This window comes from Miscanthus floridulus, chromosome 8, assembly GCF_019320115.1.
Source record: "Miscanthus floridulus cultivar M001 chromosome 8, ASM1932011v1, whole genome shotgun sequence".
Taxonomy (NCBI): Eukaryota; Viridiplantae; Streptophyta; class Magnoliopsida; order Poales; family Poaceae; genus Miscanthus; species Miscanthus floridulus.
In genome coordinates this window covers 86,842,976-86,909,300 of record NC_089587.1, presented here as the reverse complement: position 1 = coordinate 86,909,300, position 66,325 = coordinate 86,842,976, and the positions used below count along the sequence as shown (strand labels likewise).

Genomic DNA, 66,325 nt, shown 5'->3' with positions numbered 1-66,325 from the left:
ATCCACAGCGGGATAGAAGCAACTCTTCAATAACCTGATACACAGGCCATCGCAACATGGGAAAATAAACCCTGAGTACAAGAAGGTACTCAGCTAGACTTACCCATCATGAACCAGAAATAAAATGACTCCAAGGATCATGCAGGCTGTATAAGTGGACGTAACTTGACAACATTTTGCGTAAAAGGCAATTACCCGTGTACAATTATGATTCCTTTATCAAGTTAATTATAACTACCATTCTAGATTAGAACTATCCTGTGCAAACATGTGGTATATCATTTAGAAGCATACAATAGTAACCATAGCAGGTATTGTAATTCCATATTCATCCGAACCATCAGTTTCTAATAATAGTTGCTACGATGTTGGGGACTAGAAGTTTCTCACTATCCGGGAGAGACGGCGATTCGAATCGATTCAACTGTGGGATTTATCCTAAAAAAACCCAGATCTACCAGCCACGATAGTCTTAGGTCACTTTGGTACAACTCCAGTACACATTTCGGGGTTCCGTAGCGCCGCAAACCAATCTGGAACACCAGATGCCAGGATGCTCAGGCCAAACCTGCCTTGGGCTCAGTCTGATCATTCCCCGGAAGGAGCGACCACAACAGAACGATTCCCGGCCTGAGTTGAATTACTCGGCTTCGCGGTCGGAACGAGTTATCGGCCAGCTAAGTGAGAGGCATGCGTTCAATCTTGTCAGAAGCGCCAACAACGGTACGGTCCTTAATCGACACAGACGGGGGGATAAATCCACACCCAAGACCTCCATGTCTTATCGCTTCTCTATTGAGTCCGTCGTATGAATTTACTTTTACCCACGGTTTGTCCACGATAGCAGATATAGCCAACCGTGCTCCGGGATCCACCTATATCTCGCAGGTGACAGGACATCACCCGACTTCTACCGTTCTAAGCATGGCTCAGCATATATTCGATCTGGACCTATACCGGTTAAAGGTATATCTGGACAAGGAATGTACATGCATCAAGTGGTTCATTCAACTCTTATAACCTAATGCATCAATCATAAATACGTAAGTAAACATTTGTAAATTACTGGGAGACTTTAATGCTCCGGGGCTTGCCTCGCAGAAAGGAAGTAGGGCGATGGTCAGGACACTCCGGAAGCTCTAAGGGTTTGCTCCACGCCTTCGGGAGCTGCGGCTTGCGGATCCTCCTGCGGGTTCCCTTCCTCTGCTTCTTCGAATTCCAGCAACGTGATCTCTTCCTCCGATCTTAGATGCATGAGTATGGTATGAGTATCACGAATGCATATATGTTAACAAGTTGATCACGTTGTTTGAGTAGGTGCATATCTCTCCGATTACTACTTAACTACTTTTACAATGCATCGACATGCCATACAGTAGCTACTGTTTCACTCATAACTGGAGTTCTACAAATCCAAAAACAGTGATCCTGGACTTTATGAAAGCTTATCAAATTCTCTACAAACTTTGTTATTAACATTTTTTACAGTCTACATCAGTTTCAATATGTAACTCCTCACACTCTAGAATCAGTCGGAAACTATTAACATGCATATAAAGTAATAACACCTCTACTTCATGTAATCATTCAAATTTTGACAACCTAGAACCTACCAACAGTTTAAGCATACCAAATACAGTTAAGATGATATAATGGTGAAGCCCAAACTATTTATTAAATTGCCTTATTATTTTATTTAGATGTCTAGGTTAAATAATAAATAATATATATGTGCTTAATAAATTCTCAAAAATTTACAGAGCCTTACTAATGCTTTCAAAGGACTACTATAAAATTTCATGTCATTTTACTAAGTAGAAACATTCTATACAAAAATGATAAGGAAGAAGGCTTGAATAGCATAAATGGAAAATCCTATTGAAAGTGTCAAGCAACAGATTTATTATTTTTCCTAACATCATATGGTACTAGTATCACCTCCAACAAATTTCATGAATTTTGGACTCATAATTAATTATAAAATTCATGCAAGGATTAAACTATTTATAAAAGAAAAATCTATAACTATAGATCTACACATGCACTGGTCTTCAAATTTTATCCAAGCTCATATATGACAAGAATAGCCTACCACAAAAATTTCATAATTTTTGGAGCACAGGAACTCTAGATATAAAATAAAAATTGAATGCATTCAAAAGCACATTTCAAAAATCCTATTTAAATCTCCAGAAATTTACTGTTGAAACCAAGAACATATTTTTCTTAAATACTACACTTTCTAAGCAACACAATCATATTTATTTCAATATTTAGGAGCTACCAAACTGAAGATACAAAATTCACAAAAATAAATCAAAAAACTGGAATCAAATGAGTTAGCCTTCAAACAATGAGTCGCTGACTGGTGGGACCCGCTGGTCAGGGGACCCCACGCGTCAGTGACACGGAGCAGAGCAGCGGCGCTGCTGGCACTGCGCGGCTGTGGCTCGTCGACGGCGAGCTTCGCCGGCGGTGAGGTCATCATGTATGACCTACATGACCAGGCGAACCTACTGAGCCGCATGGCCAGACCTATTGCCGACCCTAGAGCTGATGACGCGCGGCCATGCTGAACGGCGGGGCTGGACCACGGCAAAACGCCGGTGACGACCTCGGTGGCCCGATCTAAGGCTCGGACGAGCACGGTGTACTAGGCGGACCTAGCGCACCAGCTATCGCGGGAAATGGTAGACTAACAACGGTGTGGCCACTACGACGGAACACGGCGGTGAACTCCGGCGAGAGCGTGCGCGTTGCTGCGGCTTACCAAGCTTGGTCAGCGAGCACGGGAGGGAGCAGTGGGTCGCTGAGAAGACGTGAAGCTTGGTGGTGGTGCTGGAGTGCTAGGCGCGAGCTCGAGCACGGTTATGGCGACGGCAGAGCGCGGGAGCTCGGCTGCTGTTGCGGCGATGAAGAAAGGCCGAGGCGAAGCAATGGAGGCGGGAATGGCTCGGCGGGTGTGCTGGCGACGTTATGCCGCGCTCGGGCGCGTCGTGCCGGCTGGGCAGAGCAGAGGCGCGCGCGCCGTCGCCGGGGACACGCGGTGCGCGGGTTCTGAAAACCGTCGGCCATTTGAACGTCGCGATTCAGTTCGTCAATCGCGCGATGCAGTGCCTGACGAGTTTTCCAATCGATTGAACTGCTAAAACCGTGGCTCCAACTCGTAAACCGTCTTAACAAAAATCCTAGCCCTATGTACCAGCTTCAATGTTGTTCAGGATCATGCTCCAATTCTCAACAGAAATGGAGTAAAATCATGATCAAGTTCGGCTTGTCAGGCTGACAGTGTTCATGACTTAGCAAAATTTGCTAAGTGTAGAAATTGTGATTTCTCTGATTTTTGAACTCAAATTCACACATGTTAGGAGCAAATCAGTCAAAGACCCAAAAATCAAAGTTGTTCCTTATGTCAAACACTACAACTTTGCTTTAGTGAACTCCTCCATGCAGGTCTCTAACACCTAGTTCAACTTTAGTCAAACATGTCACTTTGAAATCATGATACATACACAAACCATGGCTAAATGACCAAACTAGCCTTAGCACTAAATACCAAAGTTGTTCCTATGATATCCTAAGCATGTTTAAACAATTTGCAAGGTCATTTAAGCATTTCATGTAGTAGTCACTCATATAGCTATCCAGGTCAAACATGTGTGATATTACTAAGTGCTTGATCAAGAAATGTGGCCTTCATGAACAAGGTTCCTTTTGTTAACCTAAGTGTAGCTAAGGTGTTTTAGTGACCAACATTACACACTTGCATTCATTTGCACATGACCATATGCATATGTTCTAAGAAACACGAGATAACAAGCAATGTTACATATGTTCGGTCAGATGTTTCAATTGTAAATGATGATTATGAATGCTTGATGCTCATGCTCATTTTATGCAAGTCAAGTTATGCAAGGCTAACACCCGAGGTGTTACACCAACAGCTGGTCGTGGGATGCCGGCGGAGGAGAGCGGCGAGTCGCTTGGGTTTGCGTGGCATCGGGGTGATCCTGCTCGCGTCGTGCCTAGCGAGCGCAGCGAGAACGGCTGCCCGGGTGCCGCCTGCACCTGGGCCGCCGGTGCGTGACGTCGTCGTCGGCAGGCGAGGCTCGGGGTGTGAGAAGTACCATGTCGTACTCGTGCCCTAGAGACATGAACTCTAGGCTCCCAAACCAAACTACCGTGCCGAGACGCAGCGGTCGTACGGGGTCTGCCATCCGGAACTTATTGGTATGATGAAATTGACACGCAAAGAGCCCCTACCTGGCGCGCCAACTGTCGGTGTTTTGGACTGGGGGTCCTCAACCAACTAGTGAATTTGTTCTGCGTGTTCCCGATTCCAGATGGTGATGCAAGGAGACACAAGGTTTATACTGGTTCGGGCAATTCGAGCCCTACGTCCAGTCTGGGAGATTGATCTTGTATTCCTTGCACCGAAGTGCTTGTAGTAGGGGGTTACAAGCTAGGTGAGAGAGGGAGCCAGTCCCAGGTCTCGGCGGTGAGTGATGCGGGCTGCTTGAGATGTTGTTCTCAAGCGGCCAGGAAGTGCGCGTGTTACAGAGTGTTGCTCTTCTTCAGAACCTGTTCTCAGGAATAGCCCAAGTCCTTTCCTTTATAGTTTGAAGGGGAGGACAAGGGCAGTACATGTGCTAACTATACGGGCGGACGTGCGAACAGGGGCGGCGTGTCCGAGCACTGTAGCCTGTTCCTTGTGGCGGCGTAGTCGTCGGAGTGGTCCGTCCTTGGAGCACTGGGGCGGCGTGCTGGTCACATCCGATCCTATGCGTCATGGGAGCTCCAGGGCTGCCTCGGAGCGAGTGCGGCGGTCAGCGTGCGGGTCGCTGTGGATTGAACTGTGCGCGAGGCCGAGGCTCGGTTGGTGCCGAGGCCGCACCGCGGTGGGGGGGTCTCGGCAAACACGAATCCCGAGATAGCCAAGACCCTGGTGCAGAGTGCCGAAGGCCCGGAGAGAGCGGTTGATCGGGATGTGACTGGCTTTCGGAGGCGATGATGACCCAGGGCCGGGCTGCCCATGTCGTGTTGTTTTCCGAGGGCGTGGATCGCGGGGATACAAGTGTAGTGCGGGTGCTGATCGTGGGCCACAGCGTCAGAATACAGTGGTCGGTATAATCCCCGCCGTTGGCCTGTCTCAGCCTGGTATGGTGCTGATGCGACCTTATGTCCCGTCGGCCACTCCGTGGTGTCGAGCCGTCGTCCAGCTGAGATTGCGGGAGTGGTTGACATATTAATGGGGACATGACATGCTGTCGGGAAGACCGGTCGAGGCGGGGGCGACGGGCTATGGACAAGCCAGCCTCAAGCGATACGGAGAATAAGGCCTCGCGCGAGACGGAGATTGGTCTCCTTGCCGAGGCCTTCCGTGAGAGGCCTCGCGCGAGACGGAGATTGCGTCAGGACGCCGAGACCTCCAGTGAGAGGCCTGAGGCGAGGCGGAGAGCCGGGTGGGCTCGGACGGGGCTGGTGATGAGCCCATGGCTTACCCTCTAACTTTGTCGTTGATTGGGATTTAAGTGCCCCTTTTGGTGTATGCTCGGGGTGGTACCCCCGTTTTTATGGTACCCGACAGCATTATAGTATTCAAAATTTTTGTCCTCAAATATATGCATCGTGGAGGATAAAATCAGTTTGGCATTAAATACTTTCTATTTATCAACCAATCACCATTAATCACGTTGGTGATAGCGTCTAATTAGAAAATAAAACGGGATAAATGCGTCTTTTATATTATCTCTTCATTTGTCTTAAAATTTGTAAATACACTATATTACATGACATATGGAGTATATTTGTATATTATTGTTGGCTATATGGGAGAGATACTTATATGTTGCATTTCTATCATAGGGGAGCGGGTTGAAGAGCGTGTTATAAGAAAGTAGAAATATAGAATGGTGATCTATAGAATCAATTTTATCTTTTATCCTATGAATTTGAGATAGGCTTACATGAGAACTTTGAAAAGTAGTGGAATGTCAAATTCTAAGCCAAATAGTCTAATTTATTAAATAGATTTTGATTCCTCTAAACGAGAGGATCCGAACTGACCCTGAGACTATTTTTCTTCTCTAATACAACAAAGTGCAGCTCTCTTGTGTTTTATAAAAAAAGGTCTGTTTGCTTGAGCTTATCAGCCGCTTATCAGCTAGAATCTATAGTATTTTTCTCTCACAACGAAACAACTTCAGCCGATTTATTAGCCGACTTTAATACCAACTAAACAGACCCGTGGAATCTCCCAGACTCGGTGCTGTTTTGCCCTTTTTATTTATAGTTGTCGGGCAACCATTTTTCGCGTGGGCAAGGGCGACACGAACAATGGCGACGACACGGCAGGCGTCCACGGCGCCGGCGAGGTTTTCTGTCCCAATTCCTGCTGCGGCCGCGGACGTGGAGCAGGTGGTGAGCTGCAGCAGAGGGAGCGGACGCTGAACCGCTTCGTGCGAGCTGTTGCCTTCCTGGGACTGGGCGGGAAACGCTTTCGGCGCGCTGCCTTCCTCTGGGCGACCGGCGTCTTGCTCGGCGGCTTCTGCTCCGATCTAAACCAACGGATTTCTGGTTCGCCATGGTGATTATCTTCATAGAAGCCTTCAGGTACGTGTGTTGCTGTCTAGTGTCTAGATATTCATCAGTTGATTCAGTTTCATTCTTTATTTGCCGGTCCCGCCAGTTTACTACTTGCACGTAGGCATACTTGTTTGTATATCTAATATGTGTACTCCCTCCGTTTCAAAATAAATGTAATTCTCACTTATTGAAAAATCAAATACTTTTAACTTTAATCAAATATATTTTTAAAATATTAATATTTATGTGCATAATTGATGTCATTAGATAAATCGTTGAATATGTTTTTATAGTAAATCTATTTGAAGATATAAATATTGTTAATATTTTCTACAAACTTAGTCAAAGTTGATAAATGTTGACCAGCACACATCTATAGTTACTTCTATTTTGAGACAGAGGTAGCATATATATATATATATATATATATATATATATATATATATATATATATATATATAACATGTGCTACACTTTAGTTTTAATATTATATATTATATATACTTGCGCACTTCGTAAGTGCGGTTAGTGCCTGTCACCCCGTTGCCCTCGGCACGCTCTGGAGGGTAGGGTCAGGTGCCGTTCAGAATCCAGTGTAGTGCGGTTAGTGCTTGTCACCCCCGTTGCCCTCGGCACGCTCTGGAGGGTAGGGTCAGGTGCCGTTCAGAATCCCATTGGGACCATAACGGCTTTGGCTGCGGTCATTTGATGCGGCGACTTGACTAGTAATGGCCATGAAGCATTAATCTCTGACCAGCCGCAGAACGGAGATAAATTAGGATCCGTGTCTAACCATGAGGGTTTCTCAACTCCCTCACCCAATATTTCATCGCACACCTTCTCTCCTTCGAGTTGTTGACAAGCATCACAGTCTCATGGTGCCTCCTTCCTCTTAAGCCAAGCCTCACCTCCCCATAGGTGGAATGGCTAGCCAAGTGGCAAGTGACCGTTATAGTGAGTGCAATAAGGTTGTTGTTAGACGCTGAGATCCACTGCCTCCTCTAGTAAAGGTGAAAGTGGCCCTATTGGGCCCAACTACTGGTGGCGACTGCCAATACATTCTTTGAGGCCACAGCCGCCTTCTTTGCCCTACCGCTCAAGGTGATCCATGTCGAACCAAATACCAAGTAGAAGCCGTAGAATGATTGGTATTTTTTTATAAAATGAAGGATTTTATTAATCACAATTATCACACAGCCCAAACTAAGCAAATAAAAGAAGAGTCTGCCACTTTAATGACTATTAATCCTAAGACTAGATTGCCTTCCAAGTGAAAAACACCATGACCATTTGTTGCCAACCATTGTGATGCCACAACACGGAACTTGTGAAGTATGCTTCTGGAGGATTGTGGTGATATATACCCCAGCAAGGGACATGGGCTGCACCATCCAAGAGTGGTCCAGCCCATAAAATCAAGGCTGCGACACACGGCACTGGTCGACGTGCACCGCAAGGCATCTAGAAGATATCTTGAAGATATGATTTATTAGGACTCTTATCGATATTGTAATCCAAATAGAATACCTACCATATAGCCAATTACGATACTTTCTTTGTAACCCTACTCCTCCAAAGTATATAAGGAGAGGCAGAGGTCCCCTAGTCGCCATGGACATCCAGACCCAGATACAAATCTTGGGCTTAGCCTAGAGTTTTTTTTCATCAATACAAACCAACAGAGCATAGGACGTAAGATTTTATGTCATCTTGACGGCTCGAATCTGTATAAATCTCGTGTCTTGTGTCTCTTGTTACCATCTAGTTCTTGATCACGCGTATCTCAACCAAACAATCTATCATCATGGATATATCCCTCGGTGGACTATCAACGATATTCGTTCAACAGTTGACGTGCTAATCCCGTAGTGAACCAGATAGATCAACAGCACGTTCTCGACGAGGGTTCCGTGCATCAATCGCTCGTACAAGTCGTCGTTGGGGAGGTGCACCTACAAGCAAGCTGTCGTGTCGTCCAATCCCGAGGTGCTGCACGGGAGTAGCGTTGCTTCACCGCGTTCACATTACCAGATCGGTCTCAGGGTCCTCCACCTCCGAGTGGAATTCAGGGCACCTGCAGTCGACGTACAAGCCAAGCCAATCAACTTGTACATGCCTCACGTACATACGAGAAGACGTGCAAGCCAAATTAGGATATGATGACAAGATCTCCATCCAAGATTTCATGCACTAACCAGCAAACAGGAGACATACGGACGAAAATTTGCATGTAACATGCATACACGGCATACGGAAATAATTTCCTTGGCCACTTGTTTGTACTTTTGGGATTCTGACCTCCAACGCGAAGCGAGCCGTCCGAGCCGTCCGACCCATCATACGAGCCGCCCAAGTCGTAAGCAAGCCGTGCTGCATTGCAATGATGATCACCGCAAAGAACGGCGCTATGACAACCACCAACCGCCACCATGACGATAGGTCGGAAAGCTCGAGGGCTAGGTAATTTCGTCGATGCCGACCAGATAACGTCATAATAACATCGTATGCTCCGACCAGACTATCTGACTAAAGATAAATACCCTTCCTATATCTGTATTTAATACAATTTTCGCCACGACTTTTCTCTAATTATTATTTCTCCGGTTATTCTCCATGTTTAATATCTTTAAGATACTCCGATTGTTCTCCATGGCGTAATGTCTTTAAGACACTCCATTTTTCTCCATCAACTCGTCGACCAGCCACGTTCTTATTCGTGTTATCCAGAAACAGCCCTTGTTCTCGATCTCGAACCTACATGTGCACGGGCACCAGCGCTCTGCGTTATGGGCGGTCGGCAGCGGCTCTTCGGCAACGCTCATGCTCTTACGCGTAAACGGGTGCCAGACACTCTATGCTATGGGGTATGGGCTAGCACTACTACACAAATGATTTTGCAAGACGGTGCCCTTTTATTAACGGAGGCGGTCACATAATCCAACCGCCTCGGTTAATGCGTACGATTAACGGAGGCGGGAACTTTTTATTTACCGAGGCGGGCACTTTTGCCGGCCTCGTAAAATCAATTTACAGAGGCGGGGCAACTTAAGACGACCGCCTCGTATTTTTGGAGGAGGTCGTCTTAAGATGTCCGCCTCCATAAATCGATTTTTGGAGGCGGGCACGCTATAAAGCAGGCCTCCTAAAATGCTAGAGCCCGACCAAAGCCCACGACCCACTCTCTACCAGGCTCATATAAATTGGGGAGATAGGCCTTTCAACCCCTCACTCCCTTAGCTCACAACGCTCGTCCTCCTGACATGCCGCTCGCTCCTCTCGACGCACCGCACGCTCGTCCCCTCTCTCCGCGGGCACTCTCTCCCTCCCTCCACTCTCTTCCTCCCTCACGCAGTAGCTCAGCGAGCCTCCCCTCCCCTCACGCACCTCCTCCCCCATGCAGCAGGCCGGCGCGCCTTCCCCTCCCCTCCCCTCCCTCCCTCTTCGCAGCGGTCGATGGCAGCGGTGGTCGGTGGCGGCGGTGTCTCTCTCTCGCCGGAGGCCGGATCCCTGTGGTAGAGGGCAGATTCGGGCAGCATAGTGTGGCAGTGGACCTCTCCGAGCGGCGAGCACGCGGTGAAGGCTCTCCGAGCGACGGGATCCGTGGGATCCACGACGGCGGGATCTGTGGGATCCACGGCGGCACGGCGCTCGATCCCGCCGTGGGATCCAAGGCCGGATCCACAGCAGCAGGATCCAAGGCCAGATCCACGACGGCGGGATCTATGTGATCCACGGTGGCGCGGTGCTCCCTTCCTCTGCTTGGATCCACGACGGTGCTCCCTTCCTCCCTCGGATCCACGGCGGAGCACTCAATCCGGCCCTCTAGCGATGCGGTGAGGACACCCTCCCTTGGTCGGCATGGCAGGCTCGCGCTTGGGGCCGAATCCAGCTCAGGGGCGCGACATGAGGCTTCAGCGGTGCGGCATGGCATGCTCGCGCTTGGGAGCTGTCGACGAAATATGGTCGACAGTCTACCTAGGGGTATGCCCCAAGGTAGTAGATTGTCGGCAGACAGATGTGCAAGCCACAAACAAGACGGTGACGCAAGACAGACACGAGGTTTTATCCAGGTTCGGCCACCAAGAAGGCGTAATACCTACGTCCTGCGTCTGATTTGTATTGCTGTATGTCAATGAGAGATGTTTTTAGAGGGGTCCCCTGCCCACCTTATTAGTCCGGGGGCAGGGTTATAGATCTGGAAACTAATCCTAGCCAGTTACAATTGCCATATGTGGCTGGATAAGGATTCCTATTCTAACCGACCAGGATCTTGATTGATCGCCAAATCCGCCTTGACTACTTGCGCGGGACCTCCGATCAGGTTGGCCGGGCCGCACGTCGTCTTTTGGTGGACCAGACCCACCGATCCAGGCCGGCCCAAGCTTAGCCATAAGGGTATAGGGGTTATACCCCCACAGCTAGTCCCCGAGCACCATGTATTATGCGCGACACGCCATTTTAACCTTCTCCGACAAGTAAGGCTTGAGTCCTTGACATCTCTGACCACCGTTGTCGCCGGAGAAGTAGGTTGTCCGAAGAATGTATGGTGCTCTTAAGAAAAAAGAAAAAGATTTCCGTCCTGGGAAGTGTGCCCACTTGTATTTCTGAACGAAATGTAAGTGCGTCTTGAAGCGTAGCGTCCTTGATCATCAGAGGCGTAGGGGTCGAAAAACAAACACATTCACCGCAAGGTGAAGTGTGCCCACTTAGTCCCCAGAGTCCTGGTAGTAGGTGACGTAGGCACGTGGTGCTAGGGTCTGAAAAAGAATTCCCAGTTAAGTTGAGAACCCAATTGTCGTACAAAGCAATACGAGATGCACCGGCAGGTGCATCGTACCGATGTAGTCCCTGAGCTTGCTGGAAAAGCGAAGTATGAGCCTTGTAAGCAAGGTCTAAATAAATGTCTCTCAACTGTATGTGAGTATAAATCACATGTAGCCGAGAAGAATGATCTCCGAGCAGTGGTCGGGACAGTCCCCGAGCACGATAGTAATCCTTACAATCAGTCAAAGCATAAGGGTCGATTAAACAAACACATTCACCGCAAGGTGAAGTGTGCCCACTTAGTCCCCGAGCCTGGTAGTAGGTGACGTAGGCACGATGGTGCCAGGGTCTAAAAAAGAATTTCCATTGAAGTTAAGAATCCTATCATCGTGCAGGCGATACGAGATGCACCGGCAGGTGCATCATACCGATGTAGTCCCCGAGCTTGCTGGAAGGCGAAGTATGAGCCTTGTAGCAAGGTCTAAATAATGTCTCTCAACTATATGTGAGTACAAATCACATGTAGCCGAGGAAAAGCGATCTCTGAGTAGTGGTCGGGGACAGTCCTCGAGCACATTAGTAGCCGGAGCAGCCCCCGAACACGGCAGTGGTCGGAGTAGTCCCCCGAGCACGGCAGTGGTCGGAGCAGTCCCCGAGCACGGCAGTGGTCTGGGCGGTCCCCGAGCACGGCAGTGGTCTGGGCAGTCCCCGAGCACGGTAGTGGTCTGGTTCGTCATTGAGCACAAGACATGCAGCGAAAAAAAACGAACGCCGCTTGTATTATTATTTGGTGTATTTATTTATCTCCTTACTCTGTCAAGTCCAATCTGCCACGTCTGGTCAAAAAAGCAGACGGATATAACACATCACTCTGCCTTCTTACTCTTTCTGGCAAAACAGTCGCTGGCGCCTGTATGGAGGTGCATCAGTGTGGGCCCTCTCACATTATCACGAAGAGGCACGTACACTGGAAACGAAGAGGCGCGTTTATTGACGTAGAATCTCGAGGTTGTTGAAAACAACCATCTTCGGGCGGGGTGCGCACGTCTCCCAAGAATCCCGCAGTGGATGAAAAATGACGGAAGCTCTGGTTATTTATACTATAGGACCTGGTAAGTTACTTTTTACCAATCCCCATTGTCATTCGCCACCGCAACTTTCTTCTTCCTCTTGCCGAACCCTACTCCTCGAAAATCATCACCAATCCCCCTCCACCGCATCCACCCCTTAGCAAGGGTAGATTAATGGCGAAGAGAGACGGCCTAGAAGAAAGGCGGAGTCATGGCGAAGGAAGTGGTGGAAGTCAAGGAGCAATGAGCAGACCATCGAAGACCTCGTCGCCATGGGAGTGCTCCACAACAAGGCACTCGCGGGATGGCGTGCGCCAGAAGAGAAAGCTTCCCCGATCCACAACCAGGTGAGATTGTGGTTTTCGAGGATTCTTCAAGCGGGGTTTTGGGGTTCTAGTGCACCCTTTCCTTCAGAGGGGCTCTGCTTGTATTACGAGATTGGGATTTGCAATCTGCATCCCAACTCGATTCTTCTTGTCTCCACCTTCATCCATCTTTGCGAAGCTTATGGTGGCTTCTAGCCCCATTTCGACCTCTTTCGCCATCTAGTCTGTCTACGAAAGAAAGGGAGGCGGAGGCTCGAAGATAGCCGGAGGCGATATACCTCAATCTGCGTGATGGTATGAAGGCCCAGTACCTGCACTACCCCTTGGAACACCTCCTAGGACGAATGGTACAAGAAGTTGTTCTACATCCGTGAAGAGCCGAACACGATCACCCATGTGCGACGTGGGGTTGATTTTCCGGAGAAGAAGAACAGCTGGTCGGAGAAGCCCAAGCACTTGGAGCAGATCGCAGAACTGCTCGGATGATCCCAGTGGGGAAAAGCTGGATGGTCCAAGCGTTGGTCGGGAACTTCATCAGCCGAAGGATCCAGCCCTGCTAGAAGAGGGTTACATCTGGCTTCGAGTACCTAGGGGAGCGCAGATCCAACGAGGACTAGAAAAGAGGCGCTCGACAAGATAGAAGTCAAGGCCAGAATTGGGGAGCTATTCAACCTAGCCGATCCCAATTATGTCAGGTTAAACGACTTCGAGCATGCCTTCAAGCTGACCCGACCTCCCCCAAAGGTAAATGATGCTTCCTTGTACCTGTAGAATTATGTTTGTAACAAAAATTGACTGTTGTCTCCTTTATGTTTCCCAAGAGTAATGGTCGTGACCGGGCAGCAGTGTTCGTGTCTCCGCCCCCTAGTGTGGATTGGCCGCAAATTGTCGGCTCAACCGCCAGAACCAGTGCCAGGACCTGAAGACGTCGATTGGGCGATACTCGGGGTTGGGGAGGATGCAATGACCAGGGCTGCTGGCAAGCGGTCCGGCTGCCAACAACATCGCCAGGCCATCTTCCCCCTTTCAGACGATGAAACTAGAGGATGCGGACCTCTTTCGAACTCGTCCCTCGAAAGAGGAGGAGACAAATGGGGTCGACAGAGCAGGGTGGCTCCTCTGTGCCAGCAGTGATCGCATCACCGACCACTGCAACACAGAGGACAAGCGGGGAAGTGTCGAGCACCAAACCCCGGCGCCCAGTACGGTGGTGGAAAAAGACCTGTGGAACCCGCCGAGCACGTGGAGCAGGCGCGGTCGAAGAGACGCTCCTTCGCCATGTCATTCCGTGCTTCCAAGCTGTAAGTATCTGTAACTTTGATTGTAAGCTTATAATTTGTATTGAATACTATTATCCTTCTGAACTTTTCTCTAGTATATTAGGTCGGCGTCAACCGAAAATCCGACCAGCTTAGCCGGGTGTGGGCACGGCTTCGCAGTACTGGCGGAAAGAACTGCTCAGCAGCCGACTACAGAGGAACCTAGTAGAAGAAATTCCGTCAGAACCTCAGGAGATGAGCGGCCAGACGACAGTCCCTGAGCAGCTGGTCGAGAAGACAGCCGAGCAAAGTACAAGTGATCCAAGCACTAACCCTGCTGAGGTGGATACCTTGGCGCCAAGGGAACTAGACCAAGCCAAGGAGCAGCAACCAGAGTTGGCACAGAGCACGCTTGCCAATGCTACGGCTCATGGGAAAGCCATAGTGGTCGTGGAGACTACAGACTCCAGACCAGCGCCGCCCCCTGAACAAGAGGCCAAAGAGGACGAAGTCGAAGAGATCCTAGGCCATCCCCAAGACAAACAACAACATGTATATGTGTCGCGCTGGTGGAACGATGAGTGTGTTATGCATGAAGAAATCCCAGAGGTCGAAGAGACCCTAAAAGTTGAACGAGCGGCAAAGCGTCTGGTGACAGAAGTCTAGGTATGTTTGGCTTGACCACTTGACCCTATTATGTAGTCGAACTAGTCTGACTTAGCTTATTATATGCAGGACTTGATGAAGACCGCAAAGCTACCGAAAGAGGTGCTTCGACCAGATTGAGGGAATCACGACGAACAATAGAGAACTAGCGGCCAGAGGTGGAACGCTTGCGCCGCCAACTTGAGGCCAGCCGACCAAGAGAGGACTAGAGCGAGAAGCACAAAAACCAGAACCTGGTCGGCTAGCTCAATAACAAAGAGCGAGAAAAAACAAGTAAGTTGTTCATTTTATCACAGCAAGTGTATGACACGTGTTTGTTGCGTTGTTGTAGTGATAGCTGTAATGCAGGCTTAGAAGCTGAGGTAACCCGCCTCAAGAGGAGAATAGCCGGCGTGACCATCAGTGTGGTCGCCTGAAGGAGGACAATGAGAAACTAGGCCGCAACTCAGTCTCAACTCTAGGACCACACCACCAAAATGAAGGAGGAACTAAAGAGTAAGTATTCCAGACCACCGTTCTCATTCTGTTGCTCCTCTTATCTTGTCGTGCCGTTACATTTGATATCTTGTACGGTGTGTAGTTTTAAAAGTCAATGCCAAGAGGCATCTGGAAGCCATGATGAAAGAGCGTGACGGCTGGAAAGCACGATGCCTTGAGGCCACCGAGGATCAGGACACATGGAAGAAACGGTGCCAGGAAGTGGTAACTGGCATTTTGCCAGTCCTCGACCTTATCGACCCGGCGCTCACAGAGGAAGAGCCAAGGACGCCCCAGCTCGGACTGGTCGAGAGATGCAGACAAGCATGGGGATGGTTCCAAGAGTTCGTGAAGGAGGGCAGGGTGAGTACACGGGTGCCCATGTGCTAAGCATGGTGCGTGCTCACTACCCCCTGATCAATCTCAAGCGCCTGGAGGCTGGATACCCAAAGGAGGTAGACCCAGACAAGGCAGAGGAGCTTTGGATGGACCAGCTGGACCTATCGTCAAAGATAATTGGCGACATTAACCTGTGTGGAGGTGGGACAGCACCTGTACAGGGTATGCCATCGACATGTTAGCTAGAAACACCATCAGTTGCAAGCCAACCGACGAAGCCTGCGGTCTCGACCAGCTAGGCATCGGTGGGGCCATCCCCTTCAGCTCGACTAGCACAAGAGTCCCCGAGACTCAAGTAGGATATCAGAAGCAGCGAGCAGTACGTGCCGCATGCCCCGACCAGCCAATGTAATAGGCTTAGAGCTGTAGAAGGAGGACATAGTTGTGTTATTGTAAACTTGGGCCTCTTCAGGCAAGCTTGTAATAACGTAACTGTATATCATTATAAGCTTGTTTGCTTGTATAAAACGTATTTAAGCTTGAAACTTATGTTGGTGTAACTAAGTGAGAACATGATAACTGTTCTGTTTAGTTGTACCATTTTGCTCGACACATCATCTCCGAAAAGTTTGTGCGGCCCTAGTTTGCCATGTGGTCGGAGTGTGAGGTGCGTGACCTGTGCACACGCAGACGCGAACAAGTCAAACCAAGGGGGACCTACCGATCACTCATAACGTAGAGAGCGGATCCCATGCACGTGTTGGGAGGAACCAGAGACAGGTCCTGCTCTGAAACCGTAGAAGGAGTGGTGGTCGGCTTTTACTGGCTAAGTTAGAATAACCATAAAAGTCGAAGTGACACATTAGAGTGGTCAGAGAAATCATAATAGCTTTATTGAAGTAAATCGAAAGTACAAGAGGGGTACATATCTCAGTAGTTAAGCATAGAAATGTCTAAGCTTGTCGATGTGCCACGAGTTTGGTATGTCGTACCATCCAGGTGAGCTAACCTATAAGACGTTGGTCGTGTGACCTCCTTGATCATGAAGGGCCCCTCCCATGGGGTTGTGAGTTTATGGACACCAGCCTGGTTCGTCTTCCACTTCAGGACTAGGTCCCCGAACCACAAAGAAATCGCTCTTTAACGTTCTTGTTGTAGTACCTAGCACAAAACAGCAAGGTATTTGGCTGTACGTACACAAGAATCGAGCCGCTTCTCTTCTGCGCTATTCACTTCTAGCTCCCGTACTTCATTGGCCTTGCCTTCATTGAAGTTCTCTACCCATGCTGATCTGAAAGCTATATCTGCAGGGAGGACTGCCTCAGCACCGTAAACCATAAAGTATGGCGAGACGCTGGTGTTACTGACTGGGCTGAGTTCTGAGTCCCCAGACCACGGCTGGTAACTCTTTGAGCCATCTTCCGAGAGCTTTGTCATTTTCCTCTATACATCCTCTTCTTCAAGCGTCCAAGATCATGCCATTTGCCCCGCTCGACTTGTCCATTAGCTCTAGGGTGCGCCACCGAGACGTATTTTACTACTATGCTCCTTTCATCGTAGAAGTCCCAAAAAGCGTTCCCGGTGAACTGAGTACCCAGATCGGTGATGATGCTGTTGGGTATGCCGAAATGATGGATGACCTGGTCGAAGGAACGTGATAGCCTTTTCTGAGGATGCCTGTACCAAAGGCATGTATTCTATCCACTTAGAAAAATTTGTCGATCAGCACAAAGACACATGTAAATTTCCCTGGAGCCGGTTTGAAGGGCCCGATCATATCCAGTCCCCAGCATGCGAAGGGCTAGGAGGCTGGTATTGTCTAGGATCTCATGTGCTGGTACATGGAATTCTCTTAGGCGAAAGAACTGACAACCCTCACAGTGGCGGACTAGCTTCTCTGCGTCGGCTACTGCTGACGGCCAATAAACCCTGCTCGGAAAGCCTTGCTCGACAGTGTTCTTGAGGCCGCATGTGGTTGCCGCAGGAGCTAGAGTGGATTTGGTCTAGGAGATGTTCGCCATCCTCCTAGGGTTATACACTTCATCAAGATTTCCTCCTTTGCGTTCTTGCGCCATAGCTTGCCATCGACGAGCAGGTACTGCTTACTGCGACGTATCAGGCGCTCATTCTCTGTCCGATCAGTGTAACCGCTGCCATCTGTTAGGTACTTGATGAAAGGTATTCTCCAGTCGGGCTCATGAAGTGGTCGGGAGGGTGGCTCGGCGGTGCTTGACGTCCGGAACTTGTAGCCACCAATTGCTGGTCTGGAGGCTTGTCTACCGTGGAATCTTCCTCTTCGATGGAAGGCATGAGCAGGTCTTAGATGAATACGCCATGTGGGATTTTTGCTTGGGATGATCCTAACTTTGACAGTGCATCCGCTGCTTGATTCTTGTCCCGGACCACGTGTATGTACTCGATGCCATAGAACCTGCCTTCCAGCTTTCTGATCAATTTGCAGTATGCATCCATCTTTTCGCTGGTTGTGTCCCAGTCCTTGTTGAGTTGGTTGATGACCAGAGCAGAGTCTCCATAGACGTAGAGACATTTAACACCAAGCTCAACCAGCAATGCGCAAACCATGTAGGCATGCTTCGTACTCGGCGGCATTATTAGATGCTGGGAAATAAATCCTGAGGACGTACCGGAGCTGCTCCTTGGATGGTGACATGAAAAGGACTCCTGCTCCTGCACCGTCAATGTTGAGAGAGCCATCGAAGTACATCGTCCAATACTCGTCGGATCCGGGAGAGGCAGGCATGCTTAAGTCTGTCCACTCGACGATGAAATCGACAAGTGCCTGAGACTTGATTGTAGTGCGGCTTGCAAACTCCAAGGAAAAGGGGCATAGCTCCATTGCCCATTTGACTGATGCAGCCCATTCGCATCCTTGTTGCTAATGATGTCTCGCAGAGGGTACTCAGTCATGACCACCACACGATATCTGTCGAAGTAGTGTTTCAACTTTTGGGATGTTATCAGTATGGCGTAGATCAACTTCTGAATCTGTGGGTACCTAGGTCTTGGACTCATTGAGTACCTCACTAATGAAATAGATTGGTCGCTGTACCTTGTAGACGTGGCCGGGCTCGTCTCGCTCGACCACCATGGCCGTGGAGACCACTTCGATTAGTAGCCGCAATGTATAGTAGGAGTATTTTGTCTTCTCTTGGAGCAGTGAGGACCGGAGGTGACGTAAGGTATTGTTTCAGCTGTGTGAAGGCAGCGTCTGCTTCCTCCGACCACTCAAACTTTTCGGATGCTTTGAGTAGTTTAAAGAACGGTAATCCTTTTTCGCCTAATCTTGATATGAAACGGCTGAGGGCGGCCATGCATCCGGTAAGCTTCTGAACATCCTTCACCTTTTTGGGTGGCTTCATGTCCAAGATAGCTTTGACTTTCTCTCGGGTTAGGGCATATGCCATCGTGACTGATGACGTTGCCGAGTAGTATGCCAGAAGGAACACCAAAGATGCACTTCTTTGGGTTTAACTTCCACTGGAATGTATTAAGGGCTGCAAAGGTGCGTTCCAGGTTGTCAACAAGGGTATGAGCTTCCTTGGTTTTGACAACTATATCATCAACATAAGCCTCGACGAGGTCATCTTTTATCTCGTCTTTGAGGCAAGCTTGTATAGCGCGTTGGTAGGTAGCCCCGGCGTTCTTGAGCCCGAACGACATGGTCATGTAGCAGTAGGCGCCGAAGGGCATGATAAAAGATGTCTTGATCTGGTCATCCTTTTTTAGAGCGATCTGGTGATAACCAGAGTAGCAATCGAGAAAGGAAAGGAGCTCGCAACCGGCTGGTTGAATCTACGAACCTCGTCTATGCGAGGTAAGCCGAAGGGGTCCTTAGGAGCAGTGTTTGTTGAGATCAGTGTAATCAACGCACATTCTCCATTCATTATTCTTTTTGTGTACAAGAACCAGGGTTGGCTAACCACTCCGGATGATACACTTCTTTGATAAATCCAGGCTGCCAAAAGCCAGTGTAACTTCTACCCTAATCGCCTCCTTTTTGTCGCGAGCGAACCGTCGTAGCTTCTGCTTGATAGGTTTGGCCTTGCCGTTGATATTCAAGGAGTGCTCAATCAAGTTTCCGAGGTACACCAGGCATGTCAGCAGGTTTCCATGCGAACACATCCACGTTGCTCCTCAAGAACCTGACGAGCGCGTCTTCCTATTTGGGATCCAGGTTGGCCCCGATAAGGGCCGTTTTGCTGGATCACCGTCGACCAGCTAGATCACCTTGTGCTCCTTGGACTTGATGTTCTTGCGTGGAGCCTCGAGCTCCGGGATCTCCTGGTGGTCGGTCGAGGTCTTCTTGGCGTCGAGCATGGTCTCGGCCATGCGAATAGAGAGGTCGTGAGCCTCTGCTATTTTGAAACTATCATCTTCGCAGGTATAAGCTGCGTACACGTTGCCTTGGAGGGTTAGAACTCCTTTCTCGGTAGGCATCTTGAGCACCAGATACCTGTAATGAGGTATGGCCATGAACTTGGTGAGCGACGATCGACCAAGAATAGCATGGTAGGTGCCATCGAAGTCGCGACCACTGAAGTTGACTGTAGTCAGTGCGGAAGTGGTCTGGGGTCCCAAACTGCACAGGTAGCATGATCTGCCCGAGAGGTGTAGAGCTCTATCCTAGGGAGAACACCCGTAGAACTATGCCTCATACGGCTTGAGGTCCGCCTGAGCTATCTTCAGGGTGGGCGGACTATTCTTGAATAGTATATCGATGGAGCTACCACCATCGAATCAGTACTCTATCGAACTGAACCTTGTTGATACAAGATCGAGGACCTAGGGGAAAACTGCCCCTGGCTCAGGTATTGTGGCCCATTGGTCCTTTCTGCTGAAGGAGATTTCGCGGTGAGACCACGGAGGGAGCCGCGGATCGGTGAGGAGATTGTCGGTGTTGGCCACGTTCAAGCAAGCGCGGGCGAGCAGCTTGCGTTCTTGTTTGGTCTCGATGGACACTTTGCCTCTGATGATGGTGTGCACGCGATCGGTTGGCTTGATGTACTTGTGATGAGGGTCTGCATCATCGTCGTCGTTATCCTCGTTGCGCTGTTCCCCTACGTCGTTAGGCTTGTCGGACGTATCCGGAGCCTATTGACGCGTGTAGATAGACTTGAGGACGCGGCAATTCTCCATGGTATGGTTTGACTTAGGATGGAGCTGGCAGGGCCCTTTCAATGCTTTGGCGTAGTCGTCTTCATAGTTACGACGTCCGCCACCCTTTTTAACGGTGTTGACCTCGCCGTCGTCTTCCCGAGCACGCTTGCTCCCGTAATCGTCATGGCGGTTATGCCGCTAATTACGTTGGTCATGGTGGTCGTGGGAGTCGTTGCGCTGGTTGCGGTGGTCAAAATTGTCGTTCCGACCACGGTTGCTCGTGGTAGTCGTCGTGCGGTGTGGGGGGTGGTCAGAGCGTGGAACCCTTGCTGCTTCTTCAATAATTATCTTTTTAGCGTCGTCGGCGTCCGCATATTTCTTAGCAGTGGCCAGGAGCAGCTGTGACCGATTCAGGTCTCTTGCGGAGGAGCTTGTCCCTTAGGGCGTCATGGAAGCGGAGGCCTAGTGATGAAAGCCTCGATTGCCTCATTGTAGGAGATTGATGGGACCTTGATGCGCATCTCCGAGAAATGCCGGACGTACTCGCGCAGTGGCTCATCTTTCGATCTCGAATCCATTGCAGATCGTATTTGTTGCCTGGTTGTTCACAAGTAGCAATGAAGTTGTCGATGAAGGCTTGCTTGAGCTCCTGCCAAGAGTCGAAAATAGTTCGCATGCAAGCTGACCAGCCATTGGTGACCCGCATGGCCAACAGCGACTGGGAAATAGTTAGACATGACATGCTCGTCAGCCATGGCTGATCTGCACGTAGTCTCGTAGAGCATGACCCATAATTCAGGGTTTTCCTTGCCGTCGTACTTCTGAAGTTTCTCGAGCTTGAAATTCTTAGGCCATATGACTTGGCGAAGGTGTGGAGTAAACTGCTTCAAACCCAGCGGGCAATGGGCAATGGCATATTCCATACGGCGATAACTTTCGTGGGATGCTCGATCGTCGGCTCTCTGGTTGATGCGAGCGCGCAGATCGTGTCCACCGAGGTAATGGCGGAGATCGTTATTGCCATCACGGCGATCTCGATTGGCATCTAGATTAGCCCTACGACCATGGTTATCGCGGCGATTGTCGCGGTTGTCCCGGTGGTTATCATCCTGGACGTCGCGGCGGTTGTCGTCTCGACGGCGGTTGTCATCCTGGCCACCATCATGGCCACCGTTTCTGCCTTGACGGTTGTCTGATGGGTCGTTGTTGCGCGAGCCACATTGGTGGAGTGGCTGTGAGCGACTTGGGTGCTGGCGGCTGTGGCTTGACTCGACTAGAGACGGATGGAGCCCGAGCTTGGTTTACAATCTCCGCGGTCTGGGCCATAGCAGCTGTCAGATAGGCTTGTATTTCATCGCGAACAGATTGGGTTTCCGGGGTGTTGGGTAGCCGTTGCATTGTCGCCATGGCGATGGCTACGTTGGCACTTGGTGTCCTAAAGACCTGTTTGTCCCCCACCCTATCGAAAGCATCGTTGAGGTCACGTGGCTGGACCCTTATGCGTCGTGCCTCCTGGTCTGCTTTGGCTTCGATTTATTAGCGATTAAACCGGTCAATATTGCGTGCTTCGCGTGCAGTCCTTTCTTGTTCTGTTTCGCTAACTGCTGGCGGTTCAGTCATTGCTGACAACATGGATCAAATCCCCTCGTCTTGGTGGGAAAGACAGGAATTGTGAGAACCCCGGGGCATGGTCTGGGATATCCAGATCGTACTTGACGCCTTCATCTTTGTGATGTTGAAGCTTGGTGTGGACAGACGCGTTAGATGCGGTGCCAGACGAGGAGCTAGAGTCGCCCTCTTGGACTGTGTGGACGGATCCTTCTTGATAATCTTCAATCTGGATCATGTTGACGAAGTTGCGTGGCTTCGACCGAGGTCGGTGCATAAAACACAGATCCAAGCGGCGTTGTAGGTTGTAGGCGTAGCTGGAGGCAGCGTTTCGTAGGCCGTAGGGCTAGACCTGGTGGTTCTCCATTGAGGCTTCGTACTCAGAGAGCCGGAGACCCATCGCGAAGGCTGGCCGGCGACGAGCAGAGCGCCCTTCAGGAGTAGATGTGACCACGAGATCTGTACCAAGTCGTGCAGGATGACTGGTCCGAGCTGGTCGGGTAGATTTGTTGTGGGGAGCGGTTACCTGCTCATTAGGTTGACTTTGAATCGTACTTACCAGAGCTAGGGTTTCAGCAAGTTTGGTGCCGACCCGATCAATGGAGTCGAGTAGGTCGGTGTTGTCGATCTGCTTCCCTTTGTAGCGGGGAAGCGGATGATGAGTTGTCGGCATGGCTGAAGGTGATGCAGGCGTGGTCAGAGCCAGATGTACCGTGGTTGGAGCCAGATCCATCGTGGTCGGAGCCGTATCCGTCATGGTCGGAGCCGTATCCATCGTGGTCGGAGCCGTATCCACCATGGTCAGAGCCGTAGCCGATGCAGGTGAAGCAGTGGTCAGCGTAGACTGAATCCACGCCTCCTCCGGGGTCATGGCGATGAAGTCGTCGGAGCCGGTGGTCTAGGTGATCTGGCCAACGGTGAACGTGAGGCCGTTCGGCGTAGCCATGGAGCCGGAGATGATGACCATCTTGTTTGCTTGGAGAGCAGTACGCACACCCCCTACCTGGTGCGCCACTATCGACGAAATATGGTCGGCAGTCTACCTAGGGTTATGCCCAAGGTAGTAGATTGTCGGTAGACAGATGCGCAAGCCACAAACAAGACGGCGACGCAAGATAGATACGAGGTTTTATCCAGGTTCGGCCGCCAAGAAGGCGTAATACCTACGTCCTGCATCTGATTTGTATTGCTGTATGTCAATGAGAGATGTTTTTTAGAGGGGTCCCTTGCCCGCCTTATATAGTCCGGGGGTAGGGTTATAGATCTGGAAACTAATCCTAGCCAGTTACAATTGCCATATGTGGCCAGATAAGGATTCCTATTCTAACCGACCAGGATCTTGATTGATCGCCAAATCCACCTTGACTCCTTGCGCGGGACTCCGATCAGGTTGGCCGGGCCGCACGTCGTCTTTTGGTGGACCGGACCCACCGATCTGGGCCGGCCCAAGCTTAGCCATAAGGGTATAGGGGTTAATACCCCCACAGGAGCTATGGATCCGGCGCAGTGGCGAGCGACGGCGGCTCATGCGCGAATCCGGCAGGTGGCGGTGGCACCGCATGCGCGGATGGGCTAGGCGGGCTCGTTGATGGGCTCAACGGGCCTCACCGACGGGCTTGCTGATTTTTTTTAATTGATTAACCGAGGCGGGCATATCAACCGCCTCGGCAGTTCACATGATTTACCGAGGCCTTTGAATGGAGGCGGTTGCGTTGCCCGCCTCCATTAATCTGAAATGCCCGCCTCCAATAAGAATTATGTAGTAGTGTAGTTGGAGCTGGTGATGTGATACAGAACCAACTGGAAGAAAATTACTCATATTTAAAATATGACTTCAAACAAACATAATGTTTATCTATTCTCCTCTGCTGCCTTCATGAGCGAGTTCATATATTTTATTTTTACATCATGTACTACCCGTTCTACATGTTTGTATTGCAGGGCCTAGTTCATTCAATGAGCTTATTTTTTTTGCGCTCGAGGACTGGATCACCTGGGAACGACAAAAGGATCATCGTCCGGGTGATCGCACCACCTGGCAGTCGGACTTCTCCGCCGATCAACTGGTCGGACCGCTAGGTTCTTGAACTTCGTCGCCGACCAGTTAGTCAGACTGTTCGGCGCTCTCTTCTACTCGGCGCTCACTTCGCCACTGACCAACTAGTTGGGCTGCTTGGTGCTCGCTTCATCGCCTACCAGTTGGTCAGATTGCTCGTTGCTTGGGCTTCATCGCCACCTAAGCTGGGGACTCCTCGGTCTTCGAATTCTTCGTGCAAGCGTCGCCAGCTAAGCTAGAGACTCTTCAGCGTTCGAATTCTTCGTGCACGCGTCGCCAGCTAAGCTAAGGACTCCTCGGTGTTCAGATTCTTCGTGCAAGAGTCGTCAGGTCGGATTTTGCTACATCTCGTCGGCCGGTTTAAAAAAAACAAAAACAAAAGAGAGCACACCAAGGAAAATTGATGTGCTGGCTTTACTAAGTTTTGACGACGCTGCATGCCACGTGTGCTATCAAGCTGCTCCATGCTATTCGGATCAGGGTGCTGATCCTGGACGGCATGTCAGGGGACTTGATAAGTACATGTCAGATGACGCTGGCACATCGAGTGCTGATCTACGAAAATATTTTTGATTTAATTTCTTTGACCCTGCTACAAGATGTTTTCTCCATTTTCTAGCAGTCTCGGGGACTCACTTCACCTTGCGATGAGTGTACTATTTTTCATCTTACTGTTCTTCAGCTAAGCTAGGGACTTGCCGTGCGCTCTGTTCAAGCATTTGGAGTCGTCTATTTTGTGACCCTGGCACTAGGTGCATTCTTCACCTACTGTCAGGCTCGGGGACTACAATATGTACACACTGCACATTGTGATGCGTGTACTGGTTTTATTGAGTGCTAAGCGCTTGATTTGACTAAATCACAAGTGATAATCATCTACATCTTCTTTTATCAGATAACTAAGTTATCAATGTCAATCATCTGACATCGCTACCGGCACCTAAGTGTGTACACTTCACCTAAGGTGAAGAATTTTTAAAATTTAATCTAGAGCTCCTTACGTCCTTTTGGCAAGCCTTACTTGATTAAGTCCGAGGTTTGCTGGCTAGTTAAATTGGTTGATGCCTAATTTCACTGCTCAAATCATCAGTTAAACTGGTCGGATCACCAATTAAATTGGTCGGCTTCATGATTAACAGCTCAAACTTGATTAAGACGGTGTTGCTCAATGGATACAAGACGCTCAGGGACTAACTATGGGGTTATAACCCCAGGTACCCACGATAAGGGACATGGGCCGCACCATTAGGAGTGGTCTAGCCCACAAGATCTAGGCGTACGGCGCACGACACTGGTCGGCGTGCACCGCAAGGCATCTAGAAGATATCTAAAAGATATGATTTATTAGGACTCTTATAGATGTTGTAATCCAAATAGAATACCTACCATATAGCCGATTATGATACTTTTCTTGTAACCCTACTCCTCTAGAGTATATAAGGAAGGACAGGGGTCCTCTAGTCGCTGTGGTCATCCAGACGTAGATACAAATCCTAGGCTTAGCCTGGGATTAATCTCATCAATACGAACCAACAGAGCACATGACATAGGGTTTTACGTCATCTTGATGGCCTGAACCTATAAAAATCTTGTGTCTTGTGTCTCTGTTACCATCTAGTTTCTGATCATGCGCACCTCTACCAAATAATCTACCATCGTGGGCATACCCCTCGGTGGACTGCCGATGATATTTAGTCAACAAAGATAACACATGTGCGAAGCCAATAAATAACCAAATATAACACATGTGCGAATCCAATACATAACCAAATATACCACCTGCGAATAAGAATAAAAATGTTTCTTTTTCAAACACCAAACAATTTCTACAAAACCAAAACGACCAACAACTGGTTGTTGCTCCGGTACAACTAAAGGTTTTAAAATCTTCCTAAACTCCTGAAACCAACTCCTGAACACATGAGAAATACTATGAGGTTGAGAAAAGCTTAAAGTAATGTGTATGCAACCCCAAACCGCATGGGCAAAACAACATTCAAAGAAAAGATACTTAATTGACATATTTTTGTGGCAAAAGCAACACTTTGCTCATCCTTGCCAATCGTGTTCGACTAAGTTGTCCTTTATTATAATCACTCCTCTATGAAAATATCAATTTTTTATTTTCAAGGGAGGCTTTTAACTTTAAAAATGATTATGTTTAAGTTTGGAATCTCTAGACGAATCAGAGCTAAATAATGTGGTTTCACCGAGATTTCATCCTATGGATTAAAGTTCTAGTGGAACACATCGTGCTCTTGTGTAAGCATGATATTAGCAATGTGAGGAAGAAGTTCATTCAAGGCTGCTAATTTAGATCCAATAAAATCACATCTCCATGAAATGTCTAGAGGTGATGTGTTAAAGACCTTAGCTATAGTATTTTGATTTTGTCAAGTAATGTTGTATAGTCAAGCATATTGTTCCCTAGCTAAGAGGTGGGTTTCCCAACCACTTATCCTCCCAAAATGTCACTTAGGACCCATATGTGATTTAACACAGAAAATCCTATTTCACCTTTATAAGACTACCCTAGAAATTAATGTGAGTTCCCCGTTTTACCAATAAGCCTAAGATAAAGTTTTAGACCCTCAATATTTATTTCGAATCATTCCTGCCAAGTCTTGTCTATTATAAGTAACTTGAAATGCCATTTGCTAAGAAGTGTAGTGTTTTTAATATCTAGGTCATGAATTCCTAACCCCATGATCTTTTGCCAAGCAATACTTCCTCCTTTGGTTGTTATTAGTTTGAAAAAACCCTCTAGAGCTGAAGTAGCCTAATATCTTTAGCACCCCTCTTGGAACTATAAAGATATAATCCCCAACACATTTCCTCCCACACCTAGAGCGAATGGGAGAGAAATGTCTAATCCCAACATATATTTGGTGCATGAGACGCTAGATAGGGGAGAGGTTCTGCACCTAGGCCTTGATGAGGTGGTGGTCTTTGACGCCTCCCTGCTCGTTGGCGTTGGGTTCCTATCAATGTCATTACTTTGTAGGAAATTTATCTTTTCCACATAAAGAACTCATAGATGGCTAATGGCCTCTATCATCTGGCAATGTAGGAATCTAAGCTAGATCAGTTGGTCGAGGGTGTTGATGTATGCCTAGACCACCCAATTCAAGTCCTCATCGAGGCAAATTTGGGTGCCTTCTGTTTTGAAATTCAATACTAAACTCGTTAAGCATGGCATTTAGGCAAATCACCAGAAGCAAGTTCACATACAAACTTAGGGTTTTTGCTCATCGACAACTCACAATCAGAGGACACCGTACAACCTCCATAAGCAACCAAAGCATCAACCACCCTATTACAACATCTGTTACAATTAGAGATACTACAGGATGAAAATTCATATTGCATTATGTCTTTGGATTGTCGTACAAGGCATCCATGACGCTTTCATTCAATTTTGTTTGCTTTAAGAGAAGAGGCCAACACAGTGGTATCCATCTCTAAGATGATGCACGTCATGCCCATTTGTGAAGCAAAGAGCAAACCTCACTAAGCCATCATGTCCTCGGCATGTAGAGCTGATGCCGCATATTTGACATTTCTAGTCCCTGTAGAAAGAACCTCACCATGTTTATTCCACACAACAAATCCCCAACATGCTATTCTTGTCTTTTGATCAAATGTCCCATCAGTATTAATCTTGTATATGTCCTCCGATGGTTGTTTCCACTTATTATTTGCTAGCTTCAACATCTTTCTTCCTGGCCACATTTAGTTTCTCAAACTCCATTGGAAGTATCTGGCAAAATTTTGAATTTTCGCTGCATTCAACATCCTTCCCTAATCATTGGCCTTTTTTTTGTTGCCAAGCCCCTCTCCAAAGGAAAATTATAAACCTTCAGTTGTTTTTTCTAGCATCCAAATATTATTGCAAGTTTCCCATGCCGATCTACAATTCATTAAGACCTAATATGTTCCATATCCATTAAGCACCATCACATTTTAGCATACTTGCATTTAAAAAAAAGATGCGGCTACTATCCTCATCAAGCCTTGTACAAACAGGACATCTCGTATCAATGTCAACACTAGTACACCACACCTCGCTAAATTTCTTTGTGCCAATAGATTGTTATGAGCGAAATGCCACATAAACTTTTTCACTTTGTTGGGGACTTTGAGTTGCCATATTCTACACCACTCAAATTCACTGTCACCTCTACTAATAGTCCTTGAACTAGAGGCATCCCAACTAGCCAATCTATTTCTCATTGCCACTGCAACCTTATAGGCTAATTTTACATAAAATAAACTTTTTGTTGCACTTGGTTCTTAGGCCTTATGATCGCTGGTCGTGTTTTCTTGTAGCTTGTGGCAAGACTCTAGCCTTTTTCCTAGGGTGTGATGTTTGCGTTTGTTCCTCTACTCGGGTTTAGGTCCTTCTGGACATGTGTACTATTTTCTTCTACCTTAATGAAATGTCACACAACTCTCCTATGTAGTTCAAGAAAAAAGTATGATGTAGGCCAATCCTCCAAATTTTTCAACAACTGATATTCTTAAGATCTCATTAGCATCTTCTAGCCAAAAAGTTTCAATATGAATTCCTAATCCCATTCACATGATACAAGTTTTAAAAAAGCTCATAGACTTTTGTCAAGAGATTAGTTCCTCTAGGTGTAGCCACCTTTCTTGTCAGTCCTTTGGGTAGCCATGGGTCCACCCATATCTTAACACTTTTACCATCACCAATTCTCCATATGAGTCCTTCCTTCAGCAGCTCAACGCCTCTCAAAATATGTCTCTATGTATATGAGATACCAGATCGACATGCATAGTGGAGTATATTAGAATTTAGAAAATATATTGCCTTCAAAACATTCCCATAGAGAGAATCGGGAGAGGTAATAAATCTCCATGCTTGTCACCTTAGCATCGCTATATTAAATAAGTGCAAGTCCTGAAGGCCAAATCCACCTTTCATTTTTGGTATGGTCAGTTTTTTTCCAACTTAGCCAATGATTTTTCTTTGTTTTGTCTTGTTGACTCCACCAGTATCTTCCAATAATCATGTTTAGCTCATCACACAAGCCCTTAGTGAGGTCAAAGCAGGACATGGTGTAGGCTAGGATGGATTGTGCTACAACCTTGATAAGTATTTCCTTACCATATTTTGACAATAGTTGCTCTCCTACCAACCATGGATCCTAGTCTGGATCTTTTTCAAGATATATTTAAAAGTTATTTTCTTTCGCAATTGAAACCTATAGCCCTAGATAACGTTCACTTCTTGCTTCCTCCACAATTGAGAGTGTAGTTCTCGTTTGATCTTTCACATGCTAGATGGTAATTGGGATGAACATAATTGTTGACTTGTGTTTGTTAATTACTTGCCCCAAAGCCCTTTCATAAACTTCCAATATACGTCCTAGTTCTTGTGATGACCGTGACATCCATGACACCATCGAGGCCAGGCGCCACGCTCAGGTGTAGTCCCATACCCCTGAGTGGAGGGGCGAGGGGGCTACCCTAGATCACTTTGGTTCCTCGATGTTCGGGGCAGCGATCCGGGTGGCTCCCAACCCTAGACGCTTTCGGCCACCGACGCACATCTCTAAGTATGACGGCGAGACCAGCCTAGATCACTAGCTAGAGGATTACCGTGTTGCCATGAAGGCAGGGGGGGTCAGGCGATGACTTCACCGTTCAGTACCTTCCCCTACTTCTATCAAGCTCGACAAGAGCTTAGCTCGAGCAGCTTGAGCCTAGTAGCATCCGCTGCTGGGGCGATCTCCGCTCCATCTTCATTGACCACTTCCAAGGTACGTACACTCGGCCTGGTAACTCATGGGACCTCCTTAATTGTAGGCAGAGGCCAAACGAGACCCTCTAGGAGTACATCCAGCGTTTCGCCAAGAAGCACAACGAGCTCCCCAACATAACCGACACCGATGTCATCACGCCTTCATCTGTGGCATGACCTACATGGCGCTCGTCCGCACGCTCGGCCATGTGCGCATGACATGGGAGCTCCTAGATGTCGCCACCCAGTACACCATCGATGAGGAGGTGGTCTAGGCCAACTTCAGTGGCAAGACCAAGGCCGCCAATCACCTCAGCAGAGGCGACAGCGGCGATGACCCCACCTCATCCTAGCGACACCGCGATAAGAGGAACAAGGACCGAAAGCGCCACGGGGAGGAGATGGTGGCCACGACTGACCGCACCACCAGACCTTAGCCCTGCAAGCGAGGCGCATGCCCAAAACACTTCAAGAAGGCGCTCGAGGCCCCCTGCCTGTTCCATAGGGGATAGGCACAACACCTCCTCAAGGACTGTTCCACCATGAAGGGCTACATCCATGGCACCCTCGGCCAATAGGGCAATGCCTAGACGCTTGCCCTGAAGGCTGATAACCCAGCGGGAGGTGCCCAAGAGGAAGATAATGAGTTCTCGGAGGCTGAGCACTACCTCGTGATCTTTGGGGGCTCCCACGCCTATGAATCCCGCCGACAGGTTGCATCACCGAACAGGAGGTGAACACCGTTCACACCCTTGCCACTTTGACATGGCTCTGATGGTCCTAGACGGCCATCACCTTCGACCAGGTAGACCACCCCGATAGTGTCCCTCATCCAAGGCGCTACCCGCTCATGGTCAGCTTGATCATGGGCACCACGCCTTCACCAAGGTGCTAATGGACGGGGGCAGCGGCCTCAACATACTCTACACCAGCACCCTCGACAAGATGGGCATCCCCCACAGCAACCTGTGCCTTAGCAAGGCGCTGTTATATGGGATAGTGCCAGGAAAGGAAGCCACCCCCTCGATCGCATCCGGCTCAACGTCACCTTTGGCTAGCCAAACAACTTCCGCAAGGAGACACTCACCTTCGAGGCGGTTGACTTCCCTGGTGTTTACCATGCCCTCCTCGGTCAACCATGCTTCGCCAAGTTCATGGCTGTCCCCAACTACACTATTGGTATATTTTAACACACACAGATAAATCCGCAAGCGTACGGATACCGCTGTAGCTTTCACCCAAAGGTATTCCAAGTATCATATCCATAGGGAAACGTGTGAGACTAACTATGATCTAACTTAACTAGGGGTAGCAACAAGGTTATGATAAATAGGAGCGTAGAGAGCATAACTAAGGTTCTCTAGTTCTAACTTGGGTAAGCTATGTCTTCTATTGTTCAACTGGGGATATTACTAAGGGAAGCACAATCAGAGTATGTTTCCTATAGTAACTAAATCCTGCTAGGCCTACAAATGGGAGGTGGACTACAGAGGATTCAATGAGGCTATAAGAGTCACCCTCGTGAGCTACCACCATCCAAAATGTAGGGTACATTTACAAGCAACCCGGTCTAAGCACCACGCTTACACCTACAATTGCTGCTTTAACCTAGAGCATCCTATAGATTAAAGCAATCAAAGAGTTATGAACCTGATGAGCAATATAAACATTTTGCTTACTTGAATTAGAAGTTGATTACCAGAGAGATCTCAAAGCCAAGCTCAAGTAGAACTTGGATCCACCAAGGTACAAGCCATAGAGTGAGCACCGATAGGCCGACACCTCCTCTAAACTCTTTCCTCACTCTCTATCTCACTATTCTATTTATAAGACTAGATCATATAGAGGACTAATCTTCTCTTGATTGCTGGCTCTGATCCTGAAGATATGAATTAGGGTTTTAGGGATCTGCTGAGGGAGGGGGGCAGGGGCTGATATATATAGGCCGGAGCATCCAACATGAGCCCTTGGATCAAACTGACTTAAAGGATGGTGTAGATGCAACCTAGGAGGAGATGGAGAACCGACATTGCGACATGGAGGCTGACAGGTGGGCCTAGGGGCCGGGTGGCCTATAGGTGGGGCTGGCCCCACCTGGTAGCCCCTTGGCTCCTGCTTTGGTGTGGTGTCCTCTGGAGTCCAATGGAACCTTCTGGTGCCCGTTTCGTAGTGGATAAGCATGATTAATTCTAACATATAGGTCCACCTTGACGATTTTCTAGATAAACCCTGAAGAAAATACAGATTCATCAAAACTCATGGAATTTATTAGTTTAAACCCCTAGACCTTTGTTGGTGATCACAATTGTGCCCATATACATGTTTTATTGATGGTTTAGAATGGTTATTAACTACCATCAACAAGCTCCCCCAAGCTTAACCTTTGCTAGTCCCTTAGCAAAGCTAAACTCAGCAAAAATGGATCAAGAGTTGCTACGATGCTTTCACTCCTCAAAAGTACACATGCGTTCAAATAAGAATTCTCCTCTGGATTAGAATAAACCGATCTGACTTCAAACCTACCCATATTACCTTCAACCATGGGGCTTCTTAGCCTTCACTTTGGTCTTGAGCAATTGAAAGATAGAACAATTAAGTCAAGCACTATGTCTCAAGTTCTTTGCTCAACTATTATTCTAGAGTTTTTTTTTCAAAATAAAACTCAGAGCTTCCATTGTATGACACTCTCAAATCTCTCAATATATGTGATATTTGTGGATCCTCACCAAGGCAATAAAGATGTTATACCTTTTTCTCTTCTTACCACTAAGGTTTATGTGGAGTTCATAGGAAGGGAGAAAGCTAGAGCATACTTGCAATGCATATATTGTAAAGTCAAACAATGGATCCAAAGAGAGTTGAGTCATACAATCAAATCAAGATGTGCATGTGTATGGAATATATGGTGAATATATATGGTGGCTAATCCTAATTCTACTTTGCTCCTTGAAAACTTATCTCTCTTTTGAAACTTGGAAAACAACTTTACAAGAAAACATGGGCTATCTTATTCATCTCTTTTTTTTTCAGGCGGGCTTCTAAGTACCCATTGTTTTAGATATCTCGGACACTTGTCCAATTTTTTTTCAATACTTCTTTTTTTCTCTTTTTGTTTTTATGAATAACTTTTGCATAGTCCATGCCTCTTTTCTACAACAAAACTTTTGAGAGAAAGCAACAAAAATTTGGAGCATTTATTTGGTGGACGGAAAACCTAATAAACATGTTTTTGTGTTCACCCCTAGTGTAGGAGTAGTGCATATATGGGTGGTGTGTATGTAATCTTGATTTTAAGAGCATGACAAATCTCTTATAAGGGTTAACAAAGTTTGACAAAACTCAATGCAATACAAGTTGCATATATGTGGAAGTTTTCCTAGCCTAAGTAACATGTATGGCTCTGGTGGGAATTCAAGCTCTATCATACAGGAATTCATCATGCAACATTTTTGTGTTTTTCAAAAGATAAATCTCCAGAACTTTAGTGTCACTTGGAATAAGATAAACAACAGCTCAGACCTTCTCATATCATATCCATCAATTACCTAGACTTAGATCAAGCATGTGCTACCCATGAGTTTCAAGTTCAGAGCAAATCCTTATGTCAAAATAATCTTATCCAAAACTTGTGAGAATTCAAGGCTAAAAACTAGATACTTGAAAGGAATTACAACAGAGCAACTATTTATCATTTCCTTTCAAGAGATTATTCTGAGTCTTCTTTATTTATTCAACTCTTAAAAATAAATTAAAGCAAACTAGACACACCTTTTATTTTGTTTTTAATTTTACTAGATCACACATTATTACTATAGCTATATATATTTATTATAAAGATAACCTTTTGTTTTGTTTCATTCACCATTTTCTTAACTATTGAAAAGAAACTAAAATCTAAAACAAAAGGAGAAAGAATACTTACTTGGATACACGGGAGTGCTTCTCCCCCAAGCTAGCTCTTTCGGTGAGGATTTGGTATTGTAAGTCCTTCGAGTCAGACTTCTTCTTGTGAAGTTCATTAATACCTCGGTTTGTTATGAAGATGAAGATTCTTATGATGATGCCTCTAATGGTGATGTCACCTTCTTCCGCCAAACATGCCTTGGTTTTTAGTTTTGATTTTGGTTTGACAGGTTCTGGACCTTCACTTATAGAAATTGGGGAATCGATTTCCTCACACTTTGCTTAAAGTGTGTCCTGCTATAACACAAGGTAGAGATCAAGTGCATGGGCTCTGTTGGTGGGAAAACACCAACAGAACCAAAACTTTACTTATTCTTCTCTAACCTTAGGCACATTGAACAAGATGAAGTTGATGTTATGCGCTTTGTTCAATTATAACATAGGTGATAAGATTAGAAGGTTGAGCATGAATGTAGCATTTAAGTTCATTTGGCAGAAAAGATTGAGTTGCTTAAGCCATGGAAGGATTATCTATCTGTGCATTATGTATCAATCTTTACATGATTATGACTATCAGCTTCCAGAGATAGGATGTGTATTTTTTAATTTATTTGGTTAAGACTATGGTCACAAGAGAGTGGTGCTAGGAACAAGCTTGAAGAACTAAACATATTGAGTTAATCAGGTTGGATCAATTTGTGTGCCTACCAGAAAAAAGAAAAAACTTTTTAAATGATGACCATTTACCTTAGAAGGTTACCTTTGCCATTTTAGCATGATGTCACCATATGACGAATGGTAGATGACTCGTGATGGTCCTTCCCTTTTGCTTGAAGTTTTCCTTTTTTTGGCTAGCCTCGCATCTTGAGGTGTTCATGAGCTTCTTGTCTCCTAGATTGCACCTTTTCTTTCTCATCCTTTTATCATGCCATCTTTCTGCTCTTCGATATCTATGATGAATGAGCTATATTTTCTTGTGCAAAGTTATTGAAGTTCATCATGTGCCTTGCTTCATCTCCAATTTGAATTCGTCTCGTGATTTACCAAAATTGAATTGAGAGCTTCCTGTAGGGGTTAGTCCAATAAAATAAGCAGTATCTACTACATCATACTTATTGGCTCAAAAATCAACCTAGACACCACGTGTAATTTGATTTAGGAAGGCATTTTAACCTAAGCACCACGCTTAATTTAAAAACCTTTAGAAGTAAAATTAGCACACCTTTTGTTTCAAGAATCAAACTAGACACCACGTCTAATCTAATTCAAGAAAATAGCTTAAACTAAGCACCATGCCTAATTTAAAAGGTGTATGAACATACTCCAATCCTTTAGCATACTATAGTAAACAAAGGTAGCGTGAAAGTATTATAGAGATTTATTCAATTGGAGATGTAAAAAGCATGATTATTATTGAGCATGATTTAAAGGTAGAGACAACCAAGATGAATTAGCAATATGGCATAAGATTTTTCAGAGAAGCCCATCCCCTAGGCTTGAATTTTGCAAGGCAAAGTCAAGTTTGGATGGATGTGATTCAATGTTGCATGATGGTTGGTTGGACATACCTTGAGTCATCATCGTTCATTCTTTTTGCTTCAAACCTAAAATGGTTAGTGACACAAACACCCGAAGGAATATGTTCAGAATTATATTTCTATGCTCACTTCACAAGGGCATTACGGAGAAAATAAAAGCTCATGTTATCTCCCAAAAGTGATTGTTTTAGGACAGAAGCTCGTCCTTGGAAAACCTTTGAATTGTGTTTCTAATTGGTGAAGTGGTTTCCCCTCCAACACCAATCTTAGGTTGCCTATCTTAAGATTCATGCCAATGAGATTTGCAATATTTATGATAAACATATGCATCTATAACCACCCTTTCAACAATTTTATGAATAGGGAGTGCGAGGGGGTTGAAGATCTTATGTGTGGTAATGTTGGGGAGATCAATTGATTCAGGAGATTTCTCATGTGAGCATGGATTTGATGAGGTGTTCATGAAATAGCTTCCATGCTCATCGATGTCATCTTCCTTTTCAAGCTCCAAGGATGTTTCTTCCTGAATGTGCAATATTTTCCTTAGATTGGAGACTCTCGAGGTGATCTCATCTAAGGCTTCCTCTAAACTTGGATGAGTCACATTTATTAAAGATATTGATTTAAGCTCACTATTTAAATCTTGGCCAAGTTTGGACTCTACCCATAAGACCATAAGGCTTCATCCTTGTCCATCCCATCTTTAGCAACGACATATGAATTCTTACGTTCTAGCCAATTCTTAATACATTCCAGCCATTGTCGTTGCTCTTCTTGGTCATCCTTGTGGTCTTCATGATTCCTATACTTCGGTTGTCTTAATGGATTTCTAGGGTCATCATGAGATGTAGGAGAAAGAGAATAAGAGGGATCATTGGGGTCAAAGATGGGTTAAGAGATGGGTTCAAATAAGACATCTAATGTGGGCATAGAAGGGGAAAGGATAGGAGTGGCTTCTAAATGGCTAGGCTCTCCTTCTATGACATCACTAGACATGCCATCCTTGAATTCTTCCCAATGTCCCACATGGGAATAAGGACGCTTTCTAAGAGATGCCTTCTTGAGAGGATTTGAATTATATTCGTTTGAAGGTCTCTTATGAAAATTTAATGCTCTCCCAAAATCAGCACCACAGAGGTTATCCTTAATCTCAACAGGGATTTCCAAAAGTGGAATTTCTTATTCTTTTGGGTGATTTTGGGGTATTGGTGGTTCAGGATTGATAGCTACATCTTGGGATTAGAGTGGTTGTGATTTGGCTATCAAGACTTCCTCTTCTTGTTTTGGAGAGGATTCCTTCTCTTCTTCGAGGAGTTCATAATGAATGCTTGTGCAAGAAGTCTTTCCACTAATTCTATCAAGCATAGCCCTTGCTTCACTAGTAGACAAATCAAGAAAAGCTCCTCTAGAGGCTGCATCAAGGGATTTTTTTGGTATCCTTGCTAAGACTCATGTAAAAATGTTGAAGAAGTACAGGGTCTTGAATGGCAAGGTCTGGGCCAATGATGATGAGGTCATTAATATGATCCCACGATGTACCAAGGGATTCTTCTTCTAGTTGTCTAAAATTTAGAACCTCTTTTTGAAGGCTAACCACTTTAGAGATGGGAAAGAAACATAAACAAAATTTAGAGCATAGCGTTTCCCAATCTCCTTGCATACTTCCTATGGTTAGACTATACCATTGTTTAGCTCTTCCTGTCAAAGAGAACAGAAACAACTTCCATCGTAAGGTCTTGTCAGACATGCCAGTGATACGCAAGCATGCACAAGTCCGTTCAATCTCTCGTAGGTGTGAGTATGGACTTTTGTTGCCTTCTCCAGAGAAAAATGGATCCTGAATCAATTTTATTAAACTCAGGCATAGCTCATAACCAGGTGTTATGATAGGCTCTAAAGATTCTGGAGGTTTTAGACTTGTGCTTGTGGGTTTAGCATATTGATAGATAGGAGTGGAATCCATGTTAAACGAAAAAGTAAAACAAAAGAATAAAATATAAAAGGTTAAGCTAGGCTTGTAGTTAATTCAGCAACCGTTTCCCCGGCAATGGCGCCAGAAAGCTTGTTGGTATATTTTAACGCACACAGATAAATCTACAAGCGCACGGATACCACTGTAGCTTTCACCCGGAGGTATTCCAAGTATCGTATCCACAGGGAAACGTGTGAGACTAACTATGGTCTAACTTAACTAGGGGTAGCAACAAGGTTAGGATAAATAGGAGTGTAGAGAGGATAACTAAGGTTCTCTAGTTCTGACTTGAGTAAGCTATGTTTTCTATTGTTCAACTGGGGATATTACTAAGGGAAGCACAAGCAGAGTATGTTTCCTATAGTAACTAAATCCTGCTAGGCCGACAAACGGGAGGTGGACTACAGAGTATTCAACGAGGCTATAAGAGTCATCCTCGCGAGCTACCACCGATCCGGAATGTAGGGTACATCCACAAGTAACCCAGTCTAAGCACCACGCTTATACCTACAATTACTGCTTTAACCTAGAGCATCCTATAGATTAAAGCACTCAAAGAGTTGTGAACCTAATGAGCAATGTAAACACGATGCTTACTTGAATTAAAAGTTGATTACCTGAGAGATCTCAAAGGCAAGCTCAAGTAGAACTTGGATCCGCCAAGGTACAAGCCATAGAGTGAGCACTGTCAGGCTGACACCTCCTCCAAACTCTTCCCTCACTCTCTATCTCACTATTCTATTTATAAGACTAGATCCTATGGAGGACTAATCTAATTGCTGGCTCTGATCCTGAAGATATGAATTAGGATTTTAGGGATCTGCTGAGGGAGGGGGCAGGGGCTGATATATATAGACCAGAGCATCAAACATGAGCCCTTGGATCAAACCAACTTAAAGGACAATGTAGATGCAACCTAGGAGGCGGTGGAGAAGCGACATTGCGACATGGAGGCTGACAAGTGGGCCTAGGGGCCGGGTGGCCTACGAGTGAGGCTGGCCGGCCCTACCTAGCAACCCCTTAGCCCCCTCTTTGGTGTGGTGACCTCTGGAGTCCTCTGGTGCCTGTTTCGCGGTGGATAAGCATGATTAATTCTGACATATAGGTCCACCTTGATAGTTTTCTAGATAAACCCTGCAAAAAATATAGATTCACTAAAACTCATGGAATTTGTTAGTTTAAACCCCTAGACCTTTGTTGGTGATCACAATTATGCCCTTATACATGTTTTATTGATGGTTTATAATGGTTGTTAACTACCATCAACATACACCTACCTGAAGCTCAAGATGCCTAGCCCAAAGGGAGTCATCACCGTCAAGGGGAGCTTCGAGCAAGCCTACAACTGCGAGCAGGACTGCGCTGCTCAAGCGGATGCACTCGTCGCCCCCTATGATCCCAATGGCTCTAGCCACGACACAGGAAGGGTGCCGGTGGAGGAAGCAGCCAAGACAACAGCGGTGGCTCGGCTGGCCCCTCCATCCCGACGCTCGGCCCCCTAAAAGGGGTTGACCCGATCGAGGTGAGTTCTGACCTTTCCTCATGAGGGAAGGCCAATGTCGAGCCATCCGCCCAGAAGCACCGTCTCTTGAGCTATGACCCACTCGTAGACCTTTTTTGCTGGCCTACCTCTCCAATAACAAAAACCAAGATAAGTCTCGTCCTCCCAACCCTTTTTGCTTCACTTGTCTCTATAATTGTCTCCTTTGTCCTGAGCCACCCTAGCAGAAGCTCGGCTACACCTGAGGATTGATTGAACTAACCACCTGCCGACCTTCCTGAAGGAGAACTACCGCAGAAGGCCCTTGAGCGAGGCGAGGATGGGATGGATGGAGCGAGAGGACCGGGCGAGGGATCGGCAAGGTGCTAACGGAACAGCCTCGATCACCATGTTACCAGCTATGCCATCTTCCCCTTCTCTTGTGTCCTGTCGATGTTTTACCACCAGCAACCCACCATGGGAGTACCCGGGGCGGTGATTTGTTTGGAGGGGTATCGGCGTTTGCAGGAACTCGATGGTAAACGCAGGGAGACAACGATTTATACTGGTTCGGCACGCCGGAAAATCACGGCGCCCTACGTCCAGTGTGGGGTGGATAGTATATTGCGCCCTACGCTATTTGTTGTGTTGCGAGGTATGTTGTGGTTATGTCTGTCGCTCCTGTGTCTCTTATCTCCCGATCTAGGGACCCCTGCCCTCCTTTATATAGTCCAGGAGAGGCGGGAGTCCTAGTCGGTTATAAAGTAGAGATCCTAGTAGGATTATGTGTAACTAGTTCTAGTAGGATTACATGTAGGGAATCCTAGTTGGACTAGGTCTTCTTCTCTCTTCTCCGTGCGAAACCCCATGGGTCCCGTATCGACAAGCCCCCGAGCATCTCATGGATGAGCTTCGGAAGCCTTCTTGTTCTTCTTGGTCTTCGTTGAGTTGTTGTAAATCCGTTCGAGGTTCTTCTTGAAGTGAAACCTTGAGATGGTCTTCTTTGTCTTTTCTTCGGCTGATATGCACTTTTGGATAAAAGTGCACTCAGTGAGTGTAGCCTCCGAGCCTCTTGCTTGTTGGGACAAGAAGCCAGAGGGTCCCTTTAGTCTTCTTGGTTGCTCCGAGTTCTTTTTTGGTGGGTGCAATTTTTCATAAAAATTGCACTCACTGAGTGTAGCCCCCGAGCCTCTTGCTTTTGCTTGCAAAAGTTGGAGGGTCCAGATTCTTGTCTTCAAAAAATTTTTTGGGGTTATGTATCCCGCAGCCCCCGAGCCTTCTCCGAGTACTTTTCTTTAGAATAGAAATCGGATGAAGGGTCTTGATGTGTTGTCTTTGTTGTACTCTTGAGTACTTGTATTCTTGGTCTTTCATCCTTGAATTCGAGCCCCCGAGCGTAGTTGAAGCGAATGTCGAGCCCCCGAGCTTAGTTTTTTGACTAAGCCATGATGCTCTTTCGAGTTGTTTTTTATTCAACGAGGTCGTTTCTAGACTTCTCTGGTTCTTGATGTCCCTCTTCCAGGTTGTTTGCACTTCGTCCAGGTTCTTTCTGAATTTGTATGTACCTCATCCGGGTTGTTTTTTTATCAATCCGGGTTCTTTCTGAAATGTTCTTCCAGGTTGTTTTTGATTCATCCGGGTTCTTTCTGATCTTGTCTTGGTTCTTGCCGCACCTCTTCCGGGTTGTTTGCACCTCATCCAGGTCCTTTCTGAACTTGTATGTACCTCATCCGGGTTGTTTTCTGATCAATCCGGGTTCTTTCTGAATTTGTCTTGGTACTTGCAGCACCTCTTCGGGGTTGTTTGCGCTTCGTCCAGGTTCTTTCTGAACTTGTATGTACCTCATCCGGGTTCTTTCTGAATTTGTCTTGGTACTTGCAGCACCTCTTTGGGGTTATTTGTGCTTCGTCTAGGTCCTTTCTGAACTTGTATGTACCTCATCCGGGTTGTTTTCTGATCAATCCGGGTTCTTTCTGAAATGTTCTTCCAGGTTGTTTTTGATTCATCCGGGTTCTTTCTGATCTTGTCTTGGTTCTTGCCGCACCTCTTCTGGGTTGTTTGCACTTCGTCCAGGTCCTTTCTGAACTTGTATGTACCTCATCCGGGTTGTTTTCTGATCAATCCGGGTTCTTTCTGAATTTGTCTTGGTACTTGCAGCACCTCTTCGGGGTTGTTTGCGCTTCGTCCAGGTTCTTTTTGAACTTGTATGTACCTCATCCGGGTTGTTTTCTGATCAATTCGGGTTCTTTCTGAATTTGTCTTGGTACTTGCAGCACCTCTTCGGGGTTGTTTGCGCTTCGTCCAGGTCCTTTCTAAATTTGTATGTACCTCATCCGGGTTGTTTTCTGATCAATCCGGGTTGTTTCTGGACTAGCTCTCAGGAGCGTGTTTTCCTGATCTCATGGTACCGATGTAGCTCCCCTGCATGTTAAACATAAAAATATGTTGTAAATGACATTCCGGATATGAAGTGGGGAGCATGTCCCATATTTGAATAATCAATCAGGGGCGGGCCCCGGCATTATGAAATGCACATAAACTTTTTGCGTCTTGCTCTTGCTAGGCCATGCAAATTCCTCAGGTAGTGTCCTATTACGTTTAAGCACTTGAATCTCTGGCGTATGGTTCAGAGGTTCATGATGTGACCATGTGAGCCTGGTACTCGGTTCGTGACTGTCCATGTGAGTAGACAAGCTTCACGGATTAAGGCATGTTCTACCTGAGGAATTCGGCGACCGTTATGAGAAGACCTAGAGCGCTATGTTTGCTCGCATGATGATTTTTTTGTATGTTGAGCACTATGTTTGCTTGCATGATGATTTTTTGTGTCTTCCCTTGCTAGGTCGGTTAATTTCCTGGGTAGTAGCCTGTTACGTTTAAGCACTTGAATCTCGCGTTTGGTTCAGAGGTCCATTGACGTGACCACCCGTATGGTTCAGAGGTTCTTTGACGTGACCATCCATATGGTTCAGAGGTTCATTTGACGTGACCATCCATTCGAGAAAACAAGCTTCACGAATTAAGGCTTACTATCCGAGGAAACTATCAGCTGTTAGGGGAAGATGATATGGCCACAGAGGCATACGAATAATATCCGAAATGTAAAAAATTAAAGCGTTACTTAGCTTGGTTCATGGTAGAGTTGTTTGCGTTGCATTCGGCGCGGCGTGCAGCCAAGTAGTTGGAAGGAGATTTGATAGCTCTCTTGTCGCCGGATGTAGTCGAACAGCTTGAAGTAGTCGAACAGTTCTGTCGAGTACTTTGCTGATGAGGTAAACCGGCTGAGCGATCGTGGTTTTTTTTACAACAAGCGATCGCGGTATGTTGAGTGCTCGGAACAACTCAGAACCCATCGCGTGTACTCTGAAGTCGCTGCCGAGTATCAGGAAGCCGTTGTCAAGTACCCGGTTGAGTCCGAGTAGTGGGAGTAGTCCATCAAGCGTCACACGATAGAGTCGTCGAGTTGTTGTTGTGATCGGCGCTGACGGCGTGGGGGCGGTGCACCCTTCCAGCTTGACGTGAGCCTTCTTGTTGACCCCCTCCCTTTTTTTAGGCAGTCGTAGACATCTGTTCGTGCACGAATATATACACGTATACGTTGCCATTGGCCTTGCTTTGCTTCGTCATCTTGGCTTGCATGGTGAGGTAAGTTGCTCCCTGGTGGTTCGTGATCGTCCATGTGAGTAGACAAGCTTCACGGATTAAGGCGTGTTCTACCTGAGGAATTCGGCGACCGTTACGAGAAGACCTAGAGCGCTATGTTTGCTCGCATGATGATTTTTTGTATGTTGAGCACTATGTTTGCTTGCATGATGATTTTTTGTGTCTTCCCTTGCTAGGTCGGTTAATTTCCTGGGTAGTAGCCTGTTACGTTTAAGCACTTGAATCTCGCGTTTGGTTCAGAGGTCCATTGATGTGACCACCCATATGGTTCAGAGGTTCTTTGACGTGACCATCTGTATGGTTCAGAGGTTCATTTGACGTGACCATCCATTCGAGAAAACAAGCTTCACGAATTAAGGCCTACTATCCGAGGAAACTAACAGCCGTTAGGGGAAGATGATATGGCCACAGAGGCATACGAATAATATCCGAAATGTAAAAAATTAAAGCGTTACTTAGCTTGGTTCATGGCAGAGTTGTCCATCACCGCAGCCGAGTTGTTTGCGTTGCATTCGGCGCGGCGTGCAGCCAAGTAGTTGGAAGGAGATTTGATAGCTCTCTTGTCGCCAGATGTAGTCGAACAGCTTGAAGTAGTCGAACAGTTCTGTCGAGTACTTTGCTGATGAGGTAAACCGGCTGAGCGATCGCGGTTTTTTTTTACAACAAGCAATCGCGGTATGTTGAGTACTTGGAACAACTCAAAACCCATCGCGTGTACTCTGAAGTCGCTGCCGAGTATCAGGAAGCCATTGTCGAGTACCCGGTTGAGTCCGAGTAGTGGGAGTAGTCCATCAAGCGTCACACGGTAGAGTCGTCGAGTTGTTGTTGTGATCGGCGCTGACGGCATGGGGGGCGGTGCACCCTTCCAGCCTGACGTGAGCCTTCTTGTTGACCCCCTCCCTTTTTTTTGAGGCAGTCGTAGACATCTGTTCGTGCACGAATATATACACGTATACGTTGCCATTGGCCTTGCTTTGCTTCATCATCTTGGCTTGCATGGTGAGGTAAGTTGCTCCCTGGTAGATTCTTGAAGGAGCCGAGTTGTCGTTGTGTGCATGTAGCCGAACAACCCGGTGGATCTTGATGCAGCGATGCAATTTGCTTGTGGTCTTGGACATCTTGTTAGCTTCTGGCTTGGTTCTGATTTGACTGGATGGCTTGTTATGTATGCACGTGTATGTACACCTTCTTTATTTGCATCTTGAAGTGGTTGGACATCGTGGTGAGTTCTTGTCATCTAGTTCTTGACCGGATCCGTTCCAGTTGAGTTGTCAATGTGCCTTCTCCATGTATATTTGCCTATATACGCGTATATGAAAAAACCAAATATTAATACGCTAATTGCTTTTGGCTAGCTTGCTGCTTGTGTCATCCTTGTAGCATCCTTTGCATGTACTTTGAGCAGATGGATATCGTCTTGTCTGTCATAGTAGAATTTGTATCCGATGCCAGGACTTTTTGCTTGATACAGTACTCGGCTTGGATAGAATTGGCCCTAGGACTTGTACGTGCTTGCTTCTAAACATTGTATTAGTTTGTGTACGGAATCTTTGTCGCTTTGCTGATGTATACGTCATCCCATATTTTCTCTTATGAATCTGCCTGATGTCGTCTTGCTCTGTGTCCTATTCTGGATAGGTTGTCCGTGATGGAGTTGAATCATCCTAGAGTTGAGTAAATTAATTCTATTCGGACTTGGCACCGTGATCAGACCGAAGCTGATTCTAGTTCGGCTTGCACTTGTCCTCTAGTGGCTCCGTGTACCGCCCAGCTACTTGTACTATGCCTCGAGACGTCGGGTTGCTGTTAGTGTACGCACACCTTCCCAGCGGCAGCCTGAACGATCGATTGGATGTACGAGGACGTCGCTGAGAACATGCGCTTCAGCGAGTTGTCGAATGATGCCAATGACAGCCGCGGCGAATCTTGATTTTGAGGTCCACCGAGCTCTCGAACGCAAAGCGCCGAGGTCCCCTACTTGGCGCGCTAGCTGTCGATGTTTTACCACCAGCAACCCGCCATGGGAGTACCCGGGGCGGTGATTTGTTCGGAGGGGTATCGGCGTTTGCAGGAACTCGATGGTAAACGTAGGGAGACAACGATTTATACTGGTTCGGCACGCCGAAAAATCACGGCGCCCTACGTCCAATGTGGGGTGGATAGTATATTGCGCCCTGCACTATTTGTTGTGTTGCGAGGTATGTTGTGGTTATGTCTGTCGCTCCTGTGTCTCTTATCTCCCGATCTAGGGACCCTGCTGAAAAGGAGATGAAAAGTACTCGGTTCAAGAGAGAAACATGAAAATAACAGAACAAAGAGTATTAAATGTGCTCACCTAAGAGCATGCTAGCAACAACTGGAGTACCTGAGGGAGTACTTGGTTTGCGAGGCTTCTTGGAGACAGGCAAGCCAGATGAAGACCCGTCCATTCGCCCCCTCTTCGGGACACTGCGAGGACCGCGAGGGACTAGACGAGGAACATATTCTTCATATACATCAACAAATCTGAAAAAAAAACCCCGAAGAGGTGCTGCAAGTACCAAGACAAATTCAGAAAGAACCCGGATTGATCAGAAAACAACCCGGATGAGGTACATACAAGTTCAGAAAGGACCTGGACGAGGTGCAAACAACCCAGAAGAGGTGTGGCAAGAACCAAGACAAGATCAGAAAGAACCCGAATGAATCAAAAACAACCTGGAAGAACATTTCAGAAAGAACCCGGATTGATAAAAAAACAACCCGGATGAGGTACATACAAATTCAGAAAGAACCTGGACGAAGTGCAAACAACCTGGAAGAGGGACATCAAGAACCAGAGAAGTCTAGAAACGACCTCGTTGAATAAAAAACAACTCGAAAGAGCATCATGGCTTAGTCAAAAAACTAAGCTCGGGGGCTCGACATTCGCTTCAACTACGCTCGGGGGCTCAAATTCAAGGATGAAAGACCAAGAATACAAGTACTCAAGAGTACAACAAAGACAACACATCAAGACCCTTCATCCGATTTCTATTCTAAAGAAAAGTACTCGGAGAAGGCTTGGGGGCTGCGGGATACATAACCCCAAAAAATTTTTTGAAGACAAGAATCTGGACCCTCCAACTTTTGCAAGCAAAAGCAAGAGGCTCGGGGGGCTACACTCAGTGAGTGCAATTTTTACGAAAAATTGCACCCACCAAAAAAGAACTCGGAGCAACCAAGAAGACTAAAGGGACCCTCTGGCTTCTTGTCCCAACAAGCAAGAGGCTCGGAGGCTACACTCACTGAGTGCACTTTTATCCAAAAGTGCACATCAGCCGAAGAAAAGACAAAGAAGACCATCTCAAGGTTTCACTTCAAGAAGAACCTCGAACGGATTTACAGCAACTCAACGAAGACCAAGAAGAACAAGAAGGCTTCCGAAGCTCATCCATGAGATGCTCGGGGGCTCGTCGATACGGGACCCATGGGGTTTCACACGGAGAAGAGAGAAGAAGACCTAGTCCAACTAGGATTCCCTATATGTAATCCTACTAGAACTAGTTACACATAATCCTACTAGAATCTCTACTTTGTAACCGACTAGGACTCCCGCCTCTCCTGGACTATATAAAGGAGGGCAGGGGTCCCTAGATCGGGAGATAAGAGACACAGGAGCGACAGACATAACCACAACATACCTCGCAACACAACAAATAGCGCAGGGCGCAATATACTATCCACCCCACACTGGACGTAGGGCGCCGTGATTTTCCGGCGTGCCGAACCAGTATAAATCGTTGTCTCCCTACATTTACCATCAAGTTCACGCAAGAGATAGCCGATTTATCCTGGTTCAGACCCTCGATCGTAGATCGAGTAATAACCTTACGTCTAGTCGGCCTTAGCCTTTGCGTTGGATTGATTATGATCTGCTCTGTTCTCCATACGAAACCCCATGGGTCCCGTATCGACATGTCCATTCTGTTTTCTTTGCAGGTACCTGCCTATCTCTCAATCCTTCATTGTATCAGGCCACCCCACCACATGATGGTCTAGGGGCCCCACAGAAGGGGCATCACCAAGGGTTCTAAGGCTAGCCCACTGAGCTTCAAGGCCACCCGAAGCACCTAAAGTGCGAGGGATGTTTGGGAGATGAGCCCACGCGGCTGTAGCCGAGGCGCCTAGAAGCGCCCTGATCGCCTGGATGAACGATGTCCGAGTACTGACTTAGAGTCGCTTGTGGTGACCCAACGAGGGAGGCAGCGAGCCCTCGAGCACCGACAGATGGGCTTGGGAACTATACGAGTGGCTCGGTCTAGAAGCAAAGGATCTCCCCTCTCGAGGACATGACCAGGGCACGGAACGACCGTAAACCCTGGATTCTCACAGACTTACCCACTAGAAGCATGGGTGTAGCGATCTTGGCCACCGAGGCCGTCATCGTAATAGCCCATCCCAATGAGGGACAAAGCCTCTGAGCATGACTTAAGAGCAAATGGGATTACAAACGAAAGTAATTTCATTTCATTAATTGGGAACAACCCGATTACAATATACGGTGGCAAAACCTGCTTTAACCTAGCATGGGGCCGACACCCTAACCCCATGATGATCTCCTCTCCTCCTCAGAGAGGGAGGAGAGCCCCTACGACAAAGGTCAGCCTACCGAGCCGGGAAGGGCCGACCTCCCAGAACTTCTTTAGGTGCAAGCGCGGGGAGGTCTGCAAAGGGCAATATGGCGAGGCCCCATCCTAACCCCCTCCATAGGGCTCACACTAATGGGCTCCTAGGCCAAGAGCCCCTAGGGGTTTGGTCAGCCTCCCTGTAGATGGAGACTGGAGAAGATCAGCAGCCACCCACGCTACATGAGGCAAAATCCGCGCAGCGCTGCGGAGTATCTCCTGCCACCTCATGTAGTTGTGGAGGCTACCTCGCTGGAATCCTTCCACCCTCGAAGAAGCAATCGCCCGACGCACCAAGATAGGCTCACCTAGAGGGAAGCGTCACACTTCATCGCCACCAACGCCGCCGAAGAAGATGGATCTGAGAAGAAGAAGGGGCCGGAGGAATGGATTGAAGACATTGCATCCCCGAGGCTCCCCTTTATAGCCCAAACATGAGCAGCTTCGGGCCCTCTAATTAGCCATCAATGGCCTAAAGGGGCCCTAGGGAACCGGCCGGGCGTTTCCTCAATCCCAACAGCATGCCCCAAGGCGGTTGCGTAATGACAACCATGTAGTAAAGATAGCCAGGGAACCACCGATAGGGAGTCAAGTCCCCGCTCCACCTTCCACCACACGCGCCGCTCACTCCACGCACGCCTCCTCATAGGACTTGAGGGGATTCAACTTCCCTCGGGCCCATCGGCTACCATCGACATCCTAGATCTATGTGCACCAAGTGCCATGGCTCCTCCGCTAGATCTGCTCCACGTGGCCCTGGCATCCCATCTCCCAGACGAAGTGGGATGGTGCGGGGGTGGACATCTTAACTCCTCCACCAGGCACGATGGCCCAGACGCCATCAACCACCTACGCAAGGCATTGGCAGAAGGGATGCACCCAGAAGTCACCGCTTCCGCTGGTAGGGAGGCCCCACAACAGCCTCGGGGGCTACGCTAGCTCCCTAGACAGAGCAACCGACCCCTGATCAACGGGCGCTTGGGTGGAGCATCCCCCAAAACCAACCAACTCCCTGGAGTTGGCTCAGGAGCCGCTGAGTAGTGGGCCCAATGAGGGCCCCCGTCCAAGACTCCACGCGCTCCCCACACCCATGTATGCCCGCAGAAGGTTGACCCTAGAAAGGCCGGCTCGAGAGGACCATGACCTGCTACCGTAGCCCTCAGAAGGGCGTGGCGCTCCGGATGATCGGTTGGCCCCGAGCCAGAGCCCAGACGCTCTCGATCACCTGACCCATGGCAGGCCCCGTTCAAAAAGAAGGGCGCCCTTGGGCCTAAGGATGGTAACTCCCAGACGAGTTTGCCGAGCCCTCGCTCAAGTCAAAGACCTCTGCAACATAGGCTCACAGAAGGATCAGCACCAACATCGCTTAGCCCCGATAGCCAAGCAACACCTAGCACATTGGAGAAGAAGGCTCCAAGCAGGGCACAACACCCTTGTCAGTGAAAGCTACCCCCGCCAAGGAGGGTTCGATAACCAGAAGATCGAATTCAGCCCTTCGTTGCCATCACGCCAAGTGAGGCCATGAAGGGCTCGGGGCTCCTGAAGAGATCCTAACGTATGGGTATGTTAAGCCTCGGGTCCAATGGTTTCCGAACGAAGAAGACCCCCTGACCGACCCCTCCAAGATCGCCTGGGGGCTTGGGGGCTATACCCATCGGGTACGCTCGTGCGCACCCTCTGAGAAGAAACCCGGCTAAGCCTGACTCCGCCGCAACCTCTGCTGGAGCTCAGGGGCTCGCCCAAGCCCTGAGGCACCTAATCTACGCTGACGCTCCGGCCTGGCCCTTGGCTCCTACCCCACCAATGATGACAGCCAAGGCCCGGGCACAAGAAGACAAGCCCCAAGCTACCAAGGCTCGGGGGCTCCCCGGTGTTGCCCCTTGGGCACGGCATTGCCGGCCACTTTCCCGACAAGGCCACGCACGGGGCGTGACACAAGAAGACAAAGCTTCCCAGCGGCCTCTAGGGCTCCCGGGCCCGCGCAACAGCCCCTGGAGCCGACCTCCTTCATCGTCAAGAAGACTCCAGAAGGTCCACCCGGGGGAGGCCGGTCCAAGCCGACATAGGTTGACACGCAGGGTGTTAGAACAGAGCAGCCGAGCGATGGCCAAGGCTTCTTTGTCTCCACGACACCGCCACGGTCCACAACACATCGTTGCAAGGCCCTCCTAGACTCTGGCGCATGTAGACCATAGACTAGTTCCCCTAAACTACCATGTACCCGACCTATCTCGTTATATAAGGGATAAGGTCGGACCTAGGAGGGGGAAGAGAAACGATCGTCAAAAGACATTCCATTCCATTCTTTGGCCTCTACTCAGCACCGAGAGCAAGGCAACCCACAGAGGGGCACCGAGAGCTCCTCCACCGCATCCCGTCGTCTTCCTCCTCTCCGATGAGGGGAAGGCTCTACCGGCGGGGAGGCAACCATAGGATTAGCACCGAGCTAACACCCTACCAAATCTCTCTACAACCCTGTTGTAACCCCCTAATTTTGGGTGCTTTTGAGTATAAGGATCATCAGCTACTGGACGTAGGGCATCGATTGGCCCAAATCAGGATAAACCGTTGCATCATCTCTGTGATTCTTGTGTTCTTGAGTCCACCCGAGCCACCGGACACCCGTACTCTAACACCGACACGAATAACATGCTTGCCGCGGTTCTGACCCCGCGACAACCCCCCTCCCTTCAAGTCTGTTGATGGTCATCTCCTTCATTCTGAAGCAGTGGACGCTTGTTACCAGTTCTCTTCCCCGCGAGCTTGATGGCGATACGCAGCATGGTGTTTGCGCCGTCTTCCAGCGCCTTCTTATCAGCTTCACTGAGTAAACCTGCCCAGTAACTCATTAGGGCACATGCATGACAGATTATTTCAACAGGATGTTGTACAACTTTTCCTTCAAATCACATTTTATTACGAGCCTTCCAAATAGCCCAACATATTGCAGCAATCCCTATTGCATGAAACTTTTGTCCAAAAGGAAGCCATTTTTCTACCCAACTCCAACATTGGTCAAAGGTTCTAGGAATATCAGAAGCACCAATGCAGTGGGCAGTAATGGCCCAGACTGCCTTAGACATGCTGCACTGGAACAGCAAATGATTAACAGATTCTTCAAGAGGACAGAAATAACAAATGGGATCACCAACCCAATTTCTTCTAATCATGTTATCTTTTGTTAATATTGCATTGTTTAGGACCAGCCAGAGAAAATTTTTGATTTTGGCCGGGACCTTACTTTTCCAGATTTTCTTATGATATGGTCCATTTTCAGTAACAGATAAAGCATCATATACAGATTTCACACTAAAGTGTCCTTTTGGACCAAACTTCCAGGAGATAATGTCATCTCCCTCCTGGAATGCATATTGAGCTGCATCAGCAACAATTTCATCCCAGTCAGCCTTCCAACCATCCACCAACCATAGAGAGAATGTTAATTGCTGGGGATTCAATCTTACTGAATGAACAGAAATATCTTGTTGAGGGATGAGATTTAACAACCAGCATAGATACGAGGAGATTTCTACAAAAAAGATGTTTATTTTGTGTGTGTTTTGTGACTTCATATGAACTTTTGGTTTGCACTTGTCAGGATTTTTAGCCGCAACTACAAATCGGATAACCAGTCAATGTTTGGGACAACGAGGGCACTTAGATGGACCAACATGTCGTTTGCTCGCATGTTAGGGCGACCACAAGAAGGGAATGAAGTGGTGCTAGTCATGGGGTTGTGGATAGACCTCGTTACCTGGTTGCCGATTATTGGACCTTTGTTCATGGGCGCTATCCAAGCGGCAGTACTAATTCTTATGAGCAAGATGCATCTACGAGGTGGTTCTCAACTAACAAGCTCATCCCAATGGCACCGGAAATTTCAGCTGTGGGTTGTAGTAGCAGCCTATCTAATTTTCTATGCTCTCTACACAAGTGGGGCAATGGACAATCTCCCATATACCACGCGATTATTATACAAGATTATTCCGCTTGGAGGAGAGACAGGCTACCAATATTATTATACACGCGCATTTTACGTTGCCAGCGTGTCTGCAGAGTTACTAACAATGGTGGTGGCAGCGCTGCTGCTTATTTCTAGGCCCCCGATAGTTGCCAACCTAACAAACACTCCTTGGGGCCACAGTCTGCTATCTCTTGCCAAAGTGGTTTCTGCTGTAAGCCTGGCTTTCGGTTTGGCAGTGGCTGCATGGCCACCTACACTTGCAATTGGCGTTGAAGCAGTGGATCCCACTGGTTTCATCCTCTCATTCACAGCAGCGGTACTATCTCTTGGAAGCCTTCAGACTCCGGCAGCAAATAATAGTCTGTCAGTTGGCCGCTGCTTGTGCTGGATCGACGCGATCCTACACATATTGTTCCTTTGGTATTTGGTGGTAAGTGGGCTTAACCGCGGAATCGTGGGCCCCCGCTTGTTCACATCTCTCACTGCCGGCTTGTCATGCATTCTACTTGTAGCGGTGCTACTGATTGAGAACTTCCAAGTCCCAGCCGCCGTCGTTCAGGTCTTCCTCTCATCTCTGAGATTCCAAAGCTTGCATTCTGATTATCACCGGCTGCCCAAAGAGGACAGTACTAGCCCAAACATGGTGCCAGCGATTAAAGTCTTCTACATGCTGTCAATATGCCAAGGTTCTTTCTACATCACGGCAAGCATCCTCGGGCTCTTCTCCTTCTTCCCACGCAGAATGCTTGTCCGTCAGTCAAAACTCAGAGGTCAGCAAGGAGCAAAAGCCATCGATCTGTACTACGAGTCCGCCTACATGACATGCATGGAAACTGGCTTGTTTTCTGCAAGGAAGACAGTGAGCCTCGCCCGCTTCGCCAAGGAGTCCCTAAGCTCCAGGTCAAGTGATGAGATACGGCTAGTTGGTGTTCTTATTCTTGGCAACCTCCTGCATGAAAACAGGGAAACCAATTCCAGTCAAGAGCTCGAGACAAAAATCATCAGGTCCAAGAAGACATTGTCCACATTGATTTGCATGCTCGGATGGCAAGATACCAGGCTTAATGCTGCTAGGGTCATCGCCCACCTTGCTGACAGACTTACAATTGCAGAGATCCCAGGCATGTTGAAGTTGCTGTCTTCGCTCCTTGATGCTGGTAATGACCTACTAGCAGATCAAGAAACTTCAGTGCATATAGTTTCTAGTAATGGAGGAAATGCAGGTAGTCAATATACTGATGAACAGCTAGTGGGTGAGCATGCACAAGATAAACAAGGAGGTTGCTACTGGGTACACCGGTGTTGGAAGCGGATGAAAGACAAGTGGTCTGTTCTGGACGAGCTGCCCTTGACTCCTCAGGACTCACTCCCCATACTGGGCATGGTAATTCTGGAGAAGCTTGCTCATGATCCTGACAATTGTGTAGAAATTGCCAAATCGACATACCTCAGTTCCAAGATTATAGGGCTCATAAGCTACTCAACCGGCTGTGAAAATAGCAACTATGAGCAGCAGCGTGCGGTGATATGTCCATCGCTGAATTTTGTGAGGAGGCTTGCAAGCACCAAAGAGAACATTGGGGTAGAAGTTCGGCAAGAGCTGTGCAACAGTTCCTTTTTACTGAACAACCTCGAATGTGTCTTGGAGGACAGCCGCAGCAGCCCTGAGCTAATGAAACTAGTGATTGATATCTTAAACAAGCTGGCCTTGGATGAGGATGCAAGGAAAGAGATTGGGAGCTGCAAGGTGACTATTTGCAAACTCGTGCATGCATTTATTGGGAAGGATGGACCAACCAATGATTACTACGACAGTGATCAGTCCCTGCGAATGGCTGCAGGGGAAGCACTTGCAAACCTTACAACAGAGAGTCCTGCAAATTGCTTGGTTATCTTGGAAGAAACAGGATATGAAATTATCAAGGATCTCAAGAACATGCTGTGTGAAGATGAGTACATATATGTTGCTGCAAGTCTATTGCAGAATATTTGTGCACAAGCCAAAGACAAACTGCGCCATCAAGATGCAAGCAACCACCTGTCATCTGTCTTCCCAATGGTGAGTCTCTCTATTGCTACTAAGATAAATAATTTTGGCATGTTGTTGTCATTGAGTTCGAAATTTGAAGTATATGGTATATATAGTACAACTTAGCACTGAAGCTTAGTGGGTTAAAAAAATATGAGCGCTCATACATAAATTATGGTGGTTTCTCATATATTTCATTTCGTAGTTTTTTGTCCATTTTAATTAAAATGGTCTTGAAATAGTCGTCATTACCTGAAGTTTTTATCACACCACCGTTCCTGCAGGTGATGGAAAATATGATGTCTGCGGAGGGAAAACACCTGGAGGTCCTAATCGGCCTCGTATCACAAATCTGTGACATGATCCCAGAATCATTTATCCATGATCAGCTACAGTTACGAACCAACCAATCTGAGCTAGTTCAGAAGCTTGTTGGCACACTCAACTCCAATAGAAAACCAAATCCTGAATACCCAAGAATGAGAAGGGTCATAGTTGAGATGGCGACATCTATTGTGAAACTTTGTCCTTGCTATGCAACTATATTGAGAGAAGGGGGGGATGATGGAAGCACTGTCCAAGGTAGAAATGACCCCGTCAAAAGTGGAAAAGCACAAGGTCTTCTATGGCAACATAGGTGTTGTTTTGGAGAGTGGCCCATCTCTGACTGCTTTAGTGTCCACGGCAAAAGGGTTAATTCATTCTGCAACTCCAACTATTGCACTTAACAAGACGATCATGCTTGATTAATCATCATGGTTGAATATTTATCGTGTTGTTAATATGCATGCATATTGTGTGTGTGTGTGTGCGTGCGTGCGTGCGTGTGTGTGTGTGTGTGTGTGTGTGTGTGTGTGTGTGTGTGTGTGTGTGTTGTGTCCTAGTACTTGTGCATTGTGTCTAGTGAGACCATGGATTTCTTAATCTTATCTCGTACTCCTGAATTCTTTTGTGGCTTTGTATTATCCGTAATATTAATTCACTCTTGAATATCATAAAACTGATGCATAATAAATCCCAGAGGACAATCGACCTTTTTTGTGGTGATGAAGCGTGAGAATCCCTAGACTTTTGGTTTTAGATGAACCCGTATTTTCGACTCCTTAGTTTTGGGTCGGAGCAAGAGATATAACTGATTATTAACTCCTGATCAATTCGGAAACACATGACATGATCCATTCTCGGAAAGAATGCCAGATGATCATGATCATTTCGCTATTGTGAGGGTCTATGGACAGATGTTATACTGAAAGTGAAGGGTCGAGACTAGAGGTTGTCTATCATGGGACAAGACTACTTGAGGTGCAGCCCAAGTAGTCAGGTGTATCAAGGCAAACCGTGAACGAAGGGTGAGCATGCGAGGAATCAAGGTTGTTCTTTTCTACAAAGCAAACATATAGATAGTTTTTTTTTGGTGATTTCATTTCTATTAATTTGAAGAGTGCATGCAGACTTTTTGCTTCTTATCTTGTGATTAGCAGCAGTTTGTTCTACGTTTTTATGCTGGGATAAAATGGCTGAAAAATACACAATTAATCCCTAGTCTTGTAATGAATCATGAGGAGAGCATCTACCATTAGATATGCAGCAGAATTTAAAATCAAACACACATCAGACACAATGATATATGTGGAAAACCTCAAGGTGAGGAGTAAAAATCACACTAACAAACGGTCCACTGCAAGCTTCTACTATAATCAACAAAGAATACAAGGAGTCTTCTCTAGAGCATCTAGATGATTACACCAGCAGCAACACATTCCTGAAGTTACAAACTTAACATTAACTACACTTGTAACAAGACGAACAATAGCAACTAAACAAATAAAGGAGTCACATATTCTATCCTCCTCGGTAATTGGTTCACATCTCATCTCACAAACTAAAGCTCCACTGTGCATGAATTTTAGTTGACATGTAGCTCTACGAGTCCCCTAACTACTGACCAAATTTCAGGACACCGTTTCACCATCCAAAACAATCATATAACAAAACTGCTCTGTCCTGAAAATGCAGTGACCCGAACTGACAAAACCCCTCACAAATCTGGTGCTCTACTCAACTAATCCTCAAGCCAACTTGACAGATCAAAGTACTCTAAGTGAGGAACTAGTGCATCGAGCTTGGTACCAATCCAACCACGTTTGAACCTCTAATCACTGGCTTGAAGATGACCTATTCAGAACCATCAAATCTGGACTGATTTTCCCTTCTTCTTTCTCTCTTCTCATGTTGTGGTGTGTGTGGGCGCGCGCGTAGGGGGGGGGTGTCGTGTTTCACCTCCCTCTCATAGCAGCAGCAGCTGAAGCAATGGATGCTAGGGTTTGTGATTTTTATTCCATCCAAGGATCCATCTCCACCGTTGATTGCACAAAAATCAATGACTCACAAGAACTGTACTGTGAGCTATATTTGGGCTGCTTTGTTAGGCTCAAACTCATCCTCCATGTGGAAGGATAGCCAACACTTTATACCATTTCTCTGTTGAAGGTTGGAGCCACCTGGTTTATTAGTTAGTTTTGAGACACCAACACATGGTGAGTGTTAGACGTGACTTTTTTTTTTAAGTTCAATCAAGTGATTTACACATCACTACGGGACCATATTTTTGGAAAGCACGTGGAGCTCATGAAGTCAGCAAATTAATTTTCTTCAGGGATTGTTGATTCGATTAACACGGTAGTGGGTTAAATGTATTATAATGGGCTACTTCATGACATATACTTCTCCATAAATCCGTAAAACTGATTAGAAACTACTTGCTCATCACTCATGCATGCAGCCATGTAAGAATCCAAATTTACTTACAACACCACTCATGCAACATTTTTTGAAAGTTAAAAAATATTATATTTGTCAAACCGAGATTCCAAATATTCCTTTTGCACCATTGTATTTCTTATAATAAATTCTTCAAAACAAGATCCCACTTAGGCATATTTAGATAAACTTTTATTAATGAACATTTTTTATATAAAGATGAAACATTTTATTTTATCGAGCAGTTGCATTTGTTCTAGGTTTAGAAAATAATGTTCCGTTTTTAGAAGAAAGATGTTCTCAGTTTAGGAGAACAAAATTCTAGGTCTAAGAGAACAAATTATAGATCCTTGCGATTTGTATTTATAACATCTATCCTGAGAGTCCAAAAGGCACTGCCGTCTCGTCACACGTTCGTCGACTTCCATGAAGTTTGCTTGTGTCAATGTGGCGTTTGTCACTCATAATCGCCTTTTATCTGCTCCCTCCTACTCTATGTGAGACCGGCCTCACCCAGGCGAGACGTCCCAGGTGGAGATATGGTGCCAGTTCTGTGTAGCTAGGACGATGGCTTCGAAGTCCGAATGAACGATGAAAAATTGGGAGAGGCAGCAGCTGTAGTTGATTTGATTTTCTTGTTGGGTGGAGACGAGAAACAGAGAGAAGAGAACATGGAGAAAGAAAGCCGTTGCTGAAAATGCGTGGGGTCTTTTGTGAAAAAAAAGAAACGCTTCAATTGAAGGTTTCTTATGTCCCGCGTTTTTACTCTGGACCCGGTATGTGATTCGGCCATTATGACTCTTGCTCATGGTTAGAACAACTCATCCAAAACATACAGTGGAACGTACGGGCCGGGTACGTTTGCTAGTTAATCTAACGCACGATATAAAATTGATAGATGGGCCCAAGTCACGAGGACTTTACACAATATACCGACCCAACGCCTACTATCGGTTTTTTTTTATGAAAAAAGAACTCCACCCGCCCAAGTTACCATATTAGGTCATTTTGGAAATTCAAATCCCCTTAGAATCTATGACTTTTTTCAGGATGGAAAATTCATGGAAATATCCATTTGAATAATAACATATTTAGTTATTATTTATATCGAGGGTTTTCATCTACTATGTCTTTCCCTTGCTTCCAAATTAGGACAGGGAGATGCGCGGGGATACAGCGCTGGCATATGATCTTTTCCTTCCCAGCGCCGGCATGTGATCTTTTCCTTCCCATCCTGGCGACCCCATCTTGTTTTTTTTTTCTTCCTCCGTCCATGCGTGCGTGACTAGCTAGGGCAGCCGCCGGCCGCCGCCGTCCTACGCCCAAGTGCCCTGCAGGTCTTCGTCGGGCGCTTTACCGGTGATGAGAGCCCGGCCACCCCATCAGGTATGCGCCCCTTCTTTTACCTTCCTGTTGTGCAAAGCTGAACACCAGAACCAGCTAATTTAAGCTATTTGGTTATCTGTATTGGGGTCTGATCTAATCACAAGCGTATATACATATCATGCCTATTGATTTGTTTTTTTATCGAGTGAACATGCGTGTGCTGGTCATCGGCACTGCCATCTCGTCAACGCCTGCGAGCATCTAAGGCCAGCCGGACGTATGCATGTCTGCTGTGCGCGCATGACTAACTATTAAAATGAACATATATTTCTATTAATAAATTGTAGAGGAAAGCAACTTGAACACTGAAAATTAGGAACAACATGAACGCAGACGACAACGTGCTAAGGAGAAATATGCTGCATTGCCTGATAAGGAGGCAACTCGGGCTAGAAGCTGTGAATGTCAACATAATTGTTGGACTCAGTATGAAGGCCGAGGCTTGTTTCAGGTACAATTAGAATCATTTACGTATTTTTTCTTGTTTTGTGTTGGACCTACTTTTACGTATTTTTTCTTGTTTTGTGTTGGACTCACTGGTCATTATGTTTCAGTTACAGACGACCATGACAAACTCTTTGACCTCATGAGTTGCACTGTCAGTCGGAAGTAGTATGCTCACCATGAAAAATACAAGGCTGAGGCTTGTTTAAGGTACAATCAGATTCATCTACATATTTCCTTGTTTTGTGTTGGACTCACTGGTCATTATGTTTCGGTTACTAACGACCATGGTAGACTCTTTGATCTCATGAGTTGCACTGTTATTCTGAAGTGGTATGCTCACCATATGGAAAATCTAATCTCCATGGTTTTTTTTTGGAAAAATGTGTGCCCTTTTTTATAAACTCCATAGCTCATTTATGTGTTACTACGTACTTATGGAAATCCATCTGCACAATACCAATAGTTTATTAATTTTAACTGAAATCCAGACATAATAGTTTGGTATTTTTTTTGTTATATTGTTGTAGCATATGCAAGTTCAACCATGGGTATAAATGATAAATTAGTCATGCTCATGCATGTTCACACTCGCACCTTGTTATTTTGATTGTCTAGAGGAATATAATAGAGATGATAATGTGGATGCCATTAAACTGCAGAATACTTGTAGATTCATCATCATTAAATTAAAGATTCATCTAGCCTAACATTATTAACCACTAGTTTGGGGTAACATGTAAAAATATGATTGGATACAACCAGTTGTCCATCATACTACTACATTTCATTTTTAGTAGATATTGATTAAGCTTTTTGCTCTGCTACCCTTAATTTCTTTCAGCATGGATTTAGAATAGATATGAAATAAATTAGCAAGGAGAGTAAGAGATCTGAGTAACCAACAATCTAAAGAGACCGCCATTGAGCTGCACCTTCTCAGGTAGAACTCATGAACCCAAGGACTTCAATGCCCATGCGAGTAAAGCTTAAATTTTATATTGTTTGTGAAGATAAGTTTTGTATTGACTGAAATTTTTCATTCTTATTTGTTACTACGTAACAGTAAAAAGGAAATGGAAGAATCAATTTCCATAAGACGACATTAATTTGCCTAATCTATGTTTAGGTAGATATATTAATTGTCGAACCTCTATTAGGATGGTAATTCTATTTTTCTGGATAATCACTCAAAATTGATTGTGAATCCTATCCAACAAGAATACATGTTTTTGCAAGGAGAATAGGTTTGTTACAACCTTTCTCAAAATTAGTTAATTAAATTGTTTTTTATTGATTACATTCAAACTCTATAAAATAATTTATGATGTCACCTATCATAACCATAAACACGTGTCCGTGCCACACATGGATTACTACTAGTATATAATTAATTAATTATAATATTAAAGATGCAAAATTTCTCTCCTAAATTTTGGTCCGTCGCCTCATTCTTCTATTCGAACTCCTGCGATTCTGTTTTTTTATCTTTCTTTTTCTAACTCCGAATTATGTTCCCTTGTGCTCCTATTTTATTACCATGAGCTAGATTTTTGTATCTTTTTTCGACTTGTACATATTCTATTTACCATGAGCCGTATTATGCTCCCTCTTGCTCCTACTATGTTTACTGTTAGCTAGATTCTTCTTTCTTTTCTTTGGAGTCCTAAAAAACCAATTATCTCCAAGTAAGCTAGCACCCTTCGACCTAAACCAGGACGCCGGTAAGTGCCACGGTTAGGGTAATTGGCTTCAATGGTCTCATCATTTTCTCCATCCCGCTTCATGAATGCTGTTATGCATGCACTTTCAAGATAGACTGTACCTCCTGGCCTCTTTCTCGAACCCTCCTAGGCCTTCAGCAGATTAAAATAAGCATCTATGATCTACATACATTGAGCCATTAGAAAGAAAGGACATTGAAGTTGCCTATGTTTTATTGAGTATTATAACTTGCATCTTTTACCTCGTCACACAAGAATTCCTATGGCTGACAATGACAGGCCATGTCCTTTCTTGACACTCGAACATCATCAATGAGCACAAGCTGCTCCTTCCTAGGTGAAGATGGAATTTTTTGGCAGATTCAATTATGGCTCTATCACTTTCAGTACTAACATAATATGAAAAGACAACATACTTATAGGATTAATTAATACTATTGCACATATTATTATTAAAAATAGATACTAAAAGAATAGCGTAATGGGTGAAAAGTACACTACCTTCTGGCACGATGCGAGTCGACGATGATTTTTGGGTTTGTTATGCATCAAACCCTCTATCAATTCATTATGCAACAATTATTTTTTCTTTTGATGGATCCACATCAGGAGAATCCCTTTGAGCCGGCTTGTGAACATCAACCTTTGTCACATTAGTGTCGTCCTTGGTGGTACCGTCCTTCAACTATAAGGCCATTGCACCCTTCCATTCGTCCTTGACAGTGTGTTTCATCATGCTCTCATCTTCCTTATACTCTACATGGCTCGTATCACCATGGTCGGCTACCTGAGCACTGTATATTGCAAAAACAAGGGTGCCACATGTAATACAATTCTTTATGGTTGTATCCTCCAAACGCAAGGAGCTGAAAAAATCCCTGTTTTATCTGTCCAGCATGAGCTTCTCCTCATAGTGTGCCTAATTATCCTGGTCACCTTACTCTTTGTGCTCCATATTGGTTGTACCTATAGCACCACCTGCGGAACCCTCTAGTCCTAACAACACTCCATATCATAGTTTGCCTCCTCATCGGGTGGCTCATCCCTATCATTACTTTGCCCAGTGGGGTCATGTTCTTCCATGGTTTCCTGCACACAGTAAATGGAGATAACATAAAGTCATCAACCTAGATCACAGTGGCTAGCAAATCAAATCCAGAGTATATGTTCTGGCTTTACTTTCAAAACTATAATGTGCAAAGAAGCAACTACAACAATATGCATGTACTATAGGTAGGTTTAAAACTCCATCAAATTAAGAACAACAAAAGTGAAATGCATAAGTTCTAATCAACACTGCAATCGCATTACCAAAATTCTACTTATGACTGCAATCCATGTGTATAGAACATAAGAACTTATGCTCAAATTTATATTCAGGAATCATACTGCATGTTTTATCCTACAGTAGTCATCCAATTCTAATTCTAACAAATTCAATCTATTAAGATTTCCTCATTTTCCCCTATCTGGCTGTCCTTTGTGATTTAGAGAAGCTGCTGCCACAAACACCAGCTTCTCTAGATCGCAAAGGACAGCCCGATAGGGGAAAATGAGAAAATCTTAATAGAATGAATTTGTTAGAATTAGAATTGAATTATTATTGTAGGATAAAACGTGCAGTATGATTCCTGACTACAAATTTGAGCATAACTTCTTATGTTCTATACACATGGATGTGCAGTCACAAGTAGAATTTTGGTAATGTGACTGCAATGTTGATTAGAACTTAGGCATTTCACCTTTGTTGTTCTTAACTTGATGGAGTTTTAAACCTACTTATAGTACCTTCATATTGTTATAGTTGCTTCTTTGCACATTATAGTTTTGAAAGTAAAGCCAGAACATATACTTTGGATTTGATTCACTAGCCGCTGGGATCTAGGTTGATGACTTTATGTTATCTCCATTTACTGTGTGCAAGAAACCATGGAAGAACATGTCCCGACCAGACAAAGTAATGATAGGGATGAGCCATCTGGTGAGGAGGCAAAATATGATAAGGAGATGTTGTTAGGACTAGAGGGTTCCACAGATGGTGATATAGGTACAACCAATATGGAGCACAAAGAGTGTAGCGACCAAGACGATCAGGCACACTATGAGGAGTAAGCTCATGCTGGACAGGTAAAACAAGGGATTTTTTCAGCTCTTTGTGCTTTGAGGTTATAATCATAAAGAATTGTATTACATGTGGCACCCTTGTTTTTGTAATATACAGTGCTCTGGTAGCCGACCGTGGTGACACAAGCCATGTAGAGTATAAGGAAGACGGGAGCGTGATGAAAGACACTGCCAAGCACAAATGGAAGGGTGCAATGGGCTTACAATTGATGAATGGTACCGCCAAGGATGACACTAATGTGACAAAGGTTGATGTTCACAAGCCGACTCATATTTTGTTAGTACCATCAAAAGAAAAAGAATTGTTGTGTAATGAATATAGAGGGTCAAAAATCATCGTCGACTTACATCGTGCTAGAAGGTAGTGTACTTTTCACCCATTATGCTATTCATTTATTATCTATTTTTAATAATAATACATGCAATAGTATTAATTAATCCTATAAGATTAATCCTATAAGCATGTTGTCTTTTTTAGATTATGTTAGTACCGAAAGTGATAGACCCATAATTGAATCTGCCAAAAAATTTCATCTTCACCTAGGAAGGAGCAACTTGTGCTCATCGATGATGTTCCAATGTCGAGAAAGCACATGGCATGTCTTTTCAGTCATATGAATTCTTGTGTAAAGAGGTAATAGATGCAAGTCATAATACTCAATCAAACATAGACAACTTCAATGTTCTTTCTTTCTAATGGCTCAATGTATGCATATCATAGATGCTTATATTAACCTACAGAAGGCCCAGGAGGGTTTGAGAAAGAGGACGGGAGGTACAGTCTATCTTGAAAGTGCATGCATAACTGCATACATGCAGCGGGATGGAGAAAAGGAGAGACCATTGAAGCCAATTACTCTAATCGTGGCACTTCCCAGCGTCCTAGTTTGGTCGACGGGTGCTAGCTTAGTTGAACCATGATTTGGTAGCAATTTTTTAAAATGATATATTGTTCTTTGATTATCAAATTTTATGCCTGACAAAATATTTATTATTTGATTTGATAGGTGTTCCTTCCAATAAATGTTACCGGTTCACACTGGTACCTTGGTGTTATAAACGCTAACAAACGTGAGGCAGGTGCTATACTCTTTGGGCGAGATATTCAGATGTGCTGACCTCTTTGGGTGAGAAGTCTAGGAGAGTTCGTGTTTTTATAAAAACAAGGGAGAACCTCTGGTAGGCTCATCAATGACCTAGCAAGGACATCCAAGTCCACCCAGGAGAAGCTCGACATGATCGCGGAGCAGTTAGAGAAGATCATCAAAGAGTCCAGCAATGTTCAGGACACCCTCTCACTAATTGAAGTGCAAGCGGCCGATTTGGCCTGCCACGAGATCACGTTTGTGCTGGAGAGCGTGTTCAGCCTCATTCACGCACTCTAGGGCAGAGGCGGTGACGGTGATCACAACTTCATCCTTGGCGACGCGGGCAGCATCGGTGGCGCAGGCCTGTGCAGCAGCCAGAGTCGTGGCCTCCTCCTCCTCCTTCTAGGCTTCTTCAGTGGCATACGTAGCATGGTGGCATCAGCATCGGCCTCGCGTAGCTTGGCGGTAGCATCTAGCTCAACCGAAGTGCTAGCGAGATCCTAATCAAAAGGCATAGGGACGGCGATGATGACTGGTTTGGTGGAGCGGAAGCGGTGTAGGTCAGAGGACCGAGATGGCAATAGATACCATGTTAGAGAAGGAACACCACACAATAGTTGTTGTATTCATCCAAGGTTATGGGTATATATATACAGCCATACGTCCGAGGCACGATGTGTGTGGGATGGGTGTCCCAGCCCTAGGTGGAGACGTAGCCCTAGGTGGCTTGGCGATAAGAAAAGGGGCCCAACCCAGATACAAATACAAGGACCAATAGAGGTTGTACATGCTAATTCTAACAATAAACACTAACATACTAGAGATAACATGGTTCATACAATCATCCAAGCAAAGGAACACAAGACATAAGATATTTAAAAGAAAAGAAAAGACTTGAGAAAAGAAAAGATCAAGTCTTGTACTCGTCAAATAATACTTTATAAGACAAAATATCAATATTGCTTCCTTTTACAAAATATTCTCAGGTTTTTTCTGTAGGGTGCAAAAAACACGTATAAGTTGCAAAATTCACAAATCAACATATATGATAGTAAATATATTTGCATTATTATTGGATACACATCTCTCAAAAGACACACAACACACATTATCTTAGCTATTTCATATGGTAGTCACCTTTTATACACACCGGTACAACTATCATATATCTGATCCCAATTTATGCACAAGATAATACTTTTTGTAAGCACCCCATTTTTTGAATCAGTCCAACCACCTTCTGAAAATATGATTGAGTCCCCTCACGAAACCTAAACCTAACCACGGCTCTTCTTCCATAAGTTCATAACGATCATTTCAATGCATAATAAGATGGAGGTCCCACTGTCCCTTTATATATACCAAGACTACCTTCTTATTATTGAAATAAATAGATACCTTATGTCTACATACTAGTGCATACCTATTCTGCAAATTATTGCATAGGTTTGTATCATTCCTATTATAAATTGTTGCTTAAAAGTGTTGGTAAGAGAGCTGTTGAGGAGAGAGAGGGGAAAATTGCATAGTCCTTGGACCTCTATGTTCAATAAGCTAACTTACATATTTTGAATTGTGTAAAATATTTTTGTTTAACAACATATGGCCAAATTTGCTTTGGTAATAATCAGTCATAGAGACTAAATAAAAATGGAGGTGACTATCGTAACCTACTCTATTATTCATCTCATTCCTATGGACACACTAATTCTCCTTGTTGGCTCCCTATGTCATTCTTCAAATAACATCTACTTCCTTGGCCTCTTAGAACCATTGGATTGGTGCCAAATGGCAATCATCCAAAGCATCAAATATAAAATATATTTAATCTAGAACATCATTACCTTACCTAATCCCTAGATATTTTCTACCTATTCAAAATATCTAGCTCTAGAACCTTCTATAGTTGACCATGAGGGGGGTAAGACGTCATGGATTTGAATCCCCTACGCATGCACCTATGCAAAGAGAATTGGAAATCAAACCTTACGAAGCCGCTGGGCACATGAATGAAAATATTTTAAAGATTTTTAAAAATCTAAATCATTTTCAAGGGCATTTGAAAAACCAACAATTTTTAGAATTGGACAATGGTTTCAAAGTCCACCCCTAAGAATTGATTTTGAACGTCTCTAAAAATTGTCAATGTGGTAGTGTCAATAACATCTTCTGATATATGCAAGACTCTCCAACATCATCTTCGTATGTAAGATGTTCAACAACATCCTCTAGCATATGCAAGACACCCTATTAACATGCTTTGATATACGTAAGATAGTTCAATGTCATCCTCTAACCTATGTGAAACATCTCTTTCAGTGGCAAAGCTATGTTGTACCTTGTGGGTGCGGATACACCCATAAAAATCTGAAAACCCATTATTGGGATCAAATATTTACAATAGTTGTAGCATATATTTTCACATGTACAAGAGAAGTGCATCAGCCTCTAATTTGCTCTAGCTTCACCATTGATCTCTTTTATGGTTGCAGCTCTGTCTTGACAACATAGCGTAATTTTTTGCGCCTTCTGCTATATGTAACAATAGCGAGTAATTGACCATGACTACTACACCATCATGATTGGCTACCTCTACTTTGACAACTACAAGTTGCATTTGTAGCAAATCAACAACAACAACTCTAGTGAAATCATTGGCAACAACTACGGTCAAAGTGTTTGCATCATTACTATTGTCAATAGCACTCCCACTATGGTGTTGTTTGGTTACCAAGTGTAAATGTAACCGTTAGTGGTATAGAGTGACACTGGAAATGTAAACAATGAATCAAATCCCCGTCTTTGTTTGGATTTGGACCGTAACGGTATCAGCTGAATGTGTAGGCTGCAGTCCAGATGCATGACGAACGCTGGGCCATGCCTGATCCCCATCGACGAACTCGGTGATGAAGTCACTTCCCCAATGACGAGCAGGGTGGGTAGGTCCACCGTGTCGCACCTTGGCCTTTCCATTCCCAGCCACCGCCTCCTTCTTGACAGCCTCCTTGTGCATGGTGATCCACAACTTTTGCATCAGTTCCGTGCACATCTTGGGAGAGGGGATGATGTACTTCCAAAAGGCGTCACGCTCGTCGCCCCCCCCCCCCCCCACACACACAGCGTGCTTGCTCTGGCGCTGCAGCTCCAAATCTTCATCATTGTGTAGCAGTTCTTCATCATTTCGACCACAGCCGCAGGAACACTGGCGGCAACGGTGTTGAATCTGGGCCCGAGCTTGTCCCCAGCGGGATGGGGAGGACAAATCGAGGGGAGCGGCGCAAGGAAGGAGCTGATGTGGATGTTGAATCGCTTTGTTGACCATGGCTGCATTTACGGAGGCGCGAGGAAGAAGAATCGCTAGAGGCCACTAGCGGCGGCGGCGGCGGCGGTATCACGAATAACGCTTGGGGAAGGTTGGGAACTGCAGTGAATAGGCTGTTATTGGATTACACGGTACCTGATACGGCGACGACGTCAACAAAACAACAATATCAATATCTATTACCTTCTATAATCCGATTGCGTTACATTTGGTTGAAGCAAACACCATGTATATAACTGCACAAGGGAAT

The 66,325-nt window shown here is 46.0% G+C and overlaps 1 pseudogene; it reads left to right on the top strand.

The window, feature by feature from the left end:
• The first annotated feature begins 6,334 nt into the window (after nucleotides 1-6,334).
• Nucleotides 6,335-53,989, top strand: LOC136472856 (uncharacterized; annotated as a pseudogene).
• The last annotated feature ends 12,336 nt before the right edge of the window (nucleotides 53,990-66,325 follow it).